The sequence below is a fragment of the Vicia villosa genome, linkage group LG3 (assembly GCF_029867415.1).
Source record: "Vicia villosa cultivar HV-30 ecotype Madison, WI linkage group LG3, Vvil1.0, whole genome shotgun sequence".
In the NCBI taxonomy this organism is placed as follows: domain Eukaryota; kingdom Viridiplantae; phylum Streptophyta; class Magnoliopsida; order Fabales; family Fabaceae; genus Vicia; species Vicia villosa.
In genome coordinates this window covers 51934550-52006638 of record NC_081182.1, presented here as the reverse complement: position 1 = coordinate 52006638, position 72089 = coordinate 51934550, and the positions used below count along the sequence as shown (strand labels likewise).

Genomic DNA, 72089 nt, shown 5'->3' with positions numbered 1-72089 from the left:
TGCTTGGATCTTCATAATATTTTCAATGCTTGGACCTCTACTAAGGCTTCTGCTCAACATCGAAACTGAAACGATTCTCTTGCAAACAAAGCACATCCATTGGATTAGTAGAATTTTTAGGATCTGGAGAACATCAAGGAGAAAGGGGTGGGATAAATAAAATTTTGAGCCTTATATCCATTGTTTCTTAAAACATGAACCAGGCCAAGTTACAACATTTAAAAGTCCTAATTGAGGCAAGGTTAACCATGAAAGCATGTTAAGCAGGATTTGTTATACTGACTCCTAGGTTTGTTAAAACTATCTCTAACCAATGTGCTTCTTCAAGCATTCTTTCCAAAACCATCCAGTCCTAATTCATAACGGACTTCGATTTCAAAAATTGCATACGCATTCCATTGGAGCTACTTCTCAAAAGGTACAACACCATCTACGAGTATACACTTAGCATCGAGGAAATCTCGAGATGGGTTAATCAAAGGTGATCATTTCTAATAAAGACCCTGGAGTCGGGGGAACCACATCTAGGGGGTTCTCCTAAACAGGGGCAAAAATTCAAGGATCGCAGGGGCATGCAATCAAACATCTATTAACTAGGGGCAGTCTTCCCAAGGTTCAATCGACTTGGGGCACATCTCAAAGCAATCTCAAACAGGGGCATGTCATACATGGGAAGAATTCAAAAGGATAGCACACTAAGGATAGTCCTCCATATCATGGAGATCAAGGGCATACCCTTCAACTCAAACGTCGAAGCATATGACAAGGTTATTTCTTGGGGCACTTCCCCCATGATTTGGAGATCATAGGCATCTTTTCCACTAAACATTGGGGCACTGGATATCAAATCCATAAGGCAAACAATTCAAAGGTTAAAGGTGTGGAGAACCTCCAAAGGCTAAAGGTGTGGAGAACCCCCAAAGTTTAAAGGCGTGGAGTATTTCTAAAAAAAAAAAAATCAAACTGGGGCAAGACACACAACAAAAGGAAAAGGCGTTCTCGCACTTTACAACTTCGAACAAATTCTTTCTCCTAACTACGATCTTCCGAGCTCAAACAAGACAGGTATTGGGAAATCGCGCTAGCATCACACCCCATCCTAGAAAACAGACCTGCAACTCCAGCGAACTATATACGCTTTGGTTATTAATAACCTACCGTTGGAGCATCACACAAATACATACAAATCACGCATTACATACATTGGTTGATACATTACACCGTAACTCTTTATGTGGTCTTCTTCAAGACAAACATTCACATCCATTCAAAAGACCTTTTTCGGGTAATCTTACAGAAGACATTACTTCGTTCCACTCATTACGTCAACCAAGCATACGCATATGCATAAGCATACATAAACATTACAAAGCCAGCATAAGCATAGTCAGGGTATAGGTGCAAGCATGGAATAAACAAGTTCAAAGGGTTTGAGGAGATAAAACCATGAGATTGCATCAGCATTAGCATACATGCATACGCATTAGCATTAGCATATACATATCACAAAAGCCCAATTTTTATTGGCAATCCAAACCATTACAAAGTCCAGTTCCCGTCTGGTAGTCAGTCCTCGTCTGACCGTTTCATCAGTATACATACAACATATACATGTGTAAGCATTCACACATACGCATTATACAAACAACAGGGGCATGTGCATAACGCATAAGCATGATGCATACGCATTTACAAAACAAAATTCTACATAGGTAAATTTCGCGATAACACTCGCGGATAACCCTATTGGTGGTACAGGTAAATTCTGCGATAACACTCGCAGATAACCCTGATAACATAGGTAAATTTCGCGATAACACTCGCGGATAACCCTATTGGTGGTACAGGTAAATTCTGCGATAACACTCGCAGATAACCCTGATAACATAGGTAAATTTCGCGACAACACTCGCGGATAACCCTATTGGTGGTACAGGTAAATTCTGCGATAACACTCGCAGATAACCCTGATAACATAGGTAAATTTCGCGACAACACTCGCGAATAACCCTATTGGCGGTACAGGTAAATTCTGCGACAACACTCGCAAATAACCCTGGTGACATAGGTAAATTTCGCGACAACACTCGCAAATAACCCTATTGGTAGTACAGGTAAATTCTGCGATGATATTCGCCGATAACCCTGTCGGTGCAGGTGAACTTGCTAGAATTATAGCAAGCAATCCTATTGGGGTCCAAACTGCGATATAACTTGCCAGAACTATGGTAAGTGAGAGGTACAAACTGCGATGTAACTTGCCAGAACTATGGTAAGTGAGAGGTACAAATTGCGATGTAACTTGCCAGAACTATGGTAAGTGAGAGGTACAAACTGCGATGTAACTTACCAGCACTATGGTAAGTGAGAAGTTTACAAACTGCGACGTAGCTTGCCAGAACTATGGTAAGTGAGAGGTTCACAAACTGCGAGTAGCTTACCAGCACTATGGTAGGTGAGAAGTTTACAAACTGCGACGTAGCTTGCCAGAACTATGGTAAGTGAGAGGTTCACGAACTGCGAGTAGCTTACCAGCACTATGGTAAGTGAGAAGTCCACAAACTACGGTAGCTTACCAGCACTATGGTAAGTAAGAGGTTCACAAACTGCGAGTAGCTTACCAGCACTATGGTAAGTGAGAAGTCCACAAACTACGAAGACTTACTAGAACTGTAGTAAGTGAGGGGTTCAAAACCGAGAAAGCTTACCGGAACTATGGTAAGTAGGGGTTCACAAACTGCGAAGGCTTACCAGAACTATGGTAAGTGAGGGGTTCACAAACTACGAAGGCTTACCAGAACTATGGTAAGTGAGGGGTCCACAAACTGCGATAGCTTACTAGAACTATAGTAAGTGAGGGGTTCACAAACTGCGATAACTTACTGGAACTACAGTAAGTAGGGGTTCACAAACTGCGGAAGCTTGCTGACCAGAGCAAGCCAATTCTACAACCAACAGAAGGTCCTCGCTATTCCTTTTCAGGAACCTTTCCAGGAAGTCTTCTTCAAGACGTATTCCATCCTTTCTAGGAGCTTTTCCAGACATACAAGATTTTTCAAACAATTCCTCAACTGGGTTTATCACGTTAATCCCTCGGCAGTGATCTTCTCCAAGACATCAGCAATAACACACATAGGTTTTATCTTTCTTTTCAGAATTTCTAACATTTTTCAACTAACATAACTAACAATCATACATCATATAACTAACATACTTTATTCATACATTACGCATATACATACATGGCTCTCATTTATTTTGAGAAGCGCACTGCATCATGCATCGCATGCATCATAAACATTGCATAAAGTCAAAATTGCCTTTTTAGGCCACGCTACGATCTAAAAGCGTAGCTCTTAAAAAAAAAGGAGGAGAGGGCATCTGCTCCAAAAAAAGAAGGAAAGAATGGTATTTACCTTGGGTGGCATCTGTAAGCCCATCTCCCGCGGAAGTCCTTCTTGATAAATGCAAATTTTAGGGCATTTCAGTGTCCAATCATCTTCTACCTTCAGATCACGATAGGCAGACGTGCTTATCTGATTCTTCAGGTTTAAGAAGATTGAACAGGGGCAGCTGTCATACCCCAAAATTTGCCCGACAGATCTATATCCTTTAAGGGTTAAAATTAAGAGTCATGGGGTTTGACATTTCTATTGTCAAACCCGCTCTCTTATAAATCAGGTTGAGCTAACACAAGGGGGCTAATAAAATAAAAAAAAAGAAAGGGAGAAGGGACCAAAACAAGTTCACGTTTCATGAGAAAGGTTTGGATTTGCAAGAACAGGGATAAAAAAGAAGTATGGCAAGATTGGATTTGATTCCAAATCAAATATCTTGGCATTGAAAAGCAAGATTTCTGATCAAATTTGGAGACCTAATTGATAGTGTTATAAAAAGCAGAATTGGTTTAAGGGATAGGGGGTCTTTTGGCCGAAGAGAAGACGGTGCAGAGCCGAAAAAACCGTGATTCTGTGGCCATGGCAGGAAAGTTTTTAAGTCGATTCCAACCAATCTAAAGATCAAACAGGCTTGTTCGGTGCTCCCTGAGGCGCATTCGACCCCCACAAATGGCCAAAACGTCCAGTCATCATCGAAGCACCAACGGTTTGCTGTTCGGTTTGCACAATTCTTTTACCTTTCGATTCTGTTCATATAGGCACTCTAAACGCATTTTGATTATATAATCATGCTCGTAACCTTGTCACGATGCTTTCTAATTGGTTTAATTAGAGTTTAAGTACATAACCATGATTTCACCATTGTTAGGCTTTCATGTTCTTCGAATGGGGATTTCCAATTATAGGTGATTTTAGGATGAATTGATGGGCATAGTGTGTTCGTGAGGTCATATATACTTGTTCTGGGTTCTTTTTGTGTGTTTATTGGTGTTGAGTTACAGGTTTGAGGGGAAGGAACATACAACCACGCTAGAAGACCGTGGCTAAAGTTCTGCTTATTCCAGAAACGCAGGGAAGAGGACGTGACCTCTGGGCGCGTTTTGTCCATTTGAATTAGCCTGGTTTTGGTTCTATTATATTTATCTCGTTTTATATTATTATCACTCAACCAATACAGCACAGTTGGCGAGGGAGCTTTTGGTGCTTGGCCAGCGAACAAACCTGTGTTCGATTCCCCAGGGCCTCACCATTTTTTATCAATTTTCTGGTAAAAGTATGCAGGCAGATCCAGCGCACCTCAGGTGCAAGAGCCCGCCGTACACACTCAATATCCAGCCGTTAGATCACATCAAAGGTAGATCAAACGTTCCAGGACTAAAGGTGTATCATGAATACTCAAAGAGCAGCCACATGTAATCGCATCCAGGTTTTTCTAGCCATTTTCATTTTTTTTATTATTTAATTATGTAGATTAAATGTAAATTATTTATGTTTGAATTAATTAATTTATTTTAATTAGGATTAGGTTTAGGTTTACACTATTTTCCCGATTATTTTGATTACTCGATTATTCGAGTTAATTAATTTAACTAATTTTTAATATTAAATCACAAAAAGAACCTAGAGAAAGATATTAAGGTATTAGGGTTCGCTCAATCCCAGTGGTCCTTGGCCAAATATTAGGATTTAAATTATTATTTGTTTCGACTAAATTTATTGGTCGCGATGATTAATAATCGATTAATTTAATTAATCAAATCCTATAAATTAAAATAACAATTTATTTTGCTAAATGGTTTTAACCATCTTATTGGTTACGATGATTAGCATATTTCCCTTTAAAAATTCGTTATTATTTTTAATCAAAGCTATTGATTATGAGGGATAACGATAAATTAATAAATCAATAATTAAAATACAATCAATTTGCTAACGGTGATAATCGAATCAATCGATTAGAATAATTAGCAATACAATTTCAAATTTGTTAACTATGGCGATCGAATCTATTGATCGTTGCGGTTAATAGTGCAAAATTAAATCAGGGTTGTACGCCCAAATCCTAAAACACTCAAAATACACTAAACCACGATACTACGGTGTTTCAACACTGCGATGTTCACAACTACGATAAGGTAACTCAAAATACCTTCGAACATTCGCATTTCAAAACAACTTCCAAACAAATTCAAATACATTCAATTCAACTCTAAGGCGTACAATCATGTGCCCCGAACTACGTTGACTCTGATCCTCCATAAGGAGGTACGTAGGCACTTGGCAACAAGGCGAGTCCCCTTCCCTCTAAATCTCAATTTTCCCCCTATTCAATTCCTTAGCTATTAACCTTAACTTTTAGCCATAAAACTTGACCCTTAGATTCAAAGCCAATAGGAAAGGGTTGAGGGTGCCTAACACCTTCCCTCGACCTGAATATAGTATCTTACCCTGATCTCTATACTACGTAGGGTTTCCTATTCGCCCTTCAGAATAGGTGGCGACTCTCTAAGTTTAATTTTTAGGGCAGGTTGCTACACCTTCCACCTCTCAAAACAATCATAGTGGTTCTGATCTTCCAACCTCTGCATCACATGAGAAACTGCTCCGTGACTGCAACTACACTCCAAAGCCTCGTCCTGAAGCTGAACTGGTTGTGTTAGAATCTGACAATGAAGCAGAATCTTCTTATAGGCTGGATAGAGAACCTCAACCATATTTCATCCCCAACCCTGGCTTTTCAAAAACCAAAATAAAATCCCGCCTTGTCTACCCTATTGGTGTAATTTTTGAAAAGGTAAAGAGGAATCTCAGAAGTATCTTTGACACCCTCAGAATTGCTAAAAGTTCTGGCCTGAATGACGTCGCTATGAGGAAGTTCTGGAGGATCTTATGCAGAGAGTCAGATGCTCTGTTTTTAGAACTTCAGGAAGCCTGTGTAGAAGCTGCTCCACGGCCTCGTGGAATTCTGAGAAGTTATGAAGATTTCTGGGTTGCTCGTCTCGGAGGGAGATATACCCTGGAAGAGAAGCAGTTTGTGGATGAATTGGAAGAAGCAAGACTGGCTGTTGCATTGGAAGCTAACCCTTGCAGGGAGATTGTGGTCTGGATACCTCAATATCCTGTTCTACTTGGGGATTTCAAGACTCTCTTTGACTTTTTGAGGGAAAACCCTTCTAAGAAAGACCCAAGCTTGGTCATTCCAGAAGTTGTTGACCCACCGAAAGTTGAAGGTCCTTCTGCCCCCAGGAGTCTAGCTGCCATTCTTCAGGCACTTGAGAATGGAGATTCTGAGGTTCCTGCTGCAGAGTATGGAGATGCTTCTATGCAAGAAGCAGATGTAGAAGATCATGTTGCTGAATCAGTTCCTGTTGAGGAAATCCCTGCAAATGATCTATCAATGGAAGCTACAGATCACAATGCCATCCCGTTGGATAGAAGCTGTGAAGCTTCTTCTGATGAACCTCCCCGTCTTGCAAGGACTCTGGAAGTTCTTCAGAAGAACCAGGATGAGCAAAGCTCAGTCAATGCTGAGTTTAGAGCTTTCATAGAGAAGCAGAATGAGCACAATAATGGGGTTCAAGAGATGCTGGCCAAGATCTTGTCAAGGCTAGGGTCATCTTAGATTGAGTCTTAGTTGTTTTGTTTTTTGCTTTTGCTGCATCTGTTTTGTGCATCTTCTCTTCCTTATCTTCTTGTACTTCTGTACTTTTGTCTGCTTGAACTTCAATGAAAATTATCTTTTTCTTCCATGTGTTTCTTTTTGTTTTTCATCTGAATCTTTTATGTTTTTGATGTTATGACAAAAAGGGGGAGAAATATGTGATAAATGATTTGATTTAATCAGTTGCTTTACTAACAGAACTTGCAAAGTTCTATGCTTTAAGTTGTGTTGTTGCAGGAATTGAAAATTCTCTTTAAAGATCAACATGAGAAGCAACAAGATGAATGCTGTGGATTCTTGAAGCAAGTTGAGTGCTATGAAGCTTCAGAATCAGAATCAGAAGCAAGAAGGAAGAATGTTCAGATATTCTGATGATAGAATATGATCTGAAACATTATGTCTATATGTTCTGATACATTCTATATTGGCTCTGATACATATTATGTGTTCTGAAACATATTCTATGTTCTGACTCATTCATGCTGACTTTTGTCGTTTAGTTTTGTTCTGTAACATTTCAGGATGTAGAGATGCTCTGATGATGCTCTGGTACCTTCAACAATGTTCTGATACATTCTAGCATGAAGTGATGAAAAAAGAAATTCAAGCTCTGAAGTTGTCCCAATGGAAGCAAGAATCAGAAGCTGTGGATGTTCTGAAGATCTAAAGAAATTCAAGTTCTGAAGCTGTCCGATGGAAGCAGAAGTCAGAAGCTGTGAATGTTCTGAAGATCTAAAGAAATTCAAGTTCTGAAGCTGTCCGATGGAAGCAGAAGTCAGAAGATGTGAATGTTCTGAAGATCAAAGAAATTCAGGTTCTGAAGCTGTCCGATGGAAGCAGAAGTCAGAAGCTGTGAATGTTCGGAAGATCTAAAGAAATTCAATGTTCTGAAGCTGTCCTATGGAAGCAGAAATCAGAAGTCATGAATGTTCTGAAGATCAAGCACTGTGAACGTCTCTACTGAAATACTCAGGGAAGTCTTTTATTTATAAAATTCTTCTAGTATTAATTTCAGGGGGAGATTATTCATCTCAGGGGGAGATTGTTAATCTCAGGGGGAGACATATTCACATGCTTATGCTATAGCTGTGTAAATTGTCTTTAGCCGTCTGCTCTTTCTGATCGCAAATTCATATCATTTATATATGTTTTTGTCATCATCAAAAAGGGGGAGATTGTTAGAACAAGATTTGTTCTGATCAATATTCTTAGTTTTGATGATAACAAGGATATGAATTTTGTGTGAGATAGTGTGGTACTCTAATACATTGCAATTTCCCTTTCAGGAAATATATATAAAGAGTATGCACAAATCAGCGCTCAGAAGCTCTGTCTCAGAAGGTTCAGCATGCAACATCAGAACATGGTCTGGCAAGACATCAGAAGATGGTCAAGGCAGAATCAGAACATGGGTCTATGAAAGCATCAGAAGAACTTGAGATCAGAAGTAGAAGCATTGAAGTTCTCATGGTATCACGCTCAGAAGCACTTCAAGGTCAGAAGACAAGAAGATGCTATGCACCAAGCTGTTTGACTCTGATGATATTCAAACGTTGTATACACAAACATCAGATCAGAAGAAAGTACAGGTGGCAGGCTACGCTGACTGACAAAAGGAACGTTGGAAGCTATTAAAGGCAACGTTAGTAGACACAGCGTGAACAAGGCTCGAGGTAGTTGACAAAAGCATGAAACATTAAATGCAATGCTGTACGGAATACACAAAGCATTAAATGCTCCCAACGGTCATCTTCTCAAGTGCCTATAAATATGAAGTTCTGATGAGAAGCAAGGTTACCAACTCTTGACGATTTCTATGAATATTAACTTGCTGAAACGCTGTTCAAATCAAAGCTCAGAAACTTCATCTTCATCAAAGCTCACTACATTGCTGTTGTAATATATTAGTGAGATTAAGCTTAAACGTTAAGAGAAATATCACTGTTGTGATTATAGCTTTTCAGAAGCATTTGTAATACTCTTAGAATTGATTACATTAATTTGTAAGTAACTAGAGTTATCAAGTGTTGATCAGGATACTCTAGGAAGTCTTAGCTTGTGTCTAAGCAATTGTAATTAGAGTGATCACGTGGTGGTCAGGATACTCTAAGAAAGTCTTAGCTTGTGTCTAAGCATTTGTTCCTAGAGTGATCAGGTTGTGATCAGGATACTCTAGAAGACTTAGTCGTGGGCTAAGTGGAAAACCATTGTAATCTGTTGCGATTAGTGGATTAAATCCTCAGGTGAGGTAAATCACTCCGTGGGGGTGGACTGGAGTAGTTTAGTTAACAACGAACCAGGATAAAAATAACTGTGCAAATTGTTTTTATCGTTCAAGTTTTTAGACTACACTTATTCAAACCCCCCCTTTCTAAGTGTTTTTCTATCCTTCAGTAGAGACTTTCATGAGAAGTGCATCCTTATCAATGAGTGGAACTTCAAGATGAAATTGCCTTCCTCATTGTAATACATATAAGGCAATCGAGAAAAATTCTAGAATTTGATCATGTATTGCTTGATAGCATTCATACTCAGTTCTCCTCCTAACACATACATAATCAAAGACGATTCCTAAAAATTTACCTTAGATTCCACATATGCGTCTTCTATTTGAATCTCCACATTGCCATCCACAACCGTTGGTGCTACAAATTTGATGGCCAATCCGTTGTCTGTATTTCGATTCCCGCTGATTACATCATCCCAAAGTTTCTTCTCTTCACTCTTGACTTCAGTTGGGAATGTAAACCCTAGTGCTTGTGGACTCACAGCTACCTCTTCTTCCTTCGCATTGCTTGCATCATTTGTGATCTTCTTGGTATTCATCGTCAACCTGTGTTGAGCTTTCTCCATGATTTCCACGATTTCCTAGTGACAAAGGAACCAATTTTCGTGGTCGCCTGCGCCTACATTTCATCGCCAGAGCTTGAGATATCCCAAATAAAATAATCATTTTTGTTAAAAGAAAATGCAAGGATGTAATCTTGAAGGATATCAAAAATGCATTTCAGAAAATTAAAAAAGTTTGCATATCCTGTATTAATTCTACAATGACTTTAAAAAATAGTTTTATAAATTAAGAGTTTCACATAACTCAATTTATAATTTACATAAATTATTTTAAATTAATGTAAGATTTAGGATTCTTTTAAAAAAAACTACAATATTGAAAGCATAAATCAAAAATCAAGTTTCCAAAACAAGTGATTCCTCGTACTGAAAAAATATCTCAATTTTCAATTAATTAACGAGAGATGAAAACAACAGTGATGTATGCAATAATAAGCCACTGTAGTTGCTTTGAATATATATATATATATATATATATATATATATATATATATATATATATATATATATATATATATATATATATATATATATATATATATATATATATATATATATATATATATGAAATGAAATACTTTATTTCAAAGGCCAAAAACCAAACAATACACTTATACACGGCGATCAAAGAGATCTAGCCCACCAAACAACAAAACAATTCAGATATTCTATGGCATTATAAGGCAAGCCACATAATACCTCAGACTATGTTTCATCCAGCATCTATACATCCCAATATCAATAATTTTGGATCTTTTAGTGTTACTATCACTAGAATTACCAAAGCATCTTCGATTCCTAAAGTTCTATGCTTCATAAACGGTTTCGGTGAAGGCACATTTGAGAACTTCCGCTCTACAACCTTTGCCATTACTATTAATCAACACCCATTGTAACTCTTCTTCCCATCTAGTAGGTTTGTGGTCAATGTGGAGCCACTTGATAACACAACTCCATATCTCATACATCTTTTTACATGAGAAAAATAAATGCATCAATGTTTCTTGTTCCCTACAAAAGCAACAAGTGTCATTATCATTTGAGCTAAATCGATGTAGTCTTTCCTTTGTAGCTAGCTTGTTATGACAAGCCATCTAGAGTACAAATTAAACCACACTATAGGATGGGCTATGTTATTGAAGAATAATTTCCTCCAAGGTACTGCAAGTTGTTATCCTTTCAGCTCAAAGTATATTGCTCTCGACTTGAATTTAACTTGTTCGATCATTGTATTACAGCTTTGTAACTTAATGGCCACTTGTTTTTATTTAAAATTACTCTCAAAATCCAAGAACATGAGGTTTTAAATGGAACATTCATAATATCATAAATTTTCACACAGTAACTATGTATCCATTTTATCCATAAGCTATCCGATTTACGACACAGGTTCCATAGAATTTTCAATATACTGACAGTACCCCATATTTCTAGAGAAATGATGTTTAGGCCTCCCTGATTACGAGGGCTGCAAGTTTTGTCCCAAGCCATGCCCACATGAAATTTTCTAGTAACCTTGTCCCCACCAGACCAAAAAAAATAGGGGTGTTCACGAGTACAAGCCAACCCGCGAACCCACTCACCCAATCCAACTCAACCCAATCATGTACGGGTCCAATCTGAACCAACTCATTCAAACCCATTAGTATTTAGTTCGGATAACAGGTTTGAAGTTTTAAACTCACGAACCCGCGAACCCAATCCATTGGCATGTCATTCTATTTTTATTTTATTATATTTATAAATTATCTAGCATAAATTTTACAATGCATATAATTTTTTAAAATATAATTATAGTTTTTATTAATTATAAAAGTCTAAGTCTAAATCAAATTTGAGAGATCAAATTTATTTATACGAAAAGAGATATATCTTACCTTTTAAATTATACTTTACACCATTTGTATATTTTTCTTGACTTGATCCGAATCGTAAAAGAATTTTTATGTATTAAATGATAAATTTTATTCAAATTAAATACAAAATTTTATAATTTTTTAATGTTTTTGTAAAGTAAATGTGTTAATTAAATTGATATTTTTATTTAGAATTTAAAAATTATATTTAGTGGGTGGCCCACAAGCCCAACCCAACTCAACCTATTGATGAGCGGGTTGGTTTGGTTCGAGTTTAGTCATAGAAGTACATGTTGAACACTCTTCCCAAACCAAAGACTATTTATTGGACCGAGTATTGGATTTAATCAAATTAGACTCAATCCAAACCGCAAACATCCCCAACAGAAAAGATCTACAAATGGACTCAACAACCTTTATGACTTTCTTGAGAAGGGGAAGGTTTTGCAACCATAAATTAGTTATAGCAAAAAAGAACACTCTTGACTAGTTGCATTCTACCTGCAAAACTAAGAAGCCTAGCACTTCAATGCCTAATTCTATCAACCATTTTCTCAGCTAAAATCAGACAATGTGCAACAGATAGTTTTTTACTAGTAAGGGATATACTAAAGTACCCGAAGGAGAGGGATCCCTCTTTGAAGTTAGTGATTATGGATATATCTTCTCTAGTATGAGCTTCCACATTCCCATAATTGATCTTGTATTTCAGAGTATTTGCAGACAGACCTCTCGATGAGGCAAAATTATGTAAAGCTTGCATAAGAAGTTTAATGGAGATGGTGTCTCCTCTAGCAAAGAGCAGCAGGTCATCTGCAAAGCTAAGGTTGATGATGTCCAATTTTTCCCATTTCGAATGGTAATTGAAACTTTGAAATTTTCATTAGCATTGTTAACTACAATTTAAAATATTATCTTAAGAAAAAAAATTTGGTGATGGCGCTGTTGGAAGAATTTCAATTGAGCAAAGTGATAAAAAGTTGATTTAATCATTGCTCTTGTGTTTAAATTGAAATCTTTTTAAAAAAAATTATAAAGGCTTAAATAATGTTTTTATCCCTTAGCATGTTTTTTATTTTGGTCCCTGTATTTTTTTTTTGGTCTAAGTCCCTATATGTTCATTTTTTGTTTGCGTTGGTACTTGACGTCAAAATTTTGTTAAAAAAAACGCTTATGTGGCTAAAGGCTCTGACGTGACAACTACTTTTTTATTTTTTCATTTTTTTAACTTCTGACATGGCAGCCACTTTTTTTTTTTTTAATTTACCGAAATTTCACGTAAAAGATTTTTTTTGTTTGGATCTAATGTTAAAATGCAAAAGCCTAAAATTTTGATCCTAGCAAGTATTGAACCCATGCCCCTTACCCTCACATGTTAATATTCAACCACTAAGCCATGCTTTTCATTCTGTCATTGGAATGCAACAAAATGTATATATTTCATAAATGCTTCATTATTAATAAATAGTTAAAATATTTGAAACATTAATAATTAAATAATTAAAAATAGTTGAAAGATTAATAAAAACAAATATATATATTTATTTAATACTTCAAATATTTATTTAATACTAATATCAAATAAATATGAAATAGTTAAATATTAAATATAATCAATTAAAAATTAAATAGTTAAGGTATGAATTTAATAAACTAATTAAATATTAAATAATTATTTTAATTAAAACTTAATTATTTTAACTGAATATTAAATAACTATTAACTATTGAATTTAATAAACTAATTAAGTTTTAAATATTTAATAAAATAATCATTTAATTTATATATTTTTTGGTTTAGGTCCCTAATTAGTTGGTGTGTGTTTTGTTTAGTCCCTGAATATATATATTTTTTGGTTTAGGTTTCTAATTCTGAATTTCTGCTACTATATTTTTTGGTTTAGGTCCCTAATTCTTGGTTTCAACTATTAATATTTAAACTATTTAATATACAAACTATTAATATTTTAACTATTGAATCTATCAACTATTAATATTTTAAATATTAATAGTTGAAATATCCAATTACATTTTAAAAATATGTTTCAATAGTTAAATATACCTTAACTAATTAATATTTAAAATTATTAGTTTATTAAATATTTTAACTATTTAATAATTATTTAATTTATTAAATAATTCATCTATTAATATTTTCATCTCATTGCTTAATCTATCTAAGATCAATGTGAGTTCTTTCATTAGTGCTTAATCTAGTTGATAAATTTAATAGTTAAAATATTAATAGGTTAGATATTACTGCATATATTATTGTTTATTATTACTTTTTAATAAAAATAAAAATTAATACCAAAACTCAAAATAAAATGTACTCTATTTAATAAATAAATTTTTGCACTATGTAATATATAGAAGAAATGTATTGCAATTGGTATACAAAGAATAGAAGTGGCCTACGTGGAAATTTTTTAGGTTAAAAAAATGAAAATTAAAAAAAATAGGTTGTCACGTCATAGTTTTTTAACAAAACTTTGACGGTAGGGACCAAAACAAACAAGAAATGAATATATAGGGACTTGAAAAAAAAAAGATACAGGGACCAAAATCAAAAACTCGCTAACTTACAGGGACCAAAAGACTATTTAAGCCAATTATAAATTATTCTAAAAATAAGCAAAAATTATTTAAAAAATTAAATATTATTAAATGTGTTTTGATTTTTCTTATATGAAAACCGTTCAAATATTGAATTGATTTTTTTAAAATTAATTAAAACTAAATTGCATACATATAATTTAATATTTTTAATATAATATATTGAATGGATTTATTAATAATTGATATTTATTTAGTTATTTTCATATTTCACTTTGTTCCAAATTAATTAATTTTTTCATTTTATAACTTTCATATATATATATATATATATATATATATATATATATATATATATATATATATATATATATATATATATATATATATATATATATATATATATGACAGAATCAAATGATACTAAGGTGTCAAACTTAGTAATATGGCACCTCTGATAACTCTTCATCCTATGTCTGTGTTATAAACTCTTCTGTTTGATTGAAAGCTATTATCATATAAATCACGCAGTTAAAATTTCACATCAATAAAAAATCATTCGATATGTTAAAGAGAATGATCAAAATTAACGGTTTTCATGAAGTTTTGTAAGACGTTAGTTTTTATTCACCTCGTTGACATATGAGATGATTTTCGATTAATGTTAAATTTTATAGGCATCATCTATATGATAATAGTTTTCAATCCAACGGTGAAATTTATTATACGGGGTAAAGAATTATCGGAAGTGTCATGTTACTAAGTTTGATATTTTGGTGTCATTTGATTTTGTCCTAATATATATAGTCTCATATTGGATGGAAGGATAAATGTTGAACACCAAATATATATATATATATATATATATATATATATATATATATATATATATATATATATATATATATATATATATATATATATATATATATATATATATATATATATATATATATATATATATATATATATATATATATATATATATATATGAGGAGGGATCAAATTACACCCGAAGAGTTACACCACGAGTTACACTCATTCAATAACTACATTTTGAATTAATATTTTTTAAATTCAACCGTTGGATTGAAACATAATATCATATAGATCATACCTATAAAGTTTGAGCTTAATCTATAATGATTTACTATGTCATTGAATTACATCAAAATTAACGTTATATGAAAGCTCATTTTGACGTTAATCTTTGGATATCTTGATCGTATAGTAAATCATTATAGATTAAGCTCAAACTTTATAGGTATGATCTATATGATATTATGTTTCAATCCAACGGTTGAATTTAAAAAATATTAATTCGAAATGTAGTTATTGAACGAGTGTAACTCGTGGTGTAACTCTTCGGGTGTAATTTGATCCCTCCTCTATATGTATATATATATATATATATATATATATATATAATGATTTTAGTTGAATCTATGATGTCTCTATTATTTGTTTAATTTCTTTTAGTATAATGTGTTGAACAAGTGACTTCAAACACATGAAGAAGGGGAATGAGGTAAATGTATATTTGTCATTAATTTAAAAAGTTGTTTACTTAAAACAAGAGTTTGAGTTTGAGTTGTAATAATATATAAGATTATATTATTACAAATCTCTTAATATTCCAAGATTTATCCAAGTTATATTATATGAAATAGAGTTGAATCTCATTGAATTTTTTAAATCGGTCTCCCAAAAACAAACCGGATCACAAATAACGTTATTTTAAATTGATACATTTTTGCCTTAAAATTGAGTCAAATTGCATTGTGAATGTCCATACTATTAATATACTAATTACAATTTTTAATTATCTAAGTCGAGTGCAATTCCGAATTTAAAGTACCTCATCCGAAGATATATACTAGATGTTATTTTTTTGTATGAGACAATAAGCAGTTATAATAAATTGAAGAGTTGCGGTATCTTTTGCATTTTGAGTGTTGTTTTAAGGTTAATAGAGAAGGTCAGGGAGGTGGGATGGCGGTCTTTTGGCAAAATTCTACAAAGTGTGAAGTCCAGAATTATTCTCAAAATCATATCAATATTATAGTTCATGACATTAGAAGGGGAAATTGGAGATTGATAGGTTTTTATGGGCACCCCGAAACTTCAATCAGGAAGTTATCTTGGAATCTCATTAAAAACCTCTCGGTAAGCTCTAATTCACCTTGGTGTATCATGGGATATTTTAACGACATTCTTTCTACCGTCGAGAAAAAAGGTAGAGTGGAGAGACCCAAATGGTTAATAAGTGGTTTTAGGCAAGCTATTAAAGACGTCGGTTTGGTGGATATTCACATGGAAGGACATCATTTCACTTGGTTCAAGAGCCTTGGAACTGATAGAGCAGTAGAAGAAGAAATTGATAGAATCATGGCAAATAGAGCTTGGTTGTCTTTATTCTAGGATGCAAATGCACATTGCCTCTCAGCTACCACGTCAGATCACTATCCTGTATTTCTCCTATGTGACAAATTTACGATTCCAAATCGGACACACATGGGTTTTTGTTTTGAAAATGCTTGGTTAACCGAACCAGGTTTCAACAATTTTGTGCGCGAGCAATGGAACAACCTTAACAGTCTTCCCTTATTAGACAAACTGGAGCAGAATGGAGAAATTCTTCAAAATTGGGGCAAATCCAATTGTCATAAGGTTAGGAAGGAAATTGACAAACTGCACAGGAAGATAGAGCAAACTCGAAATAATGTCGGGCATGATAATATTAGTTACTTTACAACTCTTAAAAGGCATACAAATTCCCTTCTGGTTAAAGATGATGTTTATTGGAAACAGAGAGCTAAAGTTCATTGGTACAAGGACGACGACCTCAATACTTGGTTTTTCCACATTGCCGCTACCTCCATGAAGAAAGTTAATACTATCAAGTCTCTTATGAACAGTATCGGGGAAATTAAAACATCGACAGAAGACATGTGTACTATAACTCATGATTACTTTACCGATCTTTTTCAGATGAGACCTAGATCTCGTGAAAGGGTACTACAAGCTATTAGTTCTTCCATAACTGAAGATGATAATTGTATGTTGACGGCCTCTTTTATTATCGAGGAATTTAGAGAAGCTATTTATTCTATGCAAGCTGACAAAAGTCTCAGGCCTGATGGTTACAATCCAGGATTTTATCAACACTTTTAGGATACGTGTGGTTCAAATATTTTTAATGCTACTGTTTTGTGGTTAGATTTTGGTACCTTTCCTCCAAGCCTCAATATGACAAATATTACTCTTATTCCCAAAGGAAAAGTGCAAACATCCTTAAAAGACTGGAGAACGATAGCTTTATGTAATGTGGTGTACAAGATAATTTCCAAAGTCCTCGCAAACCGTTTGAAGAGAGTGCTTCATAAGTGCATTTATGAAAACCAGACGGCTTTTGTTCCTGGGAGATCCATTCTGGATAATGCCATGGCGGCAATCGAGGTGGCTCACCACATGAAGGCTAAGACTAAAGGTAAGGCCTGAGATATTTCTTTAAAACTTGACATTAGTAAAGCTTATGACATGATCGACTGGAATTACTTGATGGAGGTTCTCACTACCATGGGTTTCAACCAAAGATGGGTAAAGTGGATTATGATCTTTATGGAAACAGTTGACTACTCGATGAACTTGAACGGTAATAAGGTTGGGCCAATTATCTCGGGTAGAGGTTTGAGGCAAAGGGATCCCCTATTCTCGTATCTTTTAATCATTTATTCTGAAGGTCTTACTGCTCTAATTAAGAAGGCAGAAGCCAGAGGAAATATTCACGGATCTAAAATTTGTAAATATTCTCCAATTATATCCCATTTACTTTTTCCATATGATTGTTTTTATTCTTCAAAGCTGTTCAAAAGGAAGCTATCGAGATTAAGAATATTCTAGCCACTTATGAATAGGCTTCCGGACAATCTATTAACTTGCAAAAATTTGAGCTATTCTTTAGCAGGAACCTTTTTACGGATATTAAAAATATGTTGGCTGATACTTTAGGGGTTCAACAAGTGTTAGGGAAGGGTAAATACCTCGGTGTTCAATCTATGACTGGCAGAAGCATGAAAGCAACTTTCAAGTATATCAAAGACTGAGTTTGGCAAAAGATCAACTCCTGGAGTAGCAAAAGTCTATCTCAAGTAGGTAGAGAAACCCTCATCAAATTCGTGTTATGAGCTATTCCATCATATATAATGAGTATATTCGTATTACCTTCATCTTTAAGTGATGAGATCGAGAGAATGATGAATTCATTTTGGTGGAGCCATAACCGGAATAGGGGAAAAGATTTGATTTGGCTTTCTTGGGATAAATTGTCTATGTCAAGAGAGACAGAGGTATGGGCTTTAGAAATATCAGTGCTTTCAACTATGCAATTCTAGGTAAACAAGCTTGGAACCTCGTGACAAATCCTGATAGCCTTGTTACCATAATGTTTAAAGCGAGATATTTTCCAAACTACGGATTTATGGATTCAAGTATGTTTGAAGGAGCTTATGGAGTTACAAATTTGTGATACGAGGAGGGTATAAATGGATCATTGGGTCGAGAGAAAATATTCCTGCCCGGGGTCATAATCGGTTGCATGACGGCACCCCCCTGATTAATCCGTGGCCGAACAACCCAGATATAACCAGGCTGATAGTTGCAGATTTAATGAGATCTAATTCCAAGTCCTAGTCTCCCGATTTGATTCTTCCTCTAGTTGGGAGGGTCGCAGCAAACAAAGTTTTTAATACACCGTTATTCAAAGTGGTCCGCATGGATAAAATCATTTGGAAGTTTGACGGAAATGGTAAATATTCCTCGAGGAGTGCGTACCGATTTTGTGTTAATGAAGTTATAGAGACCTCTCACCTCACAGCAGATGGGGCAGCTTTGTAGAAACTCTATTCCTACTATAGTGCAGCTTAGAGATAAAGGTGTTGATTGCCCAATTACTTGTCGTATTTATGGATTGGAGGAAGAGAGCAATCATCATCTTTCTTTCAATGCTCTAAAAGCATAGAGTGTTGGGAAAGTGTGGGATTATAGTCGAAATTACATATTGTGCAGGATCTCCAAGTTCCTATTGCTTTGATTTTGTTATCTTTTTTGCATGTTGCCAACCAAGAGGAAAAATCAACTTTCTCTACTATTATGTGGAATTTATGGAAGTGCATAAATAATCTGATATGGAACCAAACTGAAGAATCTAAGATAAAATATGTAATCGAACTATGGATTTATTATTCGGTGGATAAATTCCCAAAAGACAAGGAACTCTAATAAACCCCAAACTCATACTTCAACTTCTATGACTTGGAGTAAGTCGTTGACTGGTCGTCTCAAATGCAACATTGACGCTTCTTTTTCTAACAACAAAGTGGATATTGGTGCTTGTATTAGAGACGACAAAGGTTTATTTATTGCAGCCAGAACATAGTGGTTCTATCCTATCATTGAAGTTGCAGTTGGGGAAGCTATGGGGTTGCTTTCTTCTATCAAATGGATGCATGAGCTTGGTTATGATAATGTGAATTTTGAGTTGGATGCTAAAAGCGTTGTGGATAATGTGAATAAAATTCATCCTAACAATACAAATTGTGGTGCTATTACTTTCGAATGTAAGCACTTACTAGTATCGTTGTTTAGGAGCTCTCATGTTAAGTTCATTGGAAGACAAACTAATGAAGTTGCTCATGTCTTAACTCGGACGACTACATATTTGACTAGTTTGCAAGTTTTTACCGATGTACCAATATGGATTAATTTTTTTTATTGCTAATGAAATGAAGTAAGTGTTTTTCCCGTAAAATAATATATTGATTAATTTAAATTCGAAATAAGTATATCTTTATATGAATGCGACATCATGGTCTAATAATAGGTTGTGGATAATTAACCACTATTTTTGATTTTTGGAATAATTAATCTCATATGTAGACTGTAGGTTGTTGGATATTTTATAGTAGTAATATTTCAAAGGTGTTAAGAACTAATTCTCAAGTTGTTGTTCAAGTGTGAAACATGGAATAATTTACTTTAATAATTTATTATGAAGTCACACTATGTCTCACGTTATTTCTTAAAAAGTTATTATTATATTACTATTTTAATTATTTGATGTGCGACGTTTTTTTTGTTTGTTTATACCATTGCAAACTTAATTACTCTCTCAATTTTTCTAAGAAGTCAAAAGAATAATATTATACCAATTAAATACGTGAAATTCAAAGTTGATACAAAAACCTTTTTTTTTTCAGATATTTTCATGTATTTTTTTTAAAAACAAAGATATTTTTTTGTTTAATTATGATGATTAGATAATTAAACTAGACAATTGAAATTTATTTAATTATTTTTCATTAAATACTTTTTCTCAATAGATATTTTTTGCATCTTAAATACTAGTAAGTCTTGATTCGCCAATTCTACACTACACATCAATTACAGCAAACATTTCTTATGTCATGGAGCAGTATCACGCCCTGTCGTCATTCACCACCAGCCGTGTATATAATTTGAATAATATTTATTTTGAAAAACGTATTTTAATTTGTCATTATTTTATATTTTGTGGCTTTTTAGTAAAGGTTTTCAAACCATGTGGGTTTGAAACCATTGCTTATGTATAATATAATGATATTTTTAGACTCTGACAAAAGGTGTTATTATATTGACTTAAATTCATTTTTGGTTTTATTATTTTGATCATTTTTACCTTTGTCTTTTCATTTTAAAATTCATAATTAGGGCGTAAACGGATCAGAAAAGAAAAATGAAATTAATATTCTAAACCAAATTAAATTGAGATAAAATCGATTGTTTATGGTTCGATTCTAAAATTGAATCGAACCAATAAAAATCAATGTAGTTTGGTTTGATTCTTGGTTTTATTTTTAGAAATAGTTAAACCGATGAACTGAATCAATGAAAATAATGACGCTTTAAAATTTTTATCCCACCAATTATTAAGCTCAAATTTTGTATCGTTCCAATCATTCTTCATCTTTGTTTTCACTTTCTTACTTTCAGCAAAACATGTATCTAGAGTCAAACTCTAAAATATAAAAAGTAGAAATCATAAGTCACAAAAACTTGCATTAACTAAACTACTTCTCTAGCATCCCGCCTCAAATGTTGCTCTCATTATCGTTATTATGATATATTATGGTCTCCTTCTTCGTGTTCAAGTTCTCTTCGTTAATTTTCATATTTGTTTTTATCTTTTTGATTTCTTCTTCTTCTTCAACAAAACTCCTTATAGTCTTGTTACAAAATAGTTTTGATATGTGTTTAAGGTGTGAAACATGTTAATTGATGTGTGTTTTTATGTATTCTATTTGTTAAACTTTCAAATCTATTTATAACATTCTGATGTCAAGTTTCAATTTTTTTATTTTATAGTAAATTTATTTCATGATGCAATGCAACCATGTCACTGTTTCATATGGATTAAGAGCAACTTGTAAGTTGTTTGAAAAAATAGAACATGAAGTAAATGACATGAAATGTATTATTTAAAAAAATAATAATATAAAATACACCGAAAAATACGATAATGGAGAATACATTGATGAATATACTGTTTGAAAAGTAACTTTGAAAATCGATCAACCGTTTTTAGAAAAATGTTAAAAATCAAACCAATGAAGATATTATTGGTTAGAACTTTTTTTGACCAAAAATCGATCCGGTTACACCCCTTCCCATAGTGATGATTTTTAATGAGTTGTTAATATTGACTAAAATAATTAATTTATTAATATTATTTTAATTTAGTTGTTTTAAATATTTAATTTGAAATTTAATTAAGTTGGTTGCAACATTCAAACAACTCACAACTTAACAAAAGTGGTTTGGAAGCTGCTCCATAATAAGATTTTCACCGATGATCAATGGAAACGTAGGAATTTTGCGTTCCCATCCCGGTGCGATCTTTGTAACGAGGAGGAAGAATCTTCTCAACATCTGTTTTTCCTTTGCAAGTTTGCCTCTCACCTTTGGGTTTGGGTTGGTAAGATGCTCCAGTTCCATGGACCGATTACAGATTGGGATGATGTGATGTTTTTGTTGTGTAAGAGGAGCTCGGGGTAATGTAAGACCTTGCTTGTGTTGTGGTGATTTTTGTTTTTAATGCTATTTGGCTAGCTCGAAACAAGGTTAGATTCCAAAACTTGGGTGTTAATATTTCTTCTTCTATTTCTTACATTCTGGATACGGTATCCTTTGCTGTTAGCGCTGCCGATGGATCTTTTCTGGATATGAATGACTTTTTGATTCTTAAGAATTTCCATGTTACCATTCATCCTCCTCGAGCTCCAAGGATCTTTAAGGTCATATGGAAACCTCCCCCTCGCAATTGGATTAAAATTAACTGTGATGATGCTTCTATTAATCCGAATGGGAATTCTGCGTGTGGGGGTATCTTTCACAACAATGAATGTAGTTTTCTGGGGGCTTTTGCCATTTGTTTGGGTTCTTCCACTTTTCTCATTGCCGAACTTTATGGTGCGATGTTTGCAATTGAGTTCGCTCATGAGAATCATTAGAATTATATTTGGTTAGAAATAGACTATACGGCGGTTGTTAAGGCTTTCAAACCTCTTTTTTTTGGTTCCGTGGAATATTAGGAATAGGTGGATGAATTGTATAAATATAGTCTCTAATTGGAATTTTATAGTTTCTCACATTTATAGGGAAGGCAACGGTTGTGCTAATGCTTTTGCTAACCTAGATCTTAGTTTATCTAATCCAACTTACTATTCTTCCATTCCTGCTTGTATTCAGGCAGATTTTGTAAAGAATCGGCTTGATTTGTCATTCATTAGATTTAACTCCTCTTGATAGGGTTTTGGTGGTTGTCCCCCCTATCGTTTTGTAACAATTTTTGTTGCTTCAATACAACTTCATTTAAAAAAAACAGAAGTGATTGGTGGTGTGTATTTTATAAACAGTTAAACAACAATTATACCAATTGATGTGAGACTATTGAAAAACAAACCAATAAAATTTTGTACTACATTCTAGAGGGAGACCGTGAGGAAATCGTTTGATTCAACTTAATCCTAAACTGCATCCCTCATTTCTTCTTAGATATGCGTTGAGCCACTATTGCTTTTCTTCTTAGTCATTGCACTGCATATCTGATGGCTTTTAGTTGGCTTTTAGTAGATTTGAGATCCTTTCCATTTTTCAAAAAAAAAAAAATGGAGAACACAATTATTAAAGTACGTGTATAAATGTATATATTCTTGAAATGTGTGACATATAATTTATATAATTTGACTTGTATCTAATAAAAATATTAGTAATGGTATTATCCATTTTTTTTGAAAAATGAAGATCTCAACTCCTCGTCCTGGAGCACTTATATGGGGAATGAATGAAGGAGTTGTGTATCTTTGGAAAGCACAGTTTTCTGTGAATTGGGGTGGACAACACTCGTACTCTTTGCATTGATTAATATAAAATTTTGTCCAACTTGATTATAGTTTGTAATTTTAACTTCAAATTTGATGCTATCATTAATTCTAATGTAAATGTCTCATCAACATGAACACGAGGGCTGTTTTAAAATAACTTGTAGCATGATGCAAATATAAACTTATGATACTACTGATCAGGATTTTAAATGTTTGCCAAGTACAAAGTGACTCACGTTTGTGCAGCACCAGTGGTGCTTAACTCAATTGTTAATGCTCCTCCTCAAGGTCTCCCTCAAAAATGCAGTGCAGAATTTTGTTGGTTTGTTTCTCGATAGTCCCACATCAATTGGTTTACTTGTAGTTTAAGTGTTTATAAAACACACACTACCAAAGGTTTTCTTACTTTTTTTGTTTGTTTGAATGTTGTAAAAATATGGGCCTAAGCCCAACAAGATCTATTTTAAAATTTGAACTAAATAATTTTTAAATAAAATTTCTAAAACAACTTAATTTAAAATATTAATAATTAATTAAAATTATATTGATAAATTAATTAAAATAATATTAATAAGTTAATTATCCTAGTCAATATTGCAAAATTAGAGAGGGACCAACTAAATCTCAAGTGATGTAAAGTTCAGGAACCAAAAATATGAATTTTAAAATGAAAAGACTAAAAGTCAAAACTCATCAAAATATGAGAACCAAAAGTACATTTAAACCTATTATATTATATTTCTTGACTAATAAAATTGCTTTGCTATCAATTTAACATTCACTTCACTTTGTGCCTTTCAAAAATAACTCTAACTTCACTTCACTCTTTCAGAACCTCTCCTACTAAGTCCTAATATATATATATATATATATATATATATATATATATATATATATATATATATATATATATATATATATATATATATATATATATATATATTAATGGACAATTAATATCCAAGGGTGTGTTCAAATATGACAAAGTTAAAAAGGATAAAAGTGTCCCATAGATAAAAGTGAAAATTGTCTTCAATTCTGTCTCAAAGAATTTTGGTCAATTTTGGCACTAAACATTCATCATTGGAAGTTGCAGTTAAATTTGTCTCGAGCTATTGAAAGTTTGAATTTCGAATTCAAAATACACAACACTTCATGAAGTGGTGCATAATATAACTATAGGCGAACCATTAAAATCTTATGCCAGAAAAGGTGTTGTTTCATCAAGAGTTGTAAACCTGTGAAAAAAACTATAAATACACTATTCAGAATTCAAAAATTATTCATTTCAATTAATACACCCTTTTCATTATTCATGACATGCTTCCTTGCATTCGATTTCTTCACCAATCTTGTGCATAATCGATTGAGAGGCTGAATTATCATGGGTATTCTTGCTTTCCAAACTCTAAGACAATTAAGAGAGTGCTTGAAATAATTTTAAGGAAAGTAACTCCGTTCACGATTCAGACCTAAATTTCTAGTAGTCTTAAAAGTATTTACACAATGGCTTCAGACGTTGCAGTTTCAAGTATCAAGGTTCTTATCCAGCAGAGAATGACTCTAAAGAACTCAAGAAGGAGCGCAAGAAACTGAAGGAGGACGAACTACTATGTCGCGGGCATATTTTTAATACGTTGTCTCATCGTCTCTATGAACTCTAAACAGATAACTCATTTGCAACAGAAATCTGGAAAGCACAAAATTCAAGGCCGAAGAGGAATGTACGAAGAAGTTTTTAATTTCTAAATATTTTGATTTTAAATTTATAGACTCCAAGTCCATTCTTGTCCAAGTGCACGAGTTACAAGTCCTTGTGAATAAAATAAAAGTTATGAAAATAGACATCCCTGAGACCTTTCAAGTCCGTGCAATCATTGTAAAATTACCACCTTCGTGGAAAGGCTATAGAAGAAATTGGTTCACAGTTCTCAGAACTTCTCTTTGGAGAAAATACAAAAACATCTTCGAATAGAGGAGGAATCGAAGGAGAGAGAGAAATCAGAATATGCAGGTCTTTCAAAAGCCAATGTTGTGACCGCCAAAGAAAAGAAGAAACATGATGGCGTGAAGAATCATCTTGGAACAAAAAAAGGAACATAACAAGTTCAAGAATCCCGTCGGTCATAAGGGTCCAAAAATAGGATGTTTTTTTGTGGAAAACCTGGACACTATGCTCGAAACTGCAGGCACAATAAGTCAAAAAAATGAGATCACTGCAATGCAAATGATGACATGATTGCTACAGTGAGCAAAATAATGGAAATCAAAGGCAAAGTTCAAGGTTGGTGGTATGATACATATGCTACGGTTCATATCTCATTTGATAAGGCTGCATTCAAAACCTATTCTGAGGCAAATGACGAATAATAAGTACAAATGAGAAATGAAGTACGATCTAAAGTTGTTGGAACCGGGTCTGTCGAACTCAACTTCACTTCTAGAAAGAAAGTAACTCTTGTCAATGTGCTTCATATCCCCGACATGAATAGGAATATTGTTAGTGGGGATTTGTTAGGAAATTCGGGTATTAAATCTATTTATGAATCATGCAAATTTATATTGACCCGTAATGGTGTTAGGTGTATTTGCTGGAAAAGGATATTCCACTGAGAGAATGATCAAACTATGTACTACCAACAATATTATTAATAAAAGTTCTAATTCCGCTTACATGCTTGAATCCGTTTCTTAGTGGCACAATAAATTAGCACATACTGGTATTAGTTATATGAAGAGACTAATTAAATCTAGATTGATATCATGTAATATAAATGATTTACAAAATTTTAAATTATGTGTTAAACTAAAGATGATTAAGAAACCTTTCAAAAGTGTTGAAAGAAATACAAATCTACTTGATCTTGTACATTCAGATTTGTACGAATTTAACGACATGTTAACCCGTGGGGTAAATAGATACTTTATTACATTCATCACGAATCTTTTAGATACCCACATGTACTCCCTCCATTCCAAATTATAATAAAAAAACAAAATCACGCTTATTAAGAAAAGTAAAAACACAATCATTTGACCTATGGTTTTCTTGAAATAAAGTGCTTTGGAAGATGTAAAAAAATTCTAATTGGTTGTTGGATATAGAAATGATGAGAGAGAATGTAAGTTAAATGCAATTTGCATTTAATATTACCTTGAAAGAAATGAAAGATGATTTTTTCTCTTATATTTTGGGACAAGAAAAATGCATTTATTCTCTTACATTTGGGGACGGAGGGAATATATCTCTAATAGCATATAGATGATGCTTTTAATGCATTTAAAATCAAAAGTGGTAAATCAATTAAGTAGAAGTATAAAAGTCCTAAGGAGTTATAGGGGCGGTGCATACTTTTCTACTGAATTTGATGCATTTTGTAAAAAACATGGCATGATACATGAATATTCTGCACCTCGAACGCCACAACAAAATGGCATGGCCGAAAGAAAGAATCGGTCATATCAAAAGATGATGAATTACATGTTGATGCACTCTGAACTACCACTTAATTTGTGGGGTGAGGCCTTACTATCCGCTTGCAACATATATGAAAAAATTCCTTTAAATAAACCATTATATCTCCAGATGAGGTATGGAAACGTAGAACACCAAATATCAATTACTTTAACGTGTAGGTGTGTGTAGTATACTACAAAAACATGGATCCTAAAATAACCAAGTTGAGTCCTCGAGGGATAAAATGCGCTTTTGTAGGATACGCACAAAATAGTAAAGCATATAAACTTCTAAACTTAGAGTCTAATGTAATTGTATAATCCCAGGATGTAGAATTCTTTGAGAATCTTATCACCAAGGATAAAGAATTTGAGTCGGACGCAAATAAAGAATCTTGGGAAGAAGATTACTCTCGGATGTAGAAATACAACCTAAAAGCACTTTTTGGATCATTGAGTCACAACCCGAGCCTAAGATAAGCAAGAGAGTCCCGAAAACAAAGAATCTAGGACTAGAAAAAATTGGTCCTCAACTTATTTCCTTTTATCTAATTGAAGGAAATTGTAAGAATTTTGTTTGAAGCATTCCTATTATTCTTCAAGTATAGGATGATCCTAAAACCTACAAGGAAGAAGTAGCTTCAAGGGACTCTTCCTTTTGAAAGGACGCTATCCAAGATGAAGTGGATTCAATTATGTCAAACCACACTTCGGAATTTGTTGATTTACCAAAAGGATCAAGGCCCATTGGATGCAAGTGGGTGTTTAAAAGGAAGTATCATAGTGATGAAACCTTAAACACTTATAAGGCCAAATAAGTAGAAAGAGAATTTAGACAAAAGGAAGGCATAAATTACTTTGACATATATGCACCAGTGGCAAGGTCAACCATATTTAGAATGTCATTTGCATTGGCCTCTTCGAATGAACTTATAATTTATCAAATGGATGTTAAAACAACATTCCTAAATGGAGATGTCGATAAGAAAATATATATGGAACAACCATAAGGCTACATGCTTCCTGGAAATGAACAAAAGGTGTGTAAGCTTGTCAAATCTTTATATGGCTTAAAACAAGCACCAAATAAAGGAAAAAGAAATGGCATGACAAGAGAATCCTAAGGCGGGAGTTCAAAGAAGGAGAACATGTCTTACAATTCAATTCAAGGCTGAACATATGCCAACACATAAAAACTGAACCGCATAAAAAAGGTCGTAGTGATCAATTACACATCTATGAATGTTCTTGCACGTATAATCAAGAAGTTATCCAAGATGGTGAAGCTCACGTATAGTGAGATATAAGTTAAATCACTAGCTAGTTATTTTTGAAGTCATGAAACTACCAAAGATAGCTCAAGCAGTCAAAGATGCACAAGTTGATCAATTAAGCTTTATGTTGAAATCTATCTAAAGACATTTCTTTAATTCAACACTATAGTCCAACGACTCTTAGTGAATACATACGGTTTATGATATTTGATGGTTTAAACTTTCAACATCTCAGATGATGTTAACTAATATGGAAGTATCTCAAGTCTCATCTAGAAGACTTAAGGTTCTTGCGTGGTGCAAAAATCAAAGATAACGATGTCAAGACTTTAAGTTTCATAGTGTGAAAGAGAGGAAGTGTGAAAGCTTGCATGATTGTGTCTATTTAAGTGATCAGTGTCTTGTAAAGACACCAGAGCATTTTTAAAAGTATTATGGATACATCACACACACTTAAAAAATTGAGAAGCCTCACACTTTTTAATTAAAATAACCCAAAATATTTTTGGAGCTTAACCAGTTAACTTGGGGTCTGTCTGCTTGATTAGGAAACCATTTTTCAAATTGTCTATTCGATTAAATTTATAGCTTAATCGATTAGATGATGCCTAATTAAGTATCTAATGGATTATGGCAATCTTTAAATAATTGCCATATATATATATATATATATATATATATATATATATATATATATATATATATATATATATATATATATATATATATATATATATATATATAACGTATCATTTGAGAATGACATTTTTATATAAGAACATGAGAATGAGTCTAAACCATTGAATTTTAAAATAAATGGTAGAGATTGCGTGTCAATCTTTTTTTTTTCTCTTCTCCATAATTAAAATAAATTATGGAGGAGAGATAAAAAAACAATGATACATAATCTCAACAATTTATTTTAAAATTTAATGGTTTAGATTCATTATCACATTCTCATATAATTTACCCATTCTCATAAGATATGCTATATATATATATATATATATATATATATATATATATATATATATATATATATATATATATATATATATATATATATATATATATATATATATATATATATATATATATATATAATGGGAGTTTGCTAACGTAGACCCACTTCTTTTTATGAAGGTTTATTTTATCAACATGCACCTTAAGGCGCATTTAACTATTTTTTAGTTAAACTTGCTAAAACACACCTTCATAAAAATAAGTGGGTGTATTATAGCAAACCCCACAGGAGTTTTCTATAATACACACTTATATTTTAGCAGATTAGGATCCTTCTCATATTTTTGGAGAAGCTAATGAGTTGTTACTGAAGGGAAGGCATACAAATAATTTAGAAAGAATTATGCTATAATAATGTATTTCTTTTGAACACTCAAAATATCACAAATTATAAAGGGAACACCAATAAGTGGTTGGATGCCATGAGACTCAACATGTTTAACCAATTGACAAAAATAACATTCTCCACATTTAAAAGTAGCATGAGTTCCTACCTGGTATAAAAAACCAATGATGCAACACTATATTGCTTCTGATTGTAGGCTTAACATATTACCAAAACCATATTCATCAATAACAGGAACATTGAAAAGACTAATGCCAGGGACATATTTCCCAACAAATAGCTTGCAATTGAATTTCAGCAATCCATGAGCAATACCATAATTCTTAACCACAAATTCCTTTATCAACTTAGGATAACCAGATCCAACATTTTGTACTATTTTCAACAACTAAGCATCACTAAGAAACTCCATAATTTCATTATATTTCAGTGCTTCAACATAATGTTCTTCTTCATCTTCACTATCAGCTTCCTTTTGAAAAATAGATAAGTAGGCAGATTCACGTACCATGTGCATCCCGAATTCATCTTGCACTTTTTTAACAAGATGATCTAACATCATACTTGTCATCATTTGAAACAGATTGTCATAATCAGAATTATCATAATGACACTTTTAATGTTGTTGACATCATTACTAGCATCCTGTTTGACTTCCACATTCAAGTACTTATTGAGGAAGTCACTTTTCACATCCATCTGATAAAGTGTGAACATAAGGCTACAAGATAAACCTAGAAACATTCTGATGGCTTCAAGATGAGCAATATGAGTAGATGTTTTATCAAAGTCAACCCCTTTGATTTGAGTATAGTCTTGTGCTACACGATGTGCCTTCTTTCTAATAACGATATCATTACTTTTCTTGTTCAGAGGCACCTCTATGTCATTTAAGTTGTCATTAACATTTTTCTCCACATCTTCTTGGACATGATCGTCATCACTCGCAAAATTATTTTTAGGGGTCACATAATCACTCTCCTTATGAATTTAAGACTCAGTCTCCAAGAGATATCTGACACATCTTTATCAAAATCTTGATTTCCCATATTGGTTTCTTAGGTCTCATTGGCAATAGTCTTTTGAATGAGAGGATGGTTTCTTACAGGCTCAAACATGAATGTGACATCAAGAACATTTTCACCAGTATCCAGATTAGACTCGTCAAAATATGGAATATTATGGAGAACAATGTATGAGAAATGTTTCCTGACATACAACCTATAAGTGAAATTCTACAGACTAAGAGGAACAACAATTTCAGCTTCACCTAACATAATATCATATTTTTTAATAGTGGAAATTCCAAAAATATGGGAAGGATCCCAATGTTCCTAATCTTCTAATCTTCTTTAGCTTCTTTTATTTGAATTATCGCTGGTTGTTCAATATTGGGAGGACCTCTAGCCTAACCATCAGCCTTCCCTTCAATAACACCAACTTCACCAAACATAATATCATATTTTAGAAAGAATTATGCTATAATCACTAATTTTCTTTAGCTTCTTTTTTTGAACCATCGCCGGGTGTTCAATATTGGGAGGACCTCTGACCTAACCAGCCATTAGCCTTCCCTTCAGTGACAACTCATTGTTTGAGTCTCATACAGTTCTTAAGTAGTAATTCAAAAACATGAGTAAAATATTAAAACATCTTATATGACATCTCATATTTTCTAATCAGTAGATTTTACTTTTGAAAATAAAACTATTTTATTAAATGGTTAAACTTTAAATTAAGTCCTTATTATTAGTTTATATGATACTATATGAGTATCTAAGAGATATAAAAATAGTGATTAATTATTATTTAGGATGAGTTAATGTAATTATCATTGGATTGATTAAATGGTTGCTTCTTTTGCTGTAGACACTGAGTTAGACAAATTTGCTGCCGTGAGAGAAATATAGTTATGTTTCTATCAAGAAAGAAAGTTCAATTAAAAAATAAAAATTATCTAGTGTAAATAAATTTAATATTATTTATTTTATAAAAATATTTTAAAATTTTGTATTAATTGTATTTGTAAATAAGCATACGTTAGACTACGCCTATTTTTTTTTTTACAAGAACAAAATATCTCATCTCATTTATAATAATCGTCGCAATGCAAGGAGGAACATAATGTATAGAGCTACGCCTAATCTAAGAATTAACCGTCTTTATTAAATATCTAGATTCTGACCCGCGCCATGCGCGGTTATGTTCATAATTAAGAATTTATGTAGTATTAATTATTTTTATTCTTATACTTTTAGAAATCATGTATCAATTAAATTTTGATAAACTAAAGTAATAATATACATTATCATTCATTTTTATTTTTATAGTTACAACAAAAAACACTTTCATATATCACTTTTTAATATAAAATTAATAGTAAATAAATCTAAACAAATTATTAACAATATTAATTGGCCGTTATGAAAATTATCAATAATATTAGTTCAAAAAGAGATTGAGAAATATGAGAAGTTCAAAAAATAATGAAAAATGTATTTTAGTAATTCATTTATTCAACTATTTGTTTTAAATATTTAAATTTTAAGATGAATTAATAAAATGTGACCAAATAATTATTCTATATAATAATTTATTAGGAATGTAAAAAAAATAGATTAAAATTTTATTTTGTTAAGAAACAATTCATTACAACAATATATTTTCTTTGAATCAATTAAATAATTAATTATAGTTGTTAAGTAAAATATCTACTATTTTATTTTATTTATATGATTAATATTTATTAACATATATTTAGGGAAAAAATTTCATGTATCAACAGAATTAAAAAAACTTTTACTTTCCGAGTTTATAATTCTTGTTCTAATATTATAATAGATTGTAATAAAAAAAATTATTTAAAAGATATACATACGTGGTTTTCTTCTATAAATATAAAATTGAAAATCTTTTAATAAATACATGTGTACAACGAATTGATTTTTTTTATAAAATTAATATCTATAATATATAGGTTTATAACTCATTCATTATGTAACATGAATGTAATGAATGTAGTTAATAGTATTATAATTATTTTATTATGCAAATTTGTATAAAGTAAAGATAAAAAGTTTTTGAAGCCGAAGTAAAATAAAAAATAATGAGATATAATAAAGAATGACTACTAAATAATCAAAAATAGAAAAAAAAAGTTTATTAAAAAATAAAATATATTTTTGAGTTGTTTCTTAAGTTTGGTTGTCTCTTGAAAGTCATCATATCATAATATATGTAGATTCTTTTGCTATAAATGTAAATGTAAATTTCTATTTTTATTTGATTTTATTATTAAATCCACAAAATACACTTCAAGATATTTGATATGGATATAACACCATACGTAGATTCCAACTTTGATTTTATTAAATTCACAAAGTACACTTCAAGATATTTGATATGGATATAAGATATGTAGATTTCAACTTTGATTTGTAATATATTTTAATAAAAAAGAAATACTTTGATAATCGTAAGTAAAATAATTAAAAATTCAATCCACTTTTATGTAATAGAGTCAAATATTGAATGCAATACATATCAAAATGAAATAATAATTATACATATAAATAAAAATTATATTGATATTCAAGCAAATTATTATAAAAGAGTGTGTCTAAAATATTCAGTAAATCAATACAATATAGTAAGTTGAGTCTTTAACTTAACACATAAATCAGATAATATTAAATTTATGTGTAATATTAAAATATAAGTTAAATTACATTACAAAAAATTAAAAAATTTATACATGACTCTTGTAATAGTAATTGATGATACAAAAATGAATAGTAATACTAATTGAAAGTTAAAGGTGAGAAAAAAATACACACCTTGTTAAATAATCTTCACCCTATACATTGTTGTTGATATGCAATGAAAAAATCTTCATATTAGAATCTATATTTTAACTCTGATTTATAATAATATTAACACTCAAGGTTAAAAATCATTAAAAATATATATAGCTTACGATGAAAGTTTTATAATACACCGCAATAACTTAAAAGCTTACATAAAAAGGACAATGAATAGAAAGAAAAGTGGCTAATATAATTTAATATATGTTCAGTGGTGTAATGTTAAAGAAAAATAAAAGAAACAAAAATTAAAATGTTATAGAGTCTACCTTTCTCTATAGAATTGATCTTTCAACAAAATTCTCATATATATCTTCAAAACCTGCACATGAAGATTTAAACAAATAATACATATTTTGAAAAATAAAAGAGAAAACATATGAACTTATAAATCTGCACATAAAATTTTAAATAAATGATACACATATTAGAAAATGAAAGAAGAAACATATGAGAATGAAAAAGAAATGGCAAAAATGAAAAATTTAAAATCTATATATAAAAAGTCATGTTAGTGAAGATGTATAATTAAGAAAATAGACAAATAATTGAAAGGGTTATAATATATTAATAAGAATGGAAGTTATAAAATTAATAAATTAAATACTTTAAATACATTAAGAAGAGAAAAACGTTTTAATAGTTTCATTGTTATTAAATAGAGAATCTTATAGAAATGAAAAGTTTTTTTAAAATGATATTAAAGTAAAAATTAATGAATTTATATAAAATATGGATGAAAATTTAAAAAATATGTTAAAAAAATAAGGGTCTTGTTAGATTTTATCTTTGTTTGTATAATTATTTAAATAATTTTACGAATTAAGTATAAAATTAAGAAAAATTATATGAACTCCTAAATCATGAAATATTAAACAAATTAAATTATACAAATTTTAGAAAATGAAAGAGGAAACATGAGAATAAAAAAATGGCAAAAATGAAAAATTTATAATCAGTATAAAAAGAGTCGTGAGTGAAGATGTATAGTTAAAAAAATAGATAAGTAATTGAAAGGGTGATAGTATGTTAATTATAATAGAAGTTATAAAATTAATAACCAAATGCTTTAAAATATATTAAATTGAAATTTTGAGTATTTTTTACGGTTTCATAATAATAATGTATTAATTATTTACTTTTATTATATAAAATTATAAAAGCTAATAAAAATATTCCAAAGTCACATTATTATAATAATATTTATTATTACTATTATTATTATTATTATATTATTATTATTAGCTATTAAATTGAGAATCAACGATTTCTTATATAAAATGTGAAAATTAAAGTAATAAGATAAATGAGATATTTGCTTATTTTTGTATGAATAATTATTCAATTTCATGTTTGAATATAAAATTAAAAAATTAATTTTGAAGAGCACAAATACATCTCATTTTTTAATTTTTTTGTATTAATTTATTTTACCATATCTTAATTTTAATTGAACATTATATTATTATTACTATTATTATTTATAATAGTGATAGTTGGATTATTTTATTATTAGTAGTAGTATTCTATTCTATTATATTATTATTAATATTAATGTATGGTCTAATTAATCTTAATATATTAATAAGAATGGGAGTTATAAAATTAATAAAACAAATACTTTAAAATACATTAAATAGAACTTTTGATGGGTTTTTATGGTTTCATCATAATAATAATCTATTAATTGTTATTATCAAATTAAAGAGAAAAACGTTTTAATAGTTACATTGTTATTCAATAGAGAATCTTATAGAAATGAAAAATGTTTTTTAATTATTTTTATTTTCTTTTATTATTATTATTAATAATATTATTATTAGGTTAATATATATTTATTCTTCATATTTTTATTAATATTATTATTATTATTAATAGTTGTGATTGGATATTATAGTATTACTACTTTAATTTTATTTTTATTATTCTTATTAGATGAAAATATATTTATTTTTTATATTATTATTATTATTAATGATGGCTGAATAAATAAAATACTATTATATATATTTAGAAAATTGTAATTTAATAAACAAATTCAAAGACAGGGAGAAATCAATGAAAAAGTTGTAAAAATAATTTATAGTTTTATTAGTGTTATTAAGATTTATAGTGTTAACGTTATAAATAAAAAACTAAAGATTCCTGTCAAAATAAAAAAAGAGAAAACACCCCTATTTTACATTTCAAATTAAAAAATATATATAATCTTTAAAAAGAATAAAATGAATAAATATTTAATATACATGAAATTTTTTATAATAAAGTTAAAAAATGTTTTTATTTTATATTACTATAGAGTTAAAATAAAATGCTTATAAACTTTAAACTATCATATCATTTTATCTTTAATACCATTTACAAATTATTAATCTTTTTATATTTTTTATTTATATTTATTATTTAGAAAAACTAAGTAATTCATGATTATATAAAAATTATAATTTTATTATTAAACAAAATAAATAAAAGAGAATAACTAAAAAAGCATAATTTTTTAACATTGCAATGGGATTTAATACATAAAAGAATGTTAAATGAGATATAAATTATAAAAAATTTATAACATTTTTATTTGACAGTTTTTTTAAACAAAACTTATTTGATATTTATATTTAAACTAAATATATATTTATAATAATAATAATAATAATAATAATAATAATAATAATAATTATTATTGGAGAATTAAAGACTTTTTGTATAAAAAATGAGAATTAGAATAATAAGATATAATAGTTCTAATTGAATATATTATTATTATTATTATTATTATTATTATTATTATTAATATTATTATTATTAGTTAGATATTATATAATAATTATTATTAATACTGGTGGTTTAATATTATTATTATTATTATTATTATTATAAATATTATAATAATTATTTTTATTTATCTTAATATAGAGTTTGTATAATTAGAGTTTGTATTTATAATTAGAGTTTTTATTAATAATTATTAGTGTAAAATCAAATTTTTTAAAAGTAGAATTAGGATTGATATTAGAGTGACATATGTCAAATGTTGTCAAGAGTTGTTTTCATGATGACACGTGGCTAGGGTTGTCATCATGACAACCTTGCATTTATATATACGATGGACAACCATATTTGTTTGATGTTTAACAAATTTTACCTCAAAATTGTGAAAATAAGATAAAAGCAATCTAATGGTACGAATAATAAGATGAAACTCTGACATTCCACTAGAGTGAGCATTTGTAAATATTTTAAAAAATGATAAAAATATCAAAATAATTATTTTGAAATATATTGTTAAAAATGTGGTTAGGCCTAACTCAACCCTATAAAACCGGCTAGTAATTGTCCGATGTGAGACTCTTAACACACACCCTCACGCCCAGGACTAGACAACTCGAGCGTGAAAATAAATGGTGGGTGGCCCGATAGCGGAAACCATAGAAGGTGGCCCACCGGATCTTAAACGAGACTCTTGACACCATGTTAAGAAATGTGGTTAGGCCTAACTCAACCCTACAGAACCGACTAGTAAGGTGACGATTATCCCCACTTATAAGGACATGTTCAAGCCATATATTGTCCGATGTGAGACTCTTAACATATCTATCATTTTGATCTATCAACCATCCAACTATCTTTTATGCCTTACAATAATCTTCTTATTCATTAGTTAAAATAAACGCATTCTAGAAAATAAAAATAGAAAATGTAAATAGAAAACGAGATGTTCGAAAGAAAAAAAAAACAAGAAATGGGAAACGAATTAGTACCCAATGCATTATCCATTTTTAATATCAACCTCCAGTTCACACCATGCATTATCCATTTTCAATATCAACCTCCAGCCATTAATTAAATAAACTATACAATCATTTTTAAAACTGAGAAGGATCCACATTTATGTCATGTATACTGTAATTATATTAAAAATTCATGAACCACAATTTAGAGTTCAGTTAACCTTTGAAGCACTTCAAGAGATGCCTAATATACATACGTTTCACCAAACAAAAAGAAGAGATGCTTAATACAAAGTTAATCAGTAAAATAAACAGTAATGAACATAATTATTTAAGATCCAACTTGTCTGCCAATTTGAATAGTGGGGAGTGTTCATCTCCAGTGTGAAAAAATAATCCTCTCAAAGTTGGATAAATAAATTATTATTGCTTATGGCATAAATTATTATTAGTGTCAAAAAGGAACCTTATTCCGTTTTAGCGTGGATGAATTTGAAGCACCTGAATGTTAGTAGCTAAAACTTTATTACTCTCTCCGTCTCATAATAAATGTCTTATTTGAGCAATGCGCGGATTTTAAGAAAATGATTGGATGTGTTGGTTTTAGTAAAAAAGTTAATGTCATTTACTAGAATACCCCTATTAATAGTAGTTGAATAACGTGAAAGTTAATAAATAGGGGTATAATAGTGAAAAAATAATAATGATTGATGCATTGAAATCGTAAATGGACAATTAATTTAAGACAAGGAAAAATACAAATGAAACACTTATTATGAGAGGGAGGGAATATATTTTAATTCTCAGTTCATAAAAAATATAATTGTGAGTCGTACGAGTTTGTATATAGACGCGGCAAACAAGTCAGGTTCATTTAAGCCGGTTCCGTAAAGCATGCAAATAAAAGTGTTATGAAATATGGATTAGGCATATAATAATAATAATAATAATAATAATAATAATAATAATAATAATAATAATAATAATAATAATAATAATAATAATAATAATAATAATAATAATAATAATAATAATAATAATAATAATAATAATAATAATAATAATAATAATAATAATAATAATAATAATAATAATAATAATAATAATAATAATAATAATAATAATAATAATAATAATAATAATAATAATAATAATAATAATAATAATAATAATAATAATAATAATAATAATAATAATAATAATAATAATAATAATAATAATAATAATAATAATAATAATAATAATAATAATAATAATAATAATAATAATAATAATAATAATAATAATAATAATAATAATAATAATAATAATAATAATAATAATAATAATAATAATAATAATAATAATAATAATAATAATAATAATAATAATAATAATAATAATAATAATAATAATAATAATAATAATAATAATAATAATAATAATAATAATAATAATAATAATAATAATAATAATAATAATAATAATAATAATAATAATAATAATAATAATAATAATAATAATAATAATAATAATAATAATAATAATAATAATAATAATAATAATAATAATAATAATAATAATAATAATAATAATAATAATAATAATAATAATAATAATAATAATAATAATAATAATAATAATAATAATAATAATAATAATAATAATAATAATAATAATAATAATAATAATAATAATAATAATAATAATAATAATAATAATAATAATAATAATAATAATAATAATAATAATAATAATAATAATAATAATAATAATAATAATAATAATAATAATAATAATAATAATAATAATAATAATAATAATAATAATAATAATAATAATAATAATAATAATAATAATAATAATAATAATAATAATAATAATAATAATAATAATAATAATAATAATAATAATAATAATAATAATAATAATAATAATAATAATAATAATAATAATAATAATAATAATAATAATAATAATAATAATAATAATAATAATAATAATAATAATAATAATAATAATAATAATAATAATAATAATAATAATAATAATAATAATAATAATAATAATAATAATAATAATAATAATAATAATAATAATAATAATAATAATAATAATAATAATAATAATAATAATAATAATAATAATAATAATAATAATAATAATAATAATAATAATAATAATAATAATAATAATAATAATAATAATAATAATAATAATAATAATAATAATAATAATAATAATAATAATAATAATAATAATAATAATAATAATAATAATAATAATAATAATAATAATAATAATAATAATAATAATAATAATAATAATAATAATAATAATAATAATAATAATAATTGTTTCAGTATTTTTTAATGGCTCCCAAGCGAGGGAGAGGACGGGGGCGAGGGAGACCTCCCCGATCGGAACCACCGCCACCGGAATCACCGTTGGAAGCAATCGAGAAGGGAAAGCCAGACGAAGCACCAAGAACTATGCTCAGTGATAACGGTAAAGCTGCTGAAACACAAACTGAGAAGATCATTGTGACGCCCTCGGCAAAGGCTACTGAGAAGACCAATACGATGCCACAGGGGAAGGCTGCTGAGAAGAGTGGGAAACCATTGGAGAACACCATAGATGAACCTCACAAGCTATGGGTAGACGTGCTCAACAACAATCGAAAGCCCTCACACGGTATGAATCTTGATTTTATCGCTCCTAAAATTGTTGAAGGGGTAACTGTGGTAGAAATTGAGGAAGAAGATATTGAATCTGAAATTAGGTATTGGGAGAATGCTCTTATCATGTATGTGTTAGGAGGAGATTTAAGTATGAACATGGTGAAACAATTCATGATCAAGAACGGGAACACTGTCCATTTGCCTGACATACTCTATCATGATGATGGATATTTCATCCTTAGATTCAAGACTTTTGATGAGAAAGAGGAGATCCTTATGAATGGACCTTACACTATCAAGAATATGGCTGTACTATTGAGGGATTGGACTCCTGAGTTTAATATGAAGACAGATATGCTGAGAACCATACATGTATGGGTGAAATTGCCAAAATTACCATTGAGATTATGGGGAGCTAAGAGCCTGAACAAGATTGGTAGTGCCATTGGTACACCAATAGTTACTGATGAGTGCACTGCCCATAAACTTAGAGCCTCCTATGCTAGAATGTTGATTGAGGTAGATGCAACAGTCCAAGTCCCTAAAGAGATTACAATTAGGAATCATGAGGGAGATCTAATGACACAACCAGTGGAGTATGAATGGCTGCCCAAATTTTGTGGAAATTGCCAAACTTTTGGGCACAATTGTGCTACTAGACAAGCTGGCCCTGTATGGAGGCCAAAGAAGCAACTAGAAACTAAAAAGACAGATGGTGCATCATCACATGAGCAAAGAGTGGAGCAAGAGCATAATGAGGAGGTGTCCACACCAATAGCAGCACCAACAGTGATAAATAATGTAGGGGAAGCTGTTTGGGAGACACCTAAAGCTAGAGGAGCTACTGTTGGGAAAAAGATAACATCAGGGACTGTTAGTTGTAGCAATGGTTTTCATGCACTAGAGAGTTTGGCTGACACTCTAGGGCAAACAACCATTGATCCATGCTGATCTCATGGAACATCAGGGGGCTGAATAAAGCTGGCAAGCAAAGAGAGATATGCTCCCATCTCAATGATTTGAGGCCAGACATTTGCATCTTGATAGAAACTCGTGTGAAGAGTCAGAAGGCAAGCAAAGTTAGGGATAACATGAGGCTCTATGATAGTTTTCTGGACAACTACCAGTACCATGATAATGGCAGGATCTGGATATGCTGGAATTCTACTAACTATAAAATTCAGATGGAGAGGTGCTCTAGCCAATTCATACATTGTATTGTGGAAAGCATAGATGGCAAGATATGTTTTGACATGACTGCTGTGTATGCTATGAATACTAATGAGCAAAGGAAGGTGTTGTGGAAAGCAATAGTTGCACTGCCTCATACCAATAAACCTTGGTGTGTAGTAGGAGATTTCAACAATGTTCTCAAGAGCAGTGACAGAATTGGAGGGAGAATGGTGGTACCTCAGGAATTTCAGGATTTGCAAGACATGATGGACTCTTGTGGACTGAGTGAGATGGACAACTCTGGTGACTACTTCACTTGGCATAACAAACAAGTGAATGACCCCATATACACCAGAATTGACAGGGTGATTGGAAACTCTCTTTGGTTTCAAGAGATGGACATGCATTTGAGACATCTTCCCCCAAGTGTCTCAGATCATGTCATTTTGCAGCTCACCTCTCAAAAGTGGGTGAGACCTCATCAATCCCACTTTAAGTTCATCAACTATACCACAGAGATTGATGGTTTCCAGAAGTTAGTAGCTGACAGCTGGGCTCCCCCTATTGCAGGCAACCCTCCTTTTATCCTTTGGCAGAAGCTGAAAAGACTTAGGCAGCCACTAAGAAAGTTCAGTAGACCCATGAATGATGTAAAGAGGACTATTGTAGCTACCAGACAAGAGTTAAAGGCCTTGCAACAGGACTTGAGCAATAATCCAATGGACAAGGACCTCCTGCAGAAAGTGAAAGACAAGACTGCAGAGATATTACATTGGAATGAGATTGAGGAAAAAATTCTGAGGCAAAAAGCAAAAGTTGATTGGATTAAACTAGGGGATGGGAATAATCACTTTTTTCATGCCACCCTAAAAGCCAAGCATCAACAGAAAAGAATGTACATTTGCAGGACTGATGGGACTGAGATAACAACTAACGATGAGATTGAGCAGGCAGTTCTACAACACTTTGGAGACCTCATGGGTAATGAAGATAGGACTTTGCACCAGATTGACATTAGAGCCATGAGAGAGGGCCCCCAACTTTCTACTGCCCAAAGACAGTCACTCATGCAGCCTATAAGTGATAAGGAGATCCTGGAAGCTCTGCAGGATATTGGTGATGCTAAAGCTCCTGGGCTTGATGGGTACAGTGCTAGATTTTTCAAGTCCTGCTGGAACATTGTGAAGAATGAGGTAGTGAATACTATTAACTATTGGTTAGACATAAGACTGTGTCTAAAGCTTTTAATGGTACTTTGGTGACTCTCCTCCCCAAGAAAGCTAATGCTAAAGATCTTAAAGACTATAGGCCAATAGCATGTTGCACTGTGGTTTACAAGATATACTCTAAGGTCCTGACTACTAGAATGGCTAGCATCATTGGTTCTATCACTAGTCATAACCAGGCTGCTTTCATTCCTGGGAAGCAAATTCACTCTCACATTTTGCTAGCTACTGAATTGATCAAGGGATACACAAGGAAACAGGGCACTCCAAGATGTCTTATTCAGCTTGATCTCCAAAAAGCATATGACATGCTCAATTGGAAGGCACTTGAAACCATCCTGCTGGAACTTGGAATACCTGCAACTTTTGTTCAATGGATCATGCAAGGAGTCTCCACTGTGTCTTACAGGTTCAACATTAATGGCAATCACTCTAATCTGATGCAGGCCAGAAGAGGTATCAGACAGGGAGATCCCATATCTCCCTTTTTGTTTGTTCTGGTTATGGAATATATGAGTAGGCTGCTCAAAACTCTGAAATCCAACCCTGCCTTTAAACATCATTCTAAGTGCAAAAAACTGGATATCACACATCTTACCTTTGCTGATGACATCCTCTTGTTTGCTAGAGGAGACAAACAGTCTATTGAAGTGATGATGCAAACCATGGATATCTTCTACTCCTCAACAGGACTGAGGATTAATCCAATGAAAAGCTACATCTACTTTGGAGCTGTGGATGCTGACACAAAGAATGAAATTCTGGCCAACACAGGTTTTAATGAAGGGATGTTGCCTTTTAAATATCTGGGAGTTCCAGTTACTAGTAAAAAACTCCACATAAACCACTATCTCCCATTGATTGAGAAAATCCTGAATCAGATAAATCACTGGAGTGCTAAGTTGCTTAGCATAGCAGGCAGGATTCAACTGGTTAAAGCTGTAGCTACCTCTATTGCAAATTACTGGATGCAATGTTTTCATATCCCTAAAGGGGTCATACAGAAAATAAATGCAGCTTTAAGGACCTTTATATGGACTGGCAACTCTACTCCAATCAGAAAGAGTCCTATAGCATGGAGAACTGTTAGTAAACCAGTGAAACAAGGGGGTCTCAACATTCTCAGTTTGGATGTATGGAACCAAATCACTATGATGAAACTTCTGTGGAATGTTTGTAAAAAGCAAGACTGCCTATGGGTCAAATGGCTACACTCATATTTTATAAAGAATCAGAACCTGTGGACTATGGAGGTGAGCTCTAATACCTCTTGGATAATCAAGAGTATAATGAGCACCAGGAGCTTGACTCATGCTATGCAGAGTTACTGGGACAGCAGTATGGAAGACAACCAATTCACTATGGGGACTGTTTATAAGATGATGCATATGGGGCAGGACTGTGTGTTTTGGTATGAGCTGATTGCTGGCAACAATGCAAGACCAAGGGCCGTCACTTGTCTTTGGATGGCTTGCCATAGAAAGCTCGCAACAAAAGATCGTTTGTCAAAATGGGGGTTGATACAAGACAAAAAGTGCAGTCTTTGTGAGGAGCATGAAGACATAAACCATTTGTTCTTTAACTGTGCAAAGTTGAAGCAGGCTTGGATGGATGTTTTACATTGGATCCAAGTTGATCATCTTCCTCTTCCTTGGGATAGAGAGCTCCAATGGCTGCTAACCTATTGCAAAGGAAAGGGGAAACGGGTGTGGATCATGAAGGTAGCCATTGCTGAAACCGTGTACCACTGTTGGAGTTGGAGGAATGCAATATGTTTTAATACACAGTTTGATAGTGATCATATTGTACATAATATCATAGATAGTATAACTCATAGATGCTGGCAAAAGAAAAAATATAGGGATTACACTGCCCAATTGATGATGTAACAGTGTAGTCTAGGTTTTGTCTAGGATACTTGTACTTACTTGCTTTTGAATTAATCTACATATTTTATTGATTTAAAAATAATAATAATAATAATAATAATAATAATAATAATAATAATAATAATAATAATAATAATAATAATAATAATAATACCAATAATAGGAGATGTGAAACTAAAACTTTAACTCGCTCTTCACAAAAAATTAAAATAAAAGTGGATGGGACGTGTCTTACAACCGTAAATTTTAAAAGTTACAAAAATTCATGTTCACCCTATTAAGGTCTCCTTTCCCAAAAATCTGTCATTAGAGAATGGAGAGGGCCTACTTGCGTGTATGATTGCAAGATGCGTCGATGCTAAATTTTGCTTAAATTAGTGAACGAATATCTAAACTCTAAGGTTGGAGTATTTATTGATAGCTTTTGGGCTGGACAATAGGGAGAGAAATGATTTTTCTCTAGCTTCCTGACAGCTACGTGGGAGTAGGGGAAGATCAGCTCTTCCTCAAATCTTGGCAGGACGGTTTCCTCAATGACGGATATGACTTAATCTAGTTTCTCCTAGACACCTCATAGGCCATGCATGACAAAACAAATGAAGCACAAACATAGGTTTGGGCTAGCGATTGAGGCCCAATCGAGTGACATGGGAGTATAGCCGCCCGATAATCCAACAACTTCTTTGGCCCGCTTTGCCATGGGGTGTCTCTTTATGGGCTCAATAAAATTCTCTCAGTCCACAGTCCCTCTAGCACGAGACTTAGAAATGACGAAGTAAATGACTTTAAACGGACAATGATCTTAATGATGTGTATGATAATGAATCCCTCTAAAATTGCTTTGGACGAGTCCCTCAAGCGTTGCTTGGGGACATACATCATTCAATGCTTAGGCATAATAGCTATTGTCTAAGGTAAATTCGATTAATGTAAATAAATGATTATATGCATGCAGACATTTCCAGGCGTAGATGATGTTGCTTTCCAACTTTCGGCCCACATATATGGTAGAATAATAATAGCCTACATGACCTATGCAGTTTCCTTTATAATAATAGTGTTCTCCCTCATCCCTCTTCACAAAATTTCTAAACTCTTCTATTTTTCCCAAATACGAACTTTTCCTAGAAAATTCCCAAGCTCGATTGTGCCTTCCATCCTACTTCTGTTTAAACTTGGGGGTGTTACATTTTTCCATTTCCCTCCATCTTTTCCTTTTTATGGTAATGGCAATTATTAGGGATTTATACAAGAGTGGTAATGTATTTGAATCCTCCTCTAATAGAGAGCTCGTGGAGATGTGGTAATATTGTGTGAAAAATGCTACGCGAGCCAATGGGGCGGTTGATAACAAGCTTTTCAAAATAGGGATCTTTGGGAATTATGAGAGTACCTCCAAATCTAGTGATGATAGTGACTCATTTTCCCCTATGTTTCTCAGGAACTTCAAGACCCCTGATAGTGTATAGTTATTTCAAACGCCTTTGGGATGAAAATCATGAGACTTACTTTTCCACTCAAGAAAATATGGTTTTCTTCTACATAGGCTTTAACTTGTTAGGAACGGACGACAAAGAGGATATAATTCTAGAGCCTTTAATTGAAGATGAACAGGCTAATATGGTCGCTTTTATTGGCACATCACGCGAACTCTTTTATCTGAATCTCCTTATCATTCATGAATTTGAGTCTGAGTTTCTTACGACCATGAACATTTGAAATAATATGTGGTTAACTAGAAGTCGTGCTTATAGTAGGTGTCTTCTATTATTTTTATGGAACTAACCAGCATCTAAAGGTGAATTGTGACACTGAGCGCCCTATTAGGGATGGTCCTATTCTCCTCTCACTCGAATAACTTCAAAAATTAGAAGGATCAGTGTGTTAGGGTCAGGGGGGATACAACACATCCATTGTGATACTAAGGGGAATATGGCGATTATCCTTAATTGTGATCATAAATGGCTGCAACCAGAATCATATGATCATTACATAGAGAAGAAAACTAATGAATACTTGCATAAGTTTAGTTCTACTGACACATTTTATGCTAATATTTCTTCTTGTAAACATAATGGCTAAAATGAATATTGTTGAGTGGAAGTCTCTCCATACCAAGAAAAAAGCCAAGTGAGGCAAAAAATGGTCCAACGACACCAAAAGCCACTTGGGAGGCCTCATAGTTAAGGATGAGAAATTACCCAGAGATGGAGCTACTATTCTCTCTTCTTGGCCCATTAAACTTCTTAAACTGGAAAATGTTGAAACATTTCCTTACTCGCTCGGAGCCACAAAGACAGAGGCGTTCAACCTCCTGATCAAGGCTTTCTCTAAAGGGTGTGGTGGTGCCTTCCCTATGGAATCATGACTTTGACGCGTGGAGCTGTGTGGGAGAACATCTCAAATTTTTTTCTGACTTCCCTTACGATGCAAAAATGCTTAGTTGGATAGGGGCCCGACCAATGTCTAACATGAAGGAGAACCCTTTGTTAAAGGTTCTAATTTTGGAGCGTCAAATGTATGATACATATAGCCAACAATGTTTTTCTTTTTGATTGGCTGCATATGGTAAAATAACATATGTACAAGATGTATTTTGTGTATAGGCAACATATGAGACTAGATGTTCTAGCATGTGTTCCAGAATCTCGCCTCAGTATACAGACCAAGACTTGCGAGTGAATCTGTGCATTTTGATGTTTGATTCCAGGAAGATTTATTGTTGTATCTTTTAACAAATATTATTTTGTAATATTTTCTAAAAATATTTTATTAAACCATATGGTAGGATAAGATTTAATTAGATATTGATTAATTAAAAAGATTTGGAGTTAAAAGATTTGATCGGATTTGCATTGAAGAAAAAATTTAATTAGATATGCTTTGAAAATATATTTGGTTCATGTTTATCCAAGATTGTGCTAAAGATTTAATTAAACGACTATTCCATGAAAAATGTAATGAGATTTGTTTTAATTAGAAGATATAGATTTGCACTTAATGATAACATCTTCAATACAAGCTTTAGAAGCGTGGTTCAGTTTTAGCAAGAGGTTTATTCTGACAAATATTACTTGAGAAGTTGGAATTGTGATTTATATCAAGTAAATATTTTATGTGACTTGTTCAAGATTAAGAATTTTTTTCACGAGGAAAGATGTTGAAACAAATGTTCCAACATATGAACAACGTATGGCCTTTGATAGTAGACCATGATTGTTGTTATTTTTTAATGTAATTTTTGGTTGAGTTTCAATCAAATTTTTTGCAGATTTGTTACTATCTTTTAGCAACTCATTAATGTAGATATGTTTGATTAGATTGGACATGATCAAAACAAATTTAAATGGAGATTGAAATTTGAATCAAATCAATTTTTTTAGGGGTTATTAAGAAACAAATCAAAACAGAATCTCCTATATTTTTGGACGAGATTAAAGCTTCTTAAGCCCAATGGAAAAATCATAGAGGAAGCATTTCTATTTAAGGAGACTCAGAGCTAACATTTGAAGTGTGCAAGTATTGAAGATTCCTTGTGTTAGGGTTTATCTTTTAATTATTTGTTTGTGTTGTTATTTGTGCACCACTCTAAGCGCCAAAGTTTCATATCTAAAGGCTTAGAGATTGGGTTGTTACTTGAGTTTTAATACTTTATTCCTCGATACTAATTCTATAAGCTTGATAACAAATATTTTGGTGGGAGTTTTAGATTGTTTCATCTTATCAATCATACTGTTATTGTCTAAACACTTGGGAGAGTGTTTGGGTAAAAGTGAGAGGATTCTCATATTAAAGGGGAATCTACAACGAAGCTTCACGGGTAGTATATGGAAGGTGCACTTGAACTAGGAAAGTTTAGAGTAAGCATATTTAGCCTTCTAACTATTGAAAGTGAAATAGTTAATATAGGGAGTTCTAAATAGAAAGACACTAGGGTAGAATTAAGGAGAAGGGCATTGAACAAGGGGCTTGTTCATCTAAGACACTTTATAATAATTCTATAAAAGAGTGGATTTCCTTTCTTGGGTTAGATGCCTCGCAGATGTAGGTGTGATTTGCACTGAACTGGGTTAACAATTATTGTGTTCTTTATTTCTTTTTCTGCTTCATCATCTTGTATAACTTAAACTGTCATAACTTGATTGTACACATTGTCTTAGACATTGGGTCCGAACATAATTTCAAATAGAGAGGTATGTTATGTGAATTATGTTGTTCAAAAAAGTTGTCCAATTATAAAAAAAAAACTTGTTTTATAATATTTGTTTAGGTTAAATTTTCTAATAAGAAAATGTTTGACTAGTAGATTATAAGAAGTAATGAAAGAATAAGACAAGAAGAGAAGCAATAAAGGGTAAATAAAATATAGCAAAGGAAATTACAGAGATAAGGGAGAGATATCATGCACCAAAGATTTATACAAGTTTGGCCTAACCAGTTATCTTACTCCTGTCCCCAAGAGTTTCCTCATGAGAGTTCCACTAAAGATGTGAGTTTTTCACGGGGTAATTTCCATGAACCTTCTTACAATAAATTTGAGATTTTAATAGAGTAATCCCACAAAGAAAACAAGATATTTTAGCAAGCTAATAACCAAACCTAACGAGATACTTTGACATGCTAATCCCCAAACCAAATTGAGTTTTTAGAAGGTTGAGCTTACAAACCAAATAGAGATTTTAACTGACTAATCTCAAGAACCAAACAGAAAATTTAGCATGTTGATCTCAAGAACCAAACAACAAATATCTTCAATGATATTACAAAAGAGATAAAGACTTATTTAGTAAATTACAATAACTCCATGTCACTTGAATTCTCATTGATATATTTCACTCTCAAAGCACTAAGGAAACCTTGTGAAGAAATATAAAAATATGAAATAGGAGAGAGTAGAAATGATAAATAATAGTTATTAATTAAGTTTATGGTAAGAAAAAATAGGAGAATTCCTCTATTTATAGGCCAAATTAATTTCTGAAATGGGAAAAAGACCATGGAATTTTTAATGACTTAATCAATTAAATTTAAGGGTTAATCAATTAAGAGCTTCAAAAATATGGCAACCCTAATTACAAAATTGAAATCCTACAATGATCAAGTGTATTAATTGGTTAAGAGCATTTCTAATCTATTACTAAGTCATTTTCCTAGATCTAATCGATTGGAGTAAGTCCCTAGTCATCCCTAGTCATTTTCCTTGATATTTTGTAGAGGTTTTAAGGTGTTTTAGCAAAAGAGAGAGGATTAAAATCATGTTCAAGTGTGTCTGTATGTGTGTGTGTTAGTTGCCTTAGTAATTTAATAATTACTCTTATACCTTTGTGTTACACAGGTCACTGTAACACTATACCACACAAGCTTTTACACTTACTCTCTTTCACAACCTTGAAACTTCAAGATCCCTTGCTTGATTCATCATTGATTTAAAATTTCATTTAGCACTTGACTCTTTTAACTAATGAGGCTTGATGTAGATTTTGGTTACATCATCATCAAGGTTTAATGGACAAGAGCTCATTATATAGTTCACCAAATGTCATTTGACATTAGGATTTATCATCATTCTGTCTAGCTTGATATCTTGATCTGAACAAGAATATTTAGAACAAATATTCTTCTTGATAGATGAAGACTTCATATAATTTCATTTGACATATAATGTTGTCATCATCAAAATCGTCATGAACTTAATGTGGTTGCGGAAAATTGTGCTTGCAAGCAAAAAGATCCACAATATACCTTTGTTTGATGATCATAATGCATATCTCAGGAAAGTGGTAAAAGCATACATATTTAGGTAAAATATTGGAGTGGTTAAACTCCACCTCATAAATATAGAGAGTTTACCCTACTCCCTATAAGAGTATACTTCTCCCTTTTTGACATTATCAAAAAGGTATAAATAAAAAATATATAATAGGTAGGGAAAACATTAAAAAACATAGATCACAAATTATCAAATAAGAAATAGTACGATCGTAATATAAATTTTGAATGGGAAAGATTTTAATACTTGAAAATTTTGCCTGAATTTTGATAACACGATTTTATATCGTATATTTAGCCTAAAATCCATAGATATTTATAGCATTTTCCGTTTATTATGTTAATTTATTATGATATTACGCGTGTATTTGCTTTGTTTCAGGTTTTACACTATTATTATGACTAATTGCGAAAAAGAGAAGAAATGGAGCTAAAACGACCCATATCTATGCCTAAAAGATGAAGAATAGGTGCTGAAGTAAAAAGGGAGTGCAATTAGGACCCAAAGGCCCAAAAGAGAAGAACCAGCCCACAAAGGAACAAAAATGCGTAGCCCAAACCATGCAAGCAAGTGGAGACGCACGTCTCCACGTTCTCTTCTGCCACGTCACCAAGAGGAGACGCCCGTCTCCATTTCCCTGAAGATTCTCCACTTGAGACGCACGTCTCAAGTCACGCACCCAGTCTCCCTGAAGAACCGGAGACGCACGTCTCCAAGCCAGTCTGCAGAATCTCCTCTTTTCACGCAAAGCAACTGCAAAGCCTCTCCTATAAATAGGACTAGCCACTTCACTTCAATCTGTCCGATTTCCTGCCAACGAAGTGCTGCCGAAATTGTACCGCGAACTGCTTTTCCTTATTCTGTTTTCATTTAACCGTCTATTTTCTCACAACGATTTCTACACTGGAAATTGTTGTGAACTTTTCATAGATCTAGCCTTACGTTAGATTTATCGCTTTATTTTCCTTGTTTTTATTTTCTGCCATTTAAATTCCGAAGAACGATCCAGCCAACCTGTGGTGGAAGTTCGAGTACTTCAAGATTCAATTCAATCCAGATTTATTTTAATTCAGGTTTTTTTATTTACCGCCTTATTTATATTAATTATCTGCATGATATATTATATGCCATTTAATATGCTTATTATTATGAACCGAACCAATATATGTATGTTTAATCGTATTAATATGTCTGGCTAAAATACTAAAGGTGTCGGTATGTAAAGTAAGTTAACCGTAGGGGTCCGAAATAAATTGGCTTAAATTATGTTTTATTAATTATCACTTATTTTTGGTTTATATGTCTAATTTAATTAGTAAGTCTTAAAACCAATAGAGCGAAAGTTTGAGGGATTAGGACGGTCAAAGGTTAAAATCAATAGAGCGAAAGTTTGAGATCTTTAACTGGATAGTAGACATAGGACATTAGTTTTAAGGACGGCGAAAGCGTATTAAAACTAATTGGAACTTATTTATTTTCAAAAATTGTTTTTACACTCGAGCGGGATGGCGAAAGCGTACGTTAGGGATATTAGCATGTTCCGAGTCAACAGAGCGAAAGTTTGAGATTAGGAGATTTAAATAGATAACAACCTCGTAAAATAGGCATTTTATTAATTACATTGTTTCCAAAAAGCTCTTCTAAAATCTAATGGGATGGCGAAAGCGTACATTAGGATTAGGATAGTAGTCTGACTCAACAGAGCGAAAGTTTGAGACGAGGATTTTTAATCAATTGGAATTAGTAAAGATTTTTAATTTAATTATGCAAAAGCCAATGGACCTTCGGATTACCTGTAGTTAAACGAAATACATACTGATACCTGTCTTTTATTATTATTCTTTATTTTCTCACAATCACTTTCCCTTAGGAACAATCGAAATTTTAGTACTCCTAGCTTTACATAGTAACCTTAGATAACGGTAGATCGATTCATAGTCCCTGTGGATTCGATATCTTTTAAAACTACACGACACGACTGTGCACTTGCAGTTATCAGATTTATAGACACGTAAAGTCGCGATCAAGTTTTTGGCGCCGTTGCCGGGGACTATTTAAGTCGATATCGTAACTCACTGTTACACCGTAGAGACTAGGAAAATTCTTCCCTTTCTTTTTGAACGATTGTATGCCAAATACTCGTTCACAAGGAGGAGACTTAATACAACGAATTAACGAGATCGAACGTTTCATTAACGTTAAACGTCGAGCTCGCAACCTTCCCGAAGTAGCAGAAATTCCGATTAATCAGGAATTGAATTTTACTGATCAAATCAATCAAATCACCCCGAAGTTAGAGATGGCTGCTATTCGTCCTCTTAGAGACTATGCCGCTCCTTCGCGCGCTGAACCGCATTCAAGTATCGCACCACCTGCGATTGAAGCGAACAATTTCGAACTGAAACCTTCACTGGTCCAAGCTGTTCAACAGAATCAATTCTCTGGAAGCCCTGTAGATGACCCCAATCTCCATTTATCCGTGTTCGTGCAATACGCCGACACTATCAAAGCCAACAACGTTAGTTCCGAAGCTATTCGATTACGCCTTTTCCCTTTCTCCTTGAGAGATAGAGCGAGAGCGTGGCTTCAATCCCTGCCTTCCAATTCCATAACTACGTGGGACGAATTGAAGAGAGTATTCTTAGCAAGATACTTTCCGCCTAGCAAGACCGCTATGCTTAGAGGTCAAATCAACGGATTTACCCAGAAAGATAACGAATCGCTCTTCGAAGCTTGGGAACGTTACAAGGACATGCTTAGAATATGCCCTCATCATGGACTCGAACCATGGCTGATCATCCATACCTTTTATGGTGGTCTCTTATATAACACTAAAATGACTATAGATGCCGCTGCTGGCGGAGCATTAATGGACAAACCCCATGATGAAGCGTACAAACTCATAGAGAACATGGCACAAAACCATTACCAATGGGGAGGAGAACGCGCCGCTCTAGAGAAAGCCCAAACCAAAGGAGGAATGTACGAAATTAGTGGTATAGACCGCGTTAACGCTAAAGTAGACGCTTTAACTCAAAAGATCGAGAATTTAACCATCACTCCTTCAGCCACCGCTGCCGCTGTAGCACCTAACTGCGAGATTTGTGGATTGACTGGGCATGTAGTTGCTGAATGCCAACTCTTGACTGGAGTCCCATCTGATCAAGTAAATTACGCTCAAGGAAACCCTTATTCTAACACGTACAACCCTGGATGGAAAAACCACCCGAACTTTTCTTATAAGAACAACAATGCGTTGTACGCGCCTGGACAAGCACCTGCTGTACCACCTGGCTACCAAAAAGCGCCTGTAGCTGCTCAAAACACCCCTAGGAAGTCAAACCTAGAAATCATGATGGAGAACTTTATAGCTTCCCAACAACAAACCAATAAAGACTTCCTGAATCAAAACATCCACAATAGCGAGCAACTAAAACAACTATCGAACAAAGTAGATGCTTTAGCTACGCATAACAAGATGTTAGAAACTCAAATCTCACAAGTAGCTCAACAACAAGCACCTACTGCTGCCCCTGCTGGCACGTTTCCTGCTCAACCACAACCTAATCCTAAAGGACATGCGAACGCGATAACACTACGAAGTGGAACTAATTACGATGGACCCGTAGATCCTAGAACCCAAAACGTACCCATGTCACAACAAGAGCCAAAGGAAACCCAAAAGAAGACAACCGACGAACAAACTGCTAAGACTAAAGAGAACAATAACGAAGTGGAACCCGAAAAAGAGAAACCTTATGTTCCATCCCCACCTTATAAGCCACCAATTCCTTACCCTCAAAGATTAGCCAAATCAAAAACCGAAGCGCAATTTAAAAGATTTGTAGAACTTCTGAAGCAATTAAACATAACCATACCATTCACAGAAGCCATAACTGAGATGCCTTCGTACGCTAAGTTCTTAAAAGAAATCTTATCAAACAAAAAGAAACTCGAGGATAACGAAACTATAACGCTTACCGCTGAATGTAGCGCTATCATCCAAAACAACATGCCTCCAAAACTGAAAGACCCTGGTAGTTTCTCTATACCCTGCGTAATTGGAAAAACCATCATAGAGAAAGCCTTGTGCGATTTAGGAGCTAGTGTCAGTTTGATGCCTCTTTCGACCTGTAAGAAACTCAATCTAGGTAAGCTTAAAGCAACAAGAATGTCTCTTCAACTAGCAGACCGTTCAGTTAAATATCCTGTAGGAATGTTAGAGAATATCCCTGTTCGTGTAGGTCAATTCTACATCCCGACTGACTTCATCATTATGGATATCCAAGAAGATTCTAACATCCCGATCATATTAGGAAGACCATTTTTAGCGACCGCTGGTGCAATTATAGATGTAAAGCGAGGAAAGCTTACTTTCGAAGTAGGAGAAGAGAAAATAGAATTTATCCTTTCCCAATTCCTAAAAGCACCTTCTATAATTGACACATGCTGTTCTGCTGACATAATCGACGAGTGTGTCAAGGAAATAAAATCCGAACCAAATAAGGAAACCGAAACCCTAAGAATTCCTATGCCGCCAATTTTTGAAGATGACAACTGGCGTGAGGAATATCAAGATAACCACCTGAGTGAATGCTTAGCTTTAACCCCTGATCCTATACCTGGACCTAAGAAACCTGCTATAGAACTGAAGACACTTCCTACCGATCTTAGATACGAATTTCTAGACGAAGAACTAAACCGACCAGTTATAGTGAACGCCAACTTAGGACGAACCGAGACTGAAAAATTACTTAATGTCCTAAGAAAATACCCTACCGCTTTAGGATACAACATATCAGATCTGAAAGGTATAAGCCCTTCTCTGTGTATGCACCGCATTATGCTCGAAGACAATAGTAAAACCTCTAGGGAACATCAAAGGCGAATAAATCCTATTATGAGCGATGTGGTTAAAAAGGAAATCCAAAAACTGCTAGAAGCTGGAATAATATATCCTATATCCGATAGTAAATGGGTTAGCCCCGTTCACGTCGTACCAAAGAAAGGAGGAGTCACTGTAATCACTAACGCAAAAGGAGAATCTGTAGCACAACGTACCCAAACTGGATGGAGAATGTGCATTGACTATAGGAAGCTAAATAAAGCTACCCGAAAAGACCATTTCCCTTTACCTTTCATAGATCAAATGCTCGAACGCTTAGCTAAACACTCACATTTTTGTTATCTGGATAGATACTCCGGATTTTTCCAAATTCCTATCCACCCTGACGACCAAGAGAAGACCACATTCACCTGTCCTTATGGACGAATGCCTTTTGGACTCTGCAATGCACCCGCGACCTTCCAAAGATGCATGATGGCAATATTTGCCGACTTCCTAGATGGAATAATGGAGGTCTTTATGGACGACTTCTCTGTCTGTGGAGGAAGTTTTGAAACATGTTTAGAAAACCTTGAAATGGTGCTTAGACGATGCGTAAGCGTAAACCTAGTCCTTAATTGGGAAAAATGCCATTTCATGGTTCGACAAGGACTTGTACTTGGACACATCGTATCCGATAGAGGAATCGAAGTTGATAAAGCAAAAATCGAAATTATCGAAAACCTTCAACCTCCCAAAACCGTTAGAGAAATAAGAAGTTTTCTGGGACATGCTGGTTTTTACCGACGCTTCATTAAGGATTTCTCTAAAATAACCAAACCCTTAACTGAATTACTTATGAAAGACGCCGAATTTATTTTCACCGATAAATGCACTGAAGCATTTCAAACGCTTAAACAAGCATTGATCTCTGCACCAATCATGCAACCTCCCGACTGGAATGAGCCTTTCGAAATAATGTGTGACGCAAGTGATTATGCTGTAGGAGCCGTTCTAGGACAAAGAAAGGATAAGAAACTACATGTCATATATTATGCGAGTAGAACCCTAGACGAAGCTCAGATGAATTATGCCACGACAGAAAAAGAACTATTAGCTGTCGTATTCGCATTAGACAAATTCCGTTCTTACCTGGTAGGAGCCAAAATAATCATATACACTGACCACGCCGCCATTAGGTACCTCCTAACCAAAAAGGACGCTAAACCAAGACTTTTGAGATGGATCTTGTTACTGCAAGAATTCGACCTGGAAATTAAAGATAAGAAAGGCACTGAAAATGTCGTAGCAGATCACCTCTCTCGATTGGAAAATCTGAAACCCGAACAAGTACCAATTGACGATGATTTCCCTTATGAAAGACTCATCGCCCAACTAGAAGCAAATGAATTCGAACCATACCGTCCAAACTCTGAAACCGAGAAATTAGCTGAAATAGCTTTAGCCCGATCTGACGCACCTTGGTATGCAGATTTCGTAAATTACCTAGCTGCTGGTGTGCTTCCTCCTGATCTAAGCTACCAACAGAAGAAGAAATTCTTCCATGACCTAAAACATTACTATTGGTACGACCCACTCCTTTTCAAAAGAGGCCCCGATGGAATCTTTAGACGTTGTGTACCCGAGGAAGAGATAAGAAGCATAATAACACATTGTCATTCTGCACCGTGTGGAGGACACCATAGCACATCTAGAACCTGCGCCAAAATCCTTCAATCTGGACTTTTCTGGCCCAACCTGTGGAAAGACGTCCATTTTGCTATACTAAGCTGTGATAGATGCCAACGAACTGGAAACATTTCAAGACGCGATGAAATTCCTCAAAAAGGCATTCTGGAAGTAGAAATATTTGACGTCTGGGGAATAGACTTCATGGGACCGTTTCCGTCATCGTTTGGAAATCAATATATACTCGTAGCCGTCGATTACGTTTCAAAATGGATAGAAGCTATTGCTTCCCCTACGAACGATACACGAGTAGTTATTAAACTTTTCAAAAACGTCATCTTTCCTAGGTTCGGTGTGCCAAGATTGGTAATTAGCGATGGTGGTTCCCATTTCATTTCAAGAATACTTGAGAAACTCCTTCGAAAATATGGAGTAAATCATCGAATAGCCACACCATACCATCCACAAACAAGCGGTCAAGTAGAAGTATCTAACCGCGAAATAAAACAAATATTGGAGAAAACTGTTGCTATATCTAGGAAAGATTGGTCAACCAAGCTAAATGAAGCTTTATGGGCTTATAGAACAGCTTTCAAAACTCCAATAGGAACTACCCCATTCAAACTCGTTTATGGAAAATCATGCCACCTACCAGTAGAGTTAGAACATAAAGCCTATTGGGCCATTAAGAACTTAAACCTAAACTACACTGCCGCTGGTGAGAAACGACTTCTAGACATAAACGAATTAGAAGAACTTAGACAAGACGCTTACGAAAACGCCAAAATCTATAAAGAGCGAACGAAAAAATGGCACGACAAGCGTATATCTAGGAAAAATTTTAGCATAGGCGATAAAGTGCTCTTATTTAATTCTAGACTAAAATTATTTCCTGGTAAGTTACGATCTAGATGGTCTGGCCCTTTCGAAATAACTAACATATTTCCGAGTGGAGCGATAGAAATCAAAGGAGAAACCGTCAAACCTTTTGTCGTAAATGGGCAACGTCTTAAGTATTACCATCATCTCGAATACGATGAAAACATCGAAGTTTTTAAACTTGACGAACTGCCCGCTCTTTCGAAAAAATAGCTTTCTATTTTTAAATCGTCGAGCTTACGACATTAAACAAAGCGCTTGGTGGGAGACAACCCACATTTGTTTATTCTTCTATTTTATTTATTAAAACTTTAATTTTTCTAATTTTTTATTTTTATTTTTCATTTTTAAAACTTTATTCTATTTTTAATTTTAATTTTAATCATTTTTGATTTTTCATACATCTTATAATAATTATTATAATTATAACTACTATCTATGAATTGAGAAAATATTTCCGTTATAATTATATTTATTATTATAACTTGTTACCTAAGCTTAATTTTAACTTTTTATTTTATTTTAAATAAACACTAGCCTAATTCTAACTTATCCTAATATTTTCAACTTCTAGGTTTTTCAATTAACTACTAACTACGATGGAAGGAGTTGATAATATGGAAGTTGTGTTCCGTGGTAGAGGACAAGAAGCAAGATTCAACAAGCTGGCTGAAAGACAAATAGATCTGACTTGCTACCCTGACCAATCGACTATGATACGACTTGGCATCCAAGAAAGCGTTTTGCACCTGCTTAACCAAGTCGGTTGGACTGGTTACCACTTGTTCCGCAAGTTTAATACCTACCGGAAACTCACTTTGGAATTTTTGAGCTCACTGACCTATCTTCCAAACAGTGGACAAGGACTGAAGAAAGGAGTCATCCTTTTTCGACTCTTTGGAATGGAATTTAACTTTTGCATGGGAGACTTTGCTAAAATGTTAGAACTACCTCATGGACCTGATGCATATGCCAAAGTAGCTGAAGAAAACCTTCCATACTGGGAGCTGGAAAAATTCTGGGGGAAAATCACTGGAAATGATAACCCTGAAGAGAATGAATTTCAATCTGAGAATATCCACAATCCTGCTTTCCGCTACTTTCACAAGATCCTTGCTCACTACATTTTTGGAAAGCCTGATAATGTCACTGAAGTTACTAGAGAAGAGTTATTCATCATGTTCTGCTCCTCTCAGAATCGCCCGGTCAATGCCATCGCATTCATGCTAACAAACTTCGAGCGCATCACGCAAGACGAAGTTTCACCCATTAGGATTGGCGGATTTGTCACTATGATTGCTAATGCCATAGGAATGAGAGTACCTTTGCTTAGATTGACACCTTTTGGTACCCATACCTCTATGGACATCAATTTCTGCTTTAATCGAGGTATCATCGGTAATCTTGGACCTCATCGGTTTGAATTGCTCATTGATAACAAAGTTTGGTATCAGTTCACCTTACCGAATCCTAGGACAAGTGTGCACAACCCTGCCAACTGGCTTTACTATGGTCAGATTCCTGAGAGAGAGCCCTCACCTGAAACTCCTCAAGCTTATGAACATTTTGATGAGGAAATGCCTGCATCTGAATCTGAACCAGAAACACCGCCTGGATACTATGAACCTCTTCCTGTTGATGAACCCATTCCTGAATATGAACCTTTATCAGAAGACGAGCCTATACCCGAGTACGAGCCTGAGACACCTTCTGAAGATTCTGCTGATGAATACACTGTTGACATGACTGATGTCGAACTCGAGCCACAACAACCCGCTACGTCCACCGCATCGGTAAATCAAAGGATGCCCAATCTGAACACGCACGAACAAGCAATCAATGCACTACAACAAGATGTACAACATGTGCGCAACGAGCTTCACACTTTGCAAATGCATTTCTTCGATTTCATCGACACCGTCAATGCTCAGTTCGACGAAGTTTTCAAACACATTCAGTCTAATCAAAACAACAATAGACGTGGCTAGATGTTACCGTATTAGATTATTAGATTTTTATTTCTAATTTTAGTAATTTCTATTCCTAGTTTAGATTTACTTTTCTTTTTTCTGCACTTTTACTTTCTGTTTCTGTTAACACTCAGTACTGGTTTAATATTAAATGCAAAATTCTTTTGATTACTGCTACTGTGTTATGTTACACTGCTATTGACTGCTATATATATACTTGCCTAGTTATCATTTTTGCTGTTAATAGTATTAAAATTCGACACTGTTATGAACTGATGGACAATATTAATGGTATTTGTCAGCACTGTCTGGTCACTTGCATGCGTGACCCACCTGCCTGCAACAGGAGACGCCCGTCTCCATCTGTGTGGGGCCGGCTGACACGAAACAAGGGACAGGAGACGCACGTCTCCATGCTCTGCCCCAGCAGACTGGCTGCCTGAGACGCACGTCTCCCAAGGCCAGCAGTCTGCATTTGACCACGCAGACCATCTCTCTTTCCCTCTTGAATTTTGAATTTGAATTTCAAATTTCATCTTTCAATCTTCTTCATTCTTCCCCTATTTATTCCATTTAAACCCCATAAACCTCATTCATCCTCCATCATTCACCTCTTAAACTCCATTCATTTCCCATTCTTCTATTCTATTCAAACTTCAAACACCACCATTAATCCATATTAATTCTCCATTAACCACCCCATTTTCAAACCTCACTATAAAACCACACCACCACTCTTCTTCCTCACAACTATCATACCATTCTCTACTCTTCTACACTACATTTTTTATTTTTTTATTTTTCATTTCCATATTCACCATGCCTCCACGTTCATTAATCCGTAGTGAGCGTCCCGAGCGACCACCTCCCGACCTTTCAAACATTATCTTCCGAGATGATGCTCAACGAACAAAATATGTTGCTTTCTACGAACGTTCGGTTGTTCCCACAAAATTTGTGAACACCGAGTGTCTAGAAACTTTGGGTCTCATTGATGGTGTCACCCGTTTGCTCACTAAATCTAGCCTCCACCATCTTTGTACCGAACCCGTACCTACTTATGAGCCGCTCGTCTTAGAATTTTTGAGTTCCTTCAACTACGACACTCCCTCTACTCAACCATTCTCAACCGGTAGCATCCAATTCCGGATGTTCAACCGTGAATATGCTCTAGATCAAGATGTCGTAGCTTCATATTTGCATTTTAATCATGCTCCAATTGCTCACCGCTCAATCTTTCAAGAACTCAATGGTCGATCCTGGGAGGATCTCGCTTTTGAATTTTGGTTCCATCTCACTGGAGAAAATCCTACCGGTTGGAGAGCTCTTCATGCTTCTCACATTCAAAACCCCGCTATACGTTATTTTCAACGTGTCTTGGGGCATATTATTTTTGCAAGATCCAACAACCACAAGGTAAACCAAAATGAATTATTTTTCCTTTACTGTGCGCTTAACAATATCCGTTTCAATGCCGCACCGTTTATGTTCCAACACATCCAAGGTTTAGTTAACGCCCCCGCTACAAATCCATTCTTGCTTGGAGGCATTATTACTACCTTGGCCTGTGCTTTAGGTCTTGGTGACGAGCTCCTATCACTCTCTCATCTCATGAAGCCTGCTCAGTCACTCGATCTCACTTACTGCCGCGATTCCCACTTGGTTTCACCCCGCCATGATGGCCGATACACTTTGGTCGTCAACAAAGTTCCTATTCCTTATGTCATCCTTCCTTGTCCTGAAAGAATTAACATCCGTTATGTTCAACGTTGGAGGCTTATTGAAGACAACCCTCAAGATGACCAACAAGAACATCCTACTGAACCTATGGATGCAAATGAAGAAGAACTCAACCAAGGGCAAGCTGATGTCAACCAACCTCCTCCAAACAACCCTCCGCCTATCACTCTTGAAGCCATGTATGCTGCTATTCAACGCCAAGATCAACTCGTTCAAGCTATGCAGACAAACCAAACTGAAACAATTAGGCTCATCCGAGAGATGCAACAGGAGCACCGTGACTATGCTATTAGGAACGAAAGTCAATACGCTGAAATTGCCACATATTTGCATGATCTTGACATTCGTGTTAATGACTCTCCTGATAGACGTCGCCGTGTTCGTACAAGAGGCGCGAGCAGTTCTCGAAACCGCAACAATGAGGAGTAGTTCCTATGCACTGAGGACATTGCATCATCTAAGTCTGGGGGAGTCGTATTATTTCTATTTCCTATTTCCTTTAGTTTTATTTTTCCCTTCAGTTATTTCCCTTCCTTGTAATGTTTTTCTAATTCAATAAAGAATATTTATGGAATTTAAGTCTTATATGTATAATTCCGTAGTTATTTCAATTTCTTCCATTTTCTTGAGCCATAACAAAAAATTTTTTACTTTGCTCCTAAACGATAAACGCAAACCCCACACGTTCAAGAAATACGAAGCTACTCAATCACTCAACGCACCGAAACTGAATTAGTCAATATCCTTATTGTCGCAACACTCTAAAACCCCCGAGTATACATAACCGATTTGAATACCCGTTATACCAAAACCATCGACTTTAAGTGTTGAAATAACCCTTAGTAGTTTATTCTAGCAGTCGGCACCGTCTTAGATACAAACTACGCAGAGAGTCGATGAATATAAGTGTATGATCCTCATAATAATTATGTGTTCAGCTATAAGAAGAAATGTGCCTACTAAGTAAGGTGATCCTCACAAGATCATTTAACCTAACGGTCGCAAATCTCATATACAAAGAATTTAAAAACTCACTGTCGATTGGTTCAGAAGTCATCTGGTAATGAACTTGGTAGGAAGGACTATTGTCCGATTCCCCACAATCCACAAGTGAATGCTAAGGAGTATACCACATATTGTGCCAGAACTCCATGAGAAGGATCATAGTCACTAACCGACTACTCTGCTATGTGCGTGTCAAGATAATGGGCTTAATGTGATTGCACGCGAATGAAAAGGGTGAAACATGATGACAAGTCAAATAGGTCGAGCTATAATGGCATGATTCGGATTGGTATGCATACTGGGAGTTGTTTAGTGTTGTTACTATAGGTTTATTGCTAAGATTCGTTACTCCCGAATAAGAACACTATGTAGCTAAGTATGACTGAACGACGTGGTGGAAGTGTGTTTCATTTATCTTTATCTTCTTATTTTGCTTGAGGACAAGCAAAGGTTCAAGTCTGGGGGAATTTGATAACACGATTTTATATCGTATATTTAGCCTAAAATCCATAGATATTTATAGCATTTTCCGTTTATTATGTTAATTTATTATGATATTACGCGTGTATTTGCTTTGTTTCAGGTTTTACACTATTATTATGACTAATTGCGAAAAAGAGAAGAAATGGAGCTAAAACGACCCATATCTATGCCTAAAAGATGAAGAATAGGTGCTGAAGTAAAAAGGGAGTGCAATTAGGACCCAAAGGCCCAAAAGAGAAGAACCAGCCCACAAAGGAACAAAAATGCGTAGCCCAAACCATGCAAGCAAGTGGAGACGCACGTCTCCACGTTCTCTTCTGCCACGTCACCAAGAGGAGACGCCCGTCTCCATTTCCCTGAAGATTCTCCACTTGAGACGCACGTCTCAAGTCACGCACCCAGTCTCCCTGAAGAACCGGAGACGCACGTCTCCAAGCCAGTCTGCAGAATCTCCTCTTTTCACGCAAAGCAACTGCAAAGCCTCTCCTATAAATAGGACTAGCCACTTCACTTCAATCTGTCCGATTTCCTGCCAACGAAGTGCTGCCGAAATTGTACCGCGAACTGCTTTTCCTTATTCTGTTTTCATTTAACCGTCTATTTTCTCACAACGATTTCTACACTGGAAATTGTTGTGAACTTTTCATAGATCTAGCCTTACGTTAGATTTATCGCTTTATTTTCCTTGTTTTTATTTTCTGCCATTTAAATTCCGAAGAACGATCCAGCCAACCTGTGGTGGAAGTTCGAGTACTTCAAGATTCAATTCAATCCAGATTTATTTTAATTCAGGTTTTTTTATTTACCGCCTTATTTATATTAATTATCTGCATGATATATTATATGCCATTTAATATGCTTATTATTATGAACCGAACCAATATATGTATGTTTAATCGTATTAATATGTCTGGCTAAAATACTAAAGGTGTCGGTATGTAAAGTAAGTTAACCGTAGGGGTCCGAAATAAATTGGCTTAAATTATGTTTTATTAATTATCACTTATTTTTGGTTTATATGTCTAATTTAATTAGTAAGTCTTAAAACCAATAGAGCGAAAGTTTGAGGGATTAGGACGGTCAAAGGTTAAAATCAATAGAGCGAAAGTTTGAGATCTTTAACTGGATAGTAGACATAGGACATTAGTTTTAAGGACGGCGAAAGCGTATTAAAACTAATTGGAACTTATTTATTTTCAAAAATTGTTTTTACACTCGAGCGGGATGGCGAAAGCGTACGTTAGGGATATTAGCATGTTCCGAGTCAACAGAGCGAAAGTTTGAGATTAGGAGATTTAAATAGATAACAACCTCGTAAAATAGGCATTTTATTAATTACATTGTTTCCAAAAAGCTCTTCTAAAATCTAATGGGATGGCGAAAGCGTACATTAGGATTAGGATAGTAGTCTGACTCAACAGAGCGAAAGTTTGAGACGAGGATTTTTAATCAATTGGAATTAGTAAAGATTTTTAATTTAATTATGCAAAAGCCAATGGACCTTCGGATTACCTGTAGTTAAACGAAATACATACTGATACCTGTCTTTTATTATTATTCTTTATTTTCTCACAATCACTTTCCCTTAGGAACAATCGAAATTTTAGTACTCCTAGCTTTACATAGTAACCTTAGATAACGGTAGATCGATTCATAGTCCCTGTGGATTCGATATCTTTTAAAACTACACGACACGACTGTGCACTTGCAGTTATCAGATTTATAGACACGTAAAGTCGCGATCAAATTTAGACACAGTTAAAAATATAAAACAAGAAAATGAGTAAGAAAACTATTGTATGTAACTTACATCATAATTTGATATTCCTTTCCCTATTGTATGCTTTCTTAAGAAAGTAAATCGCCTTTTGTTGGACAAGTGACTCCGAAAACAAGAGTGTGTGTGTGTGTGGGGGGGGGGGGGGAATCGTGTAGGCTGAAAAATGATGTCCGATTATGAAATCTTTGGTTTATAAGTTTTTTAAATTAATTTAATAAATCAAAGAAGAAATATTGCTAGGTGTCATTTTGTATTCAATCAGTAGTTGATGGTGTAAACTTTTATTGACTACCTCATACTGAATCCTCGAAAGAAGCATGTGATATTCATGTTAAATACATCGAAGGAGGTGAGAAAGTAATAAGTGTAAAGTTACGGTCTTTACGCATAGTGTATGAGTTACTGCAGATGGGAGAAATTAAGAAAGTTTAAGCATACGTGTCCAAGGTGCAAAATCTTGTTCACTTGATGAAAGGTTGTGGTGAAATAATGACAGACAAGATGATCATTGAGAATGTGACGAGAACCTTGACCTCTCACTTTAATCATGTTAATATGGCTATTGAAGAATCTAGTGGTTTATCCACAATAAAGTTAGAACATGAATATTCTTGTTTCAAAGACTTGGTTCTTAGACACAAGATGCTTAAATCATATGACTAGTCACAAGGCATGATTGATCAAGTTTGATGAGTCAAGAAGAAGCAAAATTAGACTTGATGATAGTAGATCATTGAAAATAGAAGGAGCAAGCAACATTATCATTACACAAAGTAATGGCAAGTTAGCAATCATTGAAGATGTGTTATATGTACCAGGTATAAAGTGTAATATCTTAAGTGTTGGTCAACTTATTGAGAAAAGATTCTCAGTAATAATGAAGAATGAGGCCATTGAACTTTTTGATCCTAGAAACAAGCTAGTTTTAAGGTCACCTTTGTCAAAAAATAGGACCTTAAAGACTTTGATCAGCTATACATAAGCTCAATGTTTGCACGTTGTGATTGAGCACATACAAATTTGGTTGTGGCATATGAAATTTGGCCACCTAAACTTCCAATCAATCAATCAATTTATTGCATAAAAAATGGTCATTGGTATGCATAATTTTTCAATGCCTAAAAAGATATATGAAGGTTGCTTGGTGGGAAAGGAATCCAGAAATGCCTTTAAGTCCAATGTGTTATACTTGAGACTTTACACGCAATAGGGATGGGGGTGAATTGTGTGGTTTGGAAAAACTTAGTTTTGAAAACTTTTTCATATTAAAAACCAAGTTTGAAAAACTTGGGCAGTGGAAAGTAAATAGCAGAAAATAAATTATGAAATTCAAAGAGTTTAAGGGAAGAAGAAGGACGCCAAGAATTATAGAGGTTCGATCAAATCAAAAGGAACTATTCCTCTCCCCAAGAATTGGTTTTTAGAGTTTTCAATAATAGTTAAGAGCTTTTAGTAGGAAAGACTCACAAACCCCCTTATATAACGAAATGATAGTTGATATTCAACCAAATAATATAAGATGATAGACGTGGGAGTTTGCGTATTTTCTTCAATATGTTGTTGAGAGTGAAGTGTTAAATATTCCTTCCCAACAGTGGATTAAAGCGATTATTCTTCTCTCCACGAACACGAACCTTGCAGCGGTTAGTCTTCAAGTTATAAAAAATCAGAGCTTAATACACTGGTTTTAGAGTGGCTACAAAAACCTGTGAGATTTTAGTCGAGCTAATCTTGAACATGTGAAGCTTTTAATACTAGGCTGAGCTTCAACATATCTTGGTTTTAACCGAGCTAACCATGAATATACAAAGATTTTAACATGAGTTAATCATCAACCAAACCTAGGACTGATCACACAATCCCCAATTATAAATTTTTATAGGGTGAACTTATAACCCATATAAATACTTAAACGAATAATATTCAACCAAGGTGTATAGAAAAGATCTTTTGGTGAATTTTACAATTCTACCCTTTCCAAATTTATAGATATATCCTCACTTACAAAGAAATTTTTATCACAAAGGCATTTGGCTAAAACATTTAGTGAGAGAAAGTTAAATAAAACTTTTAGAGAGGGGAGGGGGTGAGAGATGAAAGTGTCAAGATAAGATTCTGGATGCTTTGAAATGAGAAATTAGACCTTTATTTATAGGCAAGAGGCTGGCTCAAAAAGAAATTCGCATTAAACGCATTTTACCATTAGCTAATCGATTAGACCTAGTTGCTAATCGATTAAATGATGCAAATATACAATTGTAAGTCCTCAAAATGGAAAGTTGAGATTTCAAGTAGTTGCAAAGAATCAAGGCACATTCAAACTAGCTTGGGCCTTAATTTTGTGCAAATCTAATCAATTGGATATATGTCCAATCGAATAGAAAAGTTAAATTTTCGTCCATAGCTTATTTAAATGCTCCCAATTCATCTTATACAACTTCTAGATGTTTTTCAAAGTATTTTTTTATTGGTAAATCATTTTGAAAAAGGATTTTGTGTGTGTGTGTGTGTGAGTGTTTTAGCCGTTTGCTTTTACGGAAAAGTCCATCTGCTTTACATATGATCAATCACTTACTAAATTAGGAGATTACACCTTTTCTACAAGCTTTTGCCATATGTTGCTCTTTACATTGACACTGCTTGAGATCTCTTGATATGAGGCTTTAGATTATTTCCATTTAATTTTTCCTCATTGGATAGTCAAGTTTATCAAACCATAATACTTATATTTGTATATTTAATCGCTTAATCGTTCGTGTTTGACTTATCATAGTTGCCATCACGGTGGTTGTCATCATAAAAAATAGATGTCACATTACCTGCTAAACAAGGTTCCATACTATGTGCCTATGACATCATCCTACATCATAGAAGTATTTCACTCAGATGTTTATGGTCCTTTTTAGGATCACATCAATAGTGGGAATAGGTGCTTTATCTCTTTTGTGGATGAGCTTAGCAGAAAGCTTTGGGTGTGCCTAATAAAGAACAAAGGTGAATTTTTTGAAGTCTTTAAAAGATTCAAAATGCTTGTGTAAAACCAAAGTAAGAAGAAGATCAAGGTCCTCAAAACATATGGTGGAGGATAATACACTTCTAAGATATTTAAAGGATTTTGTGCACAACATGTGATTGATAATGAGGTCACAACTCCATATATTTCTTAACACAATGTTATATATCAGAGGAGGAATAGAAGCGTCATTGATATGGCTAGGTGTATGATAAAGAAAAAGGGTATGCCTAACTCATTATAGGGAGAAGCAGTCACAACGGCTGCATATGTGTGGAATAGGTGTCCAACAAGGAAACAAGAGAACAAAGTTCTAGAATAAGTGTGGAGTGGAAAGAAACCATCAACGAATTATCTTAAGGTGCTAGGTTAAATTTCTTATAAGAACATGCTTGATGCTAGAAGGAATAAGTGGGGTGACAAAAGTGAAGCCATGATTCTTGTTGGCTATCACAAAACTGGAGCTTATAGATTGTTTAATCCAATCATTGGAAAGCTTATGATCAATAGAGACATGATTATTGATGAAAATGAAGCATGGAAATGGGCAACTAATAGCATAACTATCAAGTCTTTGTTGAATTAAAGCATGGAAAAATTAGATAACGAGTCAGATGAATCTTCACCAAAAGAAATGGTTAAGAATGTTCCTAATGTGATCCAAAGACCTCAAAGGATAAGGATGGTTTCAGAAAGACTACAAGATTGTGAGATGATTGTTGATAATGAAGTCACAGAAGATGGAGATCTTGTTCACTTTGCACTAACCCAACTGATATTGAACAAATCAACCATAGTGAAGCATAGAAAGCTGCAATGATTGAAGAATTGGCAGCCATTGAGAGGAACAATACATCACAACTTGTCAAATTTCCAGCTAATACCAAATCAATTAAGGTAAATAGGTGTATAAGCTGAAGCAAAACCCTGATGGATGAATTTCTAAACTCAAGGACAGACTAGTAACAAGAGAATTCCTGCAGAGAGTGGGTCTTGATTACTCTGAGGTTTATGCTCGAGTTGTAAGGTTGGAAACATTCAGGTTAGTATGAGCTCTAGCTTGTAAGAGAAACTGGTCAACATTTCACCCTCATGTGAAATCCTCATTTTTTTAATGGACCATTAGATGAATAGGTTCGTGCCACTCAACCTCCATATTTTGTGAAAATAAGGAAGGAAAGGATGGTGTATAGACTGCTTAAAACTAGATGCACCAAGAGCTTGGAATTAAAAAGTTAATTCTTATTTAGTGGAATTGAGTTTCATTAAGTGCATGTCTGAATATGGTATGTATGTGCAATCAATGGGAGATGACATAACACTCATATGCCTATATGTTGACGACTTGTTAGTCACAGGAAACAACATCAAAAATTTGAAAAAGTTCAAACAGCTGATGATAATAGAATTTGAGATGTCAGATTTAGGAAATCTATCCTACTTCTTAGGTATGGAATTCTTGAAACTGAAAAGGCATGATCTTGCATAAGAAGAAATATGTTAGAGAGGTCCTTAAGATATTCAACCTGCATGAATCTAATCTTGCAACCTCGCCTATTGAATAAAATCTAAAATTTGAGAAGAATAGTGATGAAGATAAGGTGGATGCAACTCTAATCAAATAGACACTAAACTCATTGAGATATATATGCAATGACATGTCTGACATATGATTCTCAGTTGGCCTAGTAAGAAGACACATGGATGATTCTAGAGTATCTTACATGAAAGCTGCAAGAAGAATTATGAGATGCCTAAATGGAACAATCAATCATGATATTATTTTCCCTAGAAGCACACATGATAATGGCGGAGTGATCACATGTTATTCAAATTCAGATTGGTGTGGAGACAAATCTGATAGAAGATGTACAATTGATTACTTCTTCAAAGTTTTTGGAGCACCAATCTCATGGTGTTCTAGGAAACAACTGGTTGTTTTATTAATCTCATGTGAAGCAGAGTATATTGTCTAGTCTTATGGAGCATGCCAAGTAATTTGGATTGAATTAGTGCTGAAGGAGTCAAAGAATCAAGTCAAGAAACCACTTGTCTTACAATTAGATAAGATGCCAACCATCAATTTGGCAAAGATCTAGTTCCTTGTGATGGCACGTGCAAGCATATAGAAGCTAGATTTTATTTCTTAAGAGAGCAAATGAATTAAAAAAAAACTAGAAATGAAGCATTATTCAATTGAATTTCAACTTGCATGTAACTCAGAGATTGAAGATTGATAGATTATTGGCACTTATAAAGAAGTTAGAAGTTATTCAATTTCAATAATTTACATGTTTTGTTGTTTGTGAGATAATCCAACATTAAGTGATAAAGTAGTTTGAATAAGTTATAAAGTGGTTAAGTGTGGTATAGTTAGTTAGTTCTTTCACAGGCAAGTAATCTCATTTTGTATATAAATACATTGTTTGTAATATTGTGATACTAATTAAATTCAATATTTCCCTCAGACTACAGTTCTTTCTCTACTCTCTCAACTCTCAATTATCTACTCTCATATTTGAGTGTAACTATAGTTGCACTAACAGTTAACACATGGGACTTTTGAGAGCTAAAAATATAATTTCTTAATGTTATAAAACACAACATGATTAATGAGAAAATGTTCAAAATATATAAATAAATAGTATAATTTCCTCTTATACATCAATTGATATTATTCAGATTCAAAAGCACTATATATAGGAAGAATCAACTTATTGGTATATAGAGCTGCTGGTTTATACTGAAAGAAGAAAGTCTAGAAGATCGAACAAAGTAAGAGATATACGTTTATGTTTTGCTACATATTGTATTTTATTCGGTGTTGAAAAAAAAGAAAGAATATATATTGATATTTATATGTCTTTTCTATCGTTATGCGTAAATAACATAACCTTTATTTTAATAGTTAATATTAGGAAGAACTTTTTTTAATCAATCAAAGTTAAAGCATATATGCAATATAAGAATTTGTCACTCTTATTCTTTATATTATTTTATTAAGACATGCTTGTCTTTATAACTTCATATTCTATCTCTTTGGGTTCATTGTTTTTTAATTCCTCCGTTAATATATTTTCTTTTGGCTACACTGTTTGTTTCACAACACTCTTTTTATTATTATTATTATTATTATTATTATTATTATTATTATTATTATTATTATTATTATTATTATTATTATTATTATTATTATTATTATTATTATTATTTTTGTACTATATTGAATATTGAAATTATAAATTTTTTTTTTCATTCTATGAAAATCTACTATCACTACAAAAAATGTTCTCTGCAGCGACGTGGATTACACGTCGCAACATGCAAAATCACGTGGCAAACAAAAAGTAGCGACGTGAGCATTTATGTCGCAGGAGCACGCGTGGCAACATTGTAGCGACGTGGAGACCACGTCAGAAAGTAGCGACGTGACTCCCACGTCGCAACAGGATTACATAGAAAACATCCCACTGCACACACAGCAGGTGTGGCAGGTGTGGGGAAGTGTGTTTGTTGACCAATATAGCGACGTGTTTCCCACATCGCTACATTAAATGCTTTTTTTTAAAAAAAAATTTATTCACGCTAGATTTGTTTTATTTTATATATTTTATATATTTTATATAATTAATTAATATATAATAAAATATAATATATAATAAAATATATATAATAAAATTTATATATAATAAAATTTATATAATAAAATCTATAAAATAAAATTTATATAATAAAATCTATAAAAACTAATTTATATAATAAATTTATATAAAATAAATTAATATAATAAACATTATATAATAAATTCAATTAAATAAAATTAAAAATTTAAAACTAATATTTTAATGAATTAAAATGTAGAATATTTTACATTAAAAAAAATTTAAAACAAATAAAATACAAAATGTTTTTAAGAGGCATCATCCGGAAAATAGTTATCCGGATTAAAATCATCAGCCACCCCGTCATCCTCCGGCTCTTGAGGATGAGCATTACTGTAATTTCCTCCTCCTTGCATAAACCGTCTCATCTGCTCCTCCATCTCAGCTTGCTTCTTCATAATGCCCTCCATCTGTCGCGCATGCTGCTCCTCCATATCAGACTGCTTCTTCCGCATCATCTCGATCTGGGCCTCACTTTCGCGTCTCGCCAATTGCCTTACTAATTCAGTTTGTTCCTGTGTCAGATTTGGTTGACGCGATCCACCCTCTCCATCCTGAACTCTTTGGAACAGATTACGGTCACCAGATCTATAACTGGACGCCAAATTTCCAGCCCCAAAGAAGCAACCATTAGGCCCTTTATCTTTAATAACGTCACACCAAATGTAGTGATCAACATCCGCGTTAAGCGGCTCCCCCTCTGCTGGCATGAATTGAGGATTATTTTCCAGAAAAATGGCAAGTCGTCTATCATATTCTTCCTGCACAAATATTCAATAAAAAAAATTAAGTTAAATATTTAAATGCATATTTAATGATACTAAATAAATATATACATATTATAAATTAAAATATATTAAAACGTTGCCACGTTATTTTCACGCCACAACTTATGA

The 72089-nt window shown here is 33.1% G+C and overlaps 1 non-coding gene across 1 annotated transcript; it reads right to left on the bottom strand.

Annotated features, from left to right (window-relative positions):
• Positions 1-52821: 52821 nt before the first annotated feature.
• On the bottom strand, positions 52822-52928 carry LOC131593712 (small nucleolar RNA R71). Its single transcript, XR_009281096.1, has one exon. It is a non-coding gene; the product is annotated as a small nucleolar RNA R71 (small nucleolar RNA).
• Positions 52929-72089: the final 19161 nt, after the last annotated feature.